The sequence below is a fragment of the Ictalurus punctatus genome, chromosome 29 (genome assembly GCF_001660625.3).
Source record: "Ictalurus punctatus breed USDA103 chromosome 29, Coco_2.0, whole genome shotgun sequence".
Classification (NCBI taxonomy): Eukaryota; Metazoa; Chordata; class Actinopteri; order Siluriformes; family Ictaluridae; genus Ictalurus; species Ictalurus punctatus.
In genome coordinates this window covers 15485830-15557918 of record NC_030444.2, presented here as the reverse complement: position 1 = coordinate 15557918, position 72089 = coordinate 15485830, and the positions used below count along the sequence as shown (strand labels likewise).

The 72089-nt window shown below is 41.8% G+C and overlaps 4 protein-coding genes and 1 long non-coding RNA gene across 10 annotated transcripts in view; 4 read left to right on the top strand and 1 right to left on the bottom strand.

Annotated features, from left to right (window-relative positions):
- Positions 1 to 106: 106 nt before the first annotated feature.
- scpp5 (secretory calcium-binding phosphoprotein 5) lies at positions 107 to 6150 on the top strand. The gene is made up of 15 exons (XM_017460912.3): positions 107 to 163; positions 254 to 329; positions 1306 to 1362; positions 1889 to 1957; positions 2209 to 2259; positions 3058 to 3126; positions 3261 to 3314; positions 3793 to 3846; positions 4201 to 4230; positions 4325 to 4357; positions 4447 to 4500; positions 4833 to 4916; positions 5453 to 5518; positions 5687 to 5700; positions 5820 to 6150. The coding sequence occupies exons 2-14, from the start codon at positions 276 to 278 to the stop codon at positions 5690 to 5692; spliced, it is 681 nt and encodes a 226-aa protein (XP_017316401.1). The 5' UTR covers positions 107 to 163; positions 254 to 275; the 3' UTR covers positions 5693 to 5700; positions 5820 to 6150.
- Positions 6151 to 10246: 4096 nt separating this feature from the next.
- On the top strand, positions 10247 to 13968 carry cnga1a (cyclic nucleotide gated channel subunit alpha 1a). Its single transcript, XM_047152286.2, has 6 exons — positions 10247 to 10436; positions 10508 to 10546; positions 10617 to 10733; positions 10843 to 10947; positions 12013 to 12119; positions 12229 to 13968. Exons 1-6 carry the CDS (start codon positions 10285 to 10287, stop codon positions 13662 to 13664), a joined length of 1956 nt encoding a protein of 651 aa, XP_047008242.1. The 5' UTR covers positions 10247 to 10284; the 3' UTR covers positions 13665 to 13968.
- A 9278-nt stretch (positions 13969 to 23246) lies between these two features.
- LOC128629446 (uncharacterized) lies at positions 23247 to 26814 on the bottom strand. Its single transcript, XR_008393796.1, has 2 exons — positions 26719 to 26814; positions 23247 to 23820 (listed from the first exon to the last, which is right to left on the bottom strand). It is a non-coding gene; the product is annotated as an uncharacterized LOC128629446 (long non-coding RNA).
- Positions 26645 to 56249, top strand: tacr3a (tachykinin receptor 3a). Its single transcript, XM_017460870.3, has 5 exons — positions 26645 to 27337; positions 34722 to 34910; positions 35235 to 35385; positions 45521 to 45717; positions 47229 to 56249. Exons 1-5 carry the CDS (start codon positions 26970 to 26972, stop codon positions 47512 to 47514), a joined length of 1191 nt encoding a protein of 396 aa, XP_017316359.1. The 5' UTR covers positions 26645 to 26969; the 3' UTR covers positions 47515 to 56249.
- A 14447-nt stretch (positions 56250 to 70696) lies between these two features.
- bdh2 (3-hydroxybutyrate dehydrogenase, type 2) overlaps positions 70697 to 72089 on the top strand; it is a 7480-nt gene continuing 6087 nt past the window's right edge. Inside the window, 2 exon segments of one of the 6 annotated variants that reach the window (NM_001200776.1) lie at positions 70697 to 70719; positions 72084 to 72089. The exon segment at positions 72084 to 72089 is cut by the window's right edge and continues 97 nt beyond it. The gene's annotated coding sequence lies outside the window, so the exon portion shown is untranslated. 6 annotated transcript variants of the gene reach the window in all.

Sequence of the window (72089 nt, the reverse complement as noted above, 5' to 3'; positions counted from 1 at the left end):
ACACACTGTGTCTGGCTACCAATCATTTACTTAATTACTATCTGAGCTCATAACTGAGTCAAACACACGCAGCGGTGCGAGATGGAATAAAAGCTCGTCTGCTCTCTCCGTCTTCATCCGGAACATTCCACCAGAGTGAGACGTTCTTCATCTGCGGGATCAGGTGAGGAACACAGCAAGATGTTTTCTAGAAGTTCCACTTGCACGGTAATGTTTAGTGAACTTTTTGCTAACAGCTGGATGATATTTGCAGGTCCTTGTGGTGTTCTGAGATCATGTGGAGCGCCGTGTTCTGTTTCTCAATCATCTCAGCGGTCTCTGCAGCACCGGTACACCAAACCCAACCAGCTTTCTCACCCTGACTGCGTTCCTGCCTTTCTCATTTGCAGGAGATGTTAGCATTTCTCCTGCATGCTGGTCCTGAAGCGTGATGGTGCACGATGATTACGACTAGACTACACATTTATAATGTTCTCCCAAATATATGTGCATATTTTTATCCGGCAGCATTTACTTTAGATCTGTTTCATTTATTTATCTTTCTCTTCAGCTCCAGGTTGGATTTTAATGTTTTTATTTCAATAATGTTGGCCTGGGACTGGAAGCTATGCTTGGTGGTTTTCACTTTAGGAATTGGACCCCAATCTGACGAGCCTAACTGTACTTTGAGATGCGTATCTGCACCTTAAGGGTTCTTCACCTGTTCCTCAGAGGGAACCCTTAAAGATTCCCCCTTAAACAACCGTTTGAGAACGCTTTTTGTCTCTAAAATTGTGTGTATTAACTGGGTGAGGGTGCAGAACAAACTCCAAATCATTGTTCAGTATTTTCTTTTTAACATCTCAAACCTGTCAGGAGTTTAACATTTAGCTGAAGGTTCTTCAAGGGTTCTTTGGATAATTAAGAGAACTTGGCCGCCTAAAAGGGATCTACTTTTGTCCTAAAAGAGTACCTGTGGGTTAACCCTTTCTGATACAGAAACACACTGTTGTCAGCCTCTATATAGAACCTTAAGAACCTATACAGAACCCTAAGGGTTGTTCCTGAGAGTCAACCGAAGAACTTTTATGGTTGATAATGTCTAAGAGTCAAGGACCAATCAGGTCCACTGTGTAACATTCTTTACTGTTGGGTTAGACTACTGACGGCTAGGAATGATTCTAGCACTTTCTATAACCTAAGTCTCAAAAGGGGTTAGTGATAAAAGTGAGTCAGTTCAGGAGTCAAATAATGAAGCTTTGGTATCTTTCCTCTATCCCTTTCTCTTCAGTAAGACACGTTATAATGGCGTCTGCTTATTTACAGCTCTACAGTTTCCTGCAGCATTATGGAAACCCGATGCAATCAGGACCGTCCAATCAGGTACATCACACACACACACACACACACACACACACACACACACACACACTGTCTTTCTGCTTCATAAATAAATAGAGAAAGAAACGAGAGATGAAGCGATTCAGCTAGAGGAATGTGCTGGTTTTAAAAGAATGTAATCATGTGATTGTCATTAAACATAGATAAAAAATAATATCCTGTAAACAGTAAGATGTTAAAGTTCTAGTGGAACTCTATTTCTCTACTTTATAGTTCTACTTGGAACTTTTATGAAAGACAAACTGAACAAATCCTGCACTGAATCGAAACATTTTGGATCAGGAGCTTGGTTTGATGATGTAAATGACTGTTCTTCATTAACAGAACAACTTTGTTCTAAAATAACCGTAATAATATAACAACAATAAAAATATGTGAAATAATGCAGTTTATTTCCTTGAATCTAATTGCGAATGATTGAATAATAAAAAAATAAAATAAAATATGATTTATGATAATTGAGGATTAATATAAAATTGTATAAAACTGATGTGCATTTTGTTTGAAGGCTGCGAACGACATGTTCTCGCCATTGCATCCCCACACTGGAATGACCACGCCCATCAGTATGGAGATTGTACGTCATACTTTCCAAACATTACAAGATCACCCAACAAGTCGTTTGAATTAATAAACAAGTATCAAAATAAACAGAAAAATATACATAAATGATTAATAGTACATACAACATTAAAGTGCTGTGTATAGCAAAGCAATAATAACAACGACAAAAAAAATTATAAGTGATGAAATAAACAGAATTTCAGACATGGTAATTCACACCATTTCCACCAGGTGTCTCACTTTTCCATGTTCATTTTTGTACAGCTTCTTCCACCAAGATTCCCAGGATCTGCAGGAGGACAAGGATCTGGACCTGTGAGTTGATTACTCAGTTCTAAAACTGTGATTGTGCTGAGACATGGTAACTGGGGTCTGGCCATCCCTGGCTACAGACTGGGATATATTTACAAAATAATAATGATAAAAATAAATAAATAAAGTTATGTATCTGCAGGGGTAGACATAGACGAGTAATTAAACTGTACTTCCTTGCTGTATTTAAGTATTAGTTTGGAAGATTCGCACTTCACTCGAGAATGATTAAATCTCAATATTTGTACTCTAACTCAAGGAAATTTCACACAGAAAACAAACATTTTCATTTTGAGCTTCAAAGGTACCTGCTGCAAATCTCAAACGCCATCAGATTAAAAATATTTATGTATTATTTATTTATTTTACTCTTTTTTTACTTGGAGTTACCGATTCGTTCGTGATGGTCTCATTGGCCTCCCACGTCACAATACAACACATTCACCATCAAAGCTGAAGCAGTAACTTGAGTTAAGTTCTGTAAATTAGCTAGTTTTTTTTAATTATTTAATTTAGCTAGTTATATCACCTAGTTAGATAAATGATGTAAATTATTCCAGAGATTTTTCTAGCTCGGTAATGTTTTGTGTATTAGCTTGTTAAATTGGTGTGTAACTAGTTGTTTTGTTTTTGTCGTTTTTGTTCGAATTTTTCCGTTTGTTCTCTGAGCTAGCGGAATGTTTTCCCTCCAGCTGATTAGCGATCAGGATCAGGCATGAACTTTGTGACCGTTTTTTTTTTTCTTTCATCAGTAAAAATATCCAGTGTGATGTTTCACCTTTCTAAACATGTGATCTGTAGGGGAACAGCATGTTTCCTGGTTTGCCATCACATCTTCAGCCTGGAGTGAACACTCCCATCAGCATAGAGGTTTTTATGCTTCATTTCTTGATTTTCAGCCTTAAAGTACTTTTTAAATATATGATATTGATAACAGTAGTACTCTGCAGTGTATTACAAAACGCTCTCAAAACCAAAACTTTATCCGTTGTATTATTTTCCAGCTGTTTCATCCGGGTTTCCAGGGAACTGCGGCGGGAGGACAAGGATCCAGAACTGTGCGTTTATTATACTACTCAGAGCTGACCACATTTCCCACTTCACTGTTTCATTTCTGTCTTTTTAAAATGATGGCGTTTGAGGATCTTTTCAACATTAAAGCACTTTTATTTAAATGATATAGGGATGTAAATGGGGCCTGGAAATAAAACTGTAACTGTACACTTTTGAATATTTTTTTCATAGTTAGAGATTACAGACCAATCAGTCAACCATGACTGTACATATTTATATATTTATATTTGATATCTTTTACCATACTGGTTTTAGATGGCTGTAGGTTGATAGAAACAACTTTTTTCTTACTAATCACGCAACCCTGACTTTAAACTTTAGACATTTAGATACATTTCTCTCTTCAGTTCTAGTATTATATATATATATATAGAGAGAGAGAGAGAGTATAGTATAAAAGTTGTACTCGATTGTGTAACATGGACAGATTTTCTGTCATTTCTTTCTGTTTCTCTTGATCAGGGTTTAATCAAGTACTCGATCCCCAAGGCTCCGGGTAGAAAGAGTATAGAAATTGTAAGTAATTCATCACACACACACACAAAAAGCGTGTGTACAGTTTATTACTACGTCAGTACGGATATGTCAGATGTTCCTGGTATTTTTATCGTGTAATTTGTTCTGAACGTAGTGGACGGTAGGTTTTATATATGAATCGGAATGAAACTATTTTAAATGATGCAGCACATCCATGCATCATATTTAACAGCGTTTGATAAGTCAGTCGTGACGGACGTTATAATTACACGCTGCGAAGCTCCTGTGTTTCGAGCGTCTCAGCACGGTGTTATAGACATGCTGTAGATAAATCTATAAAATGGCGCGTAGTCGTGGCTCTGCTCTGACTGTGTGCTATTGTCTGTGTTTCAGTATTATCCCTACAACTTCGCACAGGGCGAGGTAACACTCTCCTCCTCGTTTTATTACTCTTTTCATCATTTTACCCAGCATGCATTTGTCAGGAATATTAAGTAGTAATTACTTACTTTTTCAGGTGCTGCCAAACATTTTGCCACAGATCCCCAGTGTGAGCTGCTTGACTTGTTTAAATGAACTGTTTCTAAATGATTGGATTTTTAAATTGTAACTGATATTTTATTGTAATGTGTTTTCCAGATTTTCCCCTTCAATTATCTGCCACAGACCCCCCCTCAGCAGCAGCCACCCAGAGTAAGACCGCAGAAATATCTTTTTTTTGTACCTTTATTACTTTATTTGACCTAAACCAGTGTGTCCATAACTTTAAAATCCAATATACAAGAATAAATATCAAAGTGTAGTGTAAGATTTTACACAATAACGCTTTCCTTCCTAGTTATTTACTGTTCTGTGAAATAGAACGCTACTGAACAACAGCGACAAAGTGATAAAGTGCAAACTTCTTAGTTTTCAAGTCTCTGTGCACTTATAGGAAGTGTTATAGGAGGAAGTTTTATAGTTTAGTTGTCACATTATTACATAACGGAAGAAACTGTGGTGTGTTTGTGTTGTGTCCTTTATAGCAGGCCGCTCCTTCACAGGGCAACGATCAGCCCTTCGTCTTCAGCTATCCACCACAAAGCGGCCCCCAGCAGCAGACACCCAGGGTACGACTGCTAGCTTCAAAATGTACTAATTGTGCTTCCACTCCATTTAGATAACGTACAGATACATATATAAAATAAGGGTTGGAAATCTCCAGAGATCTGCTCATTGGATTCGACTGAGTGCCTCAACGTGACTATAAATTCATTCCTATAGTGTACATGAGGATTTTTACTGTATTTCTAGTTTGATGACCTGCTGCTTACAAAACCTTATCAACTTCATCCAGTTTCAACAATATTCAGTTTGAATCCCGTGATGGAATTATATTCAGTCAAACTTTTAAATGCTTTCGTTAACTTTAATGGACAAAAGTAATATAAAATTTGGGAATTATGTGTGAATTATTCGTTGTGGATTATAGGTCAACTAAAAAAATGTATAACTGAGTTAAATATCAAAAGAAAGCTAAAGTATGAAAGTTTTTAAAGATGTACATTACATGTATATTATATATAATATAATATAATATAATATAATATAATATAATATAATATAATATAATATAATATATACATTTTCTCTCGTACTCTAACAGGCTGCTCCACAGGCTAATGATCCTCAACAGCAGATTCAACAGGACCCGCAAGTCCCAGCAGGCCAGGTATAATCTTTTGTGTGTGTGTGTGTATGAGTGTGTGTGTGTGTGTGTGTGTGTGTGTGTGTGTGTGTGTGTGTGTGTGTGTGTGTGTGTGTGTGTGTGTGTTTGTTTAAGAAGCCATTTAAGATATGATATCTCTCTGACACTTTCTCCATTCTGGTTCCCACACAGCCATAAAAAGGAAGGTAAGTTGCCATGTTGTGATTATTTACCACTGTTTATCAAATATATAACATTAGATATTAGGATTAAATAAACCTACATTTTTTAATCTAATAATAAATGTAACTTTTTTTGCGTGCAGTGTTCCTGGTCTCGTTCTGAGGTTCTGAAGGAGAGAGATGTTCCTACGGCACAAGCAGAGCTTGGAGATATTTTGTTTTAGTATTTAGTCGTAATGGATGAAGCTCGAATATAATATCTGTTTGTTTTTGTAGAGAAACCCATTTTTAAAAATTGGCCAGATCTAAAACTGACCATCAGATACTGCAGACAAAAACATACATCTACTGTCATACCGCGCCATATATTTCCTTCTTCAACTGACAGATTTACGCTGTCATTTCTCTCTGATGTTGCTGGCTGTGTGTGAATAGTGTTTGAGTGCTTCAAATAAATGAAAAATATTGCTTTCATCTTTGAGTTTGTCCCTTTTATGTCCTAAAAATCATCATATGAGAAAATGATTACACACAAAAACCTGATGGTAGACGTTCCGAATCGTTATTTCACAAAACATTAAAGTTCCATCTGAACCTCATGCTCAGGAAAAATATTCGACACGGAAGCTGGACATCTTCATTTATTCACCAGATCGTATATTCACTTTATTTTTTCTTGTAAAATGAAGAAAAAAAGCACTAGGAACATCCAACGTTTTTTAAAACCAGAGGAATACACATGATTAAAAGTTCTGCCTAGTTAAAATTTTACACCAGAAACTTCAAAATCTCATCGTCAATCTCGCTCCTCATTGATGCGACTCCCATCAGAGACGCGCTTCACTCCTCATAACCACAGACTTCTTCACATCAATGATCTATTATCCAACACGGCGAAAGCCTCTTTTATCTTCATGCTGGAGAGAAAATGAACACGGAATGTGCCAGACGAGTGGATACGAGTTTCACTTCATGTCGAATTAAAATCAAACGAGAACTTCTTCAGATTTCAGATGTTACAGAAACCCATAACATTATGACCTCAATCTATAGACAGCGCACAGAACTCTGGGATATATATATATATATATATATATATATACACACATATACACCAGATCTTACTGCTTCATTGGTTGTCCATTAAAGGTTCTGTGTAGAACCCTATAACATTTTAGAGTTTTAAACAAAACACAAAAGACTTGTGGGGTCATTACAGGTTCTTCCTAAAAGGGTTTTCCATTGAATATTTAAAGGCAACCTAATCCTTTGATTTAATCTGAAGAAATATATTTTCTATCATCACAGAAAACTAGAAAATGCGGGGCTCCCGTAAAGGTCTGCGTAGAACCCCACGACAGTGTTTTCATTAGAAAGGGCTCTAAGGGGAACGCTCAGTGGGAGGGATGCACAGTATGAAAAACAGTAGCTCGGCGCTGCGAGTGAACAGTGATTGCGTTTCAGTGTGGCACGTCTGCGACGCACCGGTGACGCTCAAACACTGTGAAATCCCTTCGGTTCTGACACAAAGTCAGTGTATAATTCTTTAAAAAGAAATGTTTATTATTTATCCAGCCACATCTGAGCGATAAAGTTCATTTTATTTCACGTGTCAGAGTGAATCTTTTCCACACGAGAACTTTAGCAGTAATCTGACGCTAGCTACATGATTGCGTGTGCCGTGACGACGGTGAGATCAGATAATGTTTACAATTGCACCTCAGGTGGTGTTTTTACCACACGTGTCATTAACTGATTCACAGGGTTTCGGTGCTGACATCTCAGAGAAGCTCTTTCATTAAATAAAATGGTCCCTTCCATGAAATGAGGAATGAAACGAAGCCCCCTGGAAAGACCAACCACACAAAAGTCTACAGAATTCTGGAAAGCCCTCAGTGATGCTCTGCTGGGAAGGACTCTTTGAAACAGGACTGCACAGTAAGCACAGTTCCACAGCGTGTAATTAAACGTAATGGCTCGCAATTTCAGCTGGTTTTGGGAAAGTAGGTTTCTCTTCTCTCTTTGCTGAGGCGTGATTGGTTCATCTCCAGGAGTCGTGTGATTTATATTCCACGTGTGATGTGCATCGAGGCGCTCGACTCGTCCACGGGGTATCGTGTGCTCGGTGCTCTGGACCAGACAGGTAAAGTTCATCAGGTGTTCCCTTTAAGATTCCTCTTTAAGTAGGATGTTAGAAAACTGAGCTTGCACGAAGAGACAGTCTGGACTCGGTCCAGGAGTTACTTCAATTAAAAACACATTAATTAGTGTTAGTTGTCTCTCATTTCGCAGATTAAGATGGAGCGTGTGGTGTTGTTGATGTGTTTGGTGGCTCACTCACTAACCGCCCCTGTGAGTCCTTCATGAACTCTCCTGAACTTTATCAGTCATTATATCAATGTAGCTTAAAACTTAAAACATATTTCTTATAATTTCTCCTAATCTCGAGTTTAACGTTGCAGATGGCTTTGATCCAGCGACAGTAAGTAATGTAGCATAATGTAGCGTGTTGTAGCATCTTGTCGTAGTGTCGTCATGTTGGAGATGTGGAACACGCACTTAGAAATTGGAAAGGAGCCATTTGATTGGATCACCGGAACAACAGTACGGCGTGTTTTTAAGAAGTATATTTGTTACTGAAACTGAGATTTTTCAGTTTGTTTGAACCTAATAGACCTTCATGTGTGGGGATGAAGTCTGTCTTGTTTCCTAAAAAATAAAACAAATCCCAAAAAAACTGCAATTAGTGGTCTCTTTAATTACAGTCCTGCAAACGTCTATTCCACCAAACCTCGGTTTGAGTTCCGTCAATAGCAGAACTGTTGTTTATACCTTTAACTCCGCTTCAAATGAGGCTGGATTCGATTATATCTGGTTTTCACTTCTGTATGTTTTGCTGTTAATGCTCGACAAGCTAGCGTTCAGCAACCAGCGGCTACCTAACGAAGAATACCCAGAATTCTGTAGGATAAAAGGAAAATATTAGTTCAACTTGGACATAAATTAGCACCAGTCATGTGGATTTGTTGTCTGAAGGAATCGAAAACGTTTGGTGAATGAATCTGAGTCTGAATCATATCTCTGTAACGCTAATTTTCACTCTAATCACAGCTACTCTGAGAAATATCACTGATAACAGCCTCGGTTTTAACTCTACACGAACTCTGTTCAGAAACCGTGTACTTGTCCTTGATTACAGCTGTAGAAATGATGGATGGAACTGTTCACACAAGAGGCAGCTTGCATTAATAGGATCAGAGAGATGTGCAGACTCAGCAGGCGTCTCTGCTTGGGGTAAATCCCGCACGGCTTTCCCTCGTTCACACAGAAAGATAAAACACACGTAACACCTCATCAAGTACACGATGAGGAGGGAAAATGGTCAGCAAAGCTAACTCTGGAAGGACAGGAACGCTGGAGGTGGTTCTGTGGATCGATTTAAATCAGGAAATCGGTGTGAAAAAATCAAGCAGTTCTAAAAATAAACATAAAAATATAAATAAAAATAAAATAAAAACCAGCACATATTTCTTCAGAAGTATCGTGACGCGGCGTTCTGGGCCGGAGGGCGTGCGCTGACAGCGCTGACATCTCCGTACACACTCTCAGAGGTAGAGAAAGAGACTCGCCGACTTTGCAACTGTCACTTCATCCTCTTATCAATCACTCAATCCTTCTCGGGGTCAGCAAACTCGGCCAGCACACGCACTCGGGAAGGACGGACTACCTCAGTGTACATGCGGATTAAAGCCAAGTGGACGAAGATGAATCTAACACCAGCCGTGTCGTTCTGAGACCGGAAACTTGGTAAGTTCAAAGCGATCCAAGTGAGTATAATTAGAATGGTATGATAATAGATAGCAGATTTGTTTTTATATTTACTCCACGTAGATCTGGTGAGGATTGTGCTTTTCACAGGCAGCAGATCAGACGGTCGTCCAACTGCAAATCACCGGAATATAAACAACAACGAAATGCTACCGTTGCTATAGTAACAGCTCGTTCACAGAGACTCGTAACTCGACGCTCCGCGTAAACAGATGACAGTTTACTGTTGTGTTATAAGAGGAATAAAACACGTTGCTGTTAGATGAAAATCATCAGGGGGGATGAGTTCGGTATTATTGATATTATTTGTTTATTATTTTATTATTGTGTGTTATTGCTCGACACTGAATGTAAGCAAACGTATATTTCAGTCATTTTAGCCAAAATGTTTTAACCAAAAAAATCTAATTCGTTCGGTTTCTTTGCTGCTTTTTAAAGTTCTTTTACAAAGTGGTGAACTAGCATCTATGCTAATGGGATAAGAACATTAAGGACATTTGAATCGTTTACTTTAGTAAATGACTTTATTACGTTTTTAAGTGAATAATTTCCTTTCAGTCCGCTGTGCAGTTTGATTAGCAGCGAGTGTCGACATCGCGACATCATACAAGTAGAAAATAAAGACAAACAAGAATGAGCGAACTGCTTAGTTTTCTTCTTCTCATGATCTGTAGAATTGATATGATGCAACTTCCTGTTGAACTTCCAAAATATGTTCCAGATGTTTGTCCTTGTGCGCAATTTGGCAGATTTTACAGACGGTAAATAACACAAAGCTCCATGATGATCGTGAATACTTTGGGAGTCTCAGTTGCTCCCCGGATGTCTCCGGTCATGGAGGAAGGCCCAGAGGAAGACAGCGAGGAAGACGTCCGTCCTTCTACCGTCCCGATAACGCACTTTAATGACAATAACAGCAACAACAACAAAGAGTACGCTTTTAACGTTTTAATCATATGAATACAGTCGTGTGGTGGGATTTAATTCTGTCCATTTTTTTCAGGCGAGAGAAGAAGAAGAAAGCGAAAAAGGAGAAAAAAGAGTGAGTATCTTCTGGATAAATCCGGTATGGTCGGTGTGTCAGTTCTCAAATCTTTTGGTGTTTCCACTAGAAAAAAAGAAAAGAAAGAGAAGAGAAACAGGAAGGAGCAGAAGGAGCAGGAGAATGAGAAAGAAAAGCAGAAAGAAAAAGAAAAAGAAAAAGAAAAAGAGAAGGAGAAAAAAGAAGCGTAAGTGTTCAGCAGTGTAAATTTCCTCCGTTGTTGTATTTTTTTCTGATCTATCAGTCGCTCTTGTTCACGTCCTCATCGGCGTTTCTTGCTCATGTCCTCGTTCAAGGCCGAAGGAGGTGTTTGTGATTAACCCGGCCAGTAACCTGTACTACCAGTGGCTCCTTCTCATCACCATGCCCGTCATGTACAACTGGACCATCATCATTGCGAGGTAAGGCTCAGGTGAGATGTTTCATCAGCGTGATTATCAAGAGGAGGAATCCAATCAGCTTCACGTACACGAGCGGCGTGCGGATGAGCCGTAAAAGTGGCGCAGGTCTCTGAGGAGAAGAAATGGAAATGACGAAAACGGATTTATCCACATGAAAATCCACATGAAGATGGATTTCTCCGCCGATCAAATACTGTTCGCTGTTTCAAATTCAAATTTAATTTTGATTTTAAATTCTCTCGTCATGCAGTGAGAACATTTTTACATATTAATAAAGTTCAATTAAATACACCTATTTATATTTTATTTGATTCCTCCCCCAGTCCAAAGGCACACGGTAGGCTGATCGGCGTGTCTAAAGTGTCCGTAGTGTATGAATGGGTGTGTGAGTGTGTGTGTGTGTGTGTGTGTGTGCGCCCTGCGATGGATTGGCACCGTGTCCAGGGTGTACCCCGCCTCGTGCAGAAGATGGATGGATGGATGGATATTTTATTTGTGAATTACCACCAAAATATTAAATTAATACTAGCAAAAGATATGATCATTATCTCAGGATCAAAGCATACACAGTGAAACTATCTTATTCTGATGTATATAATTAAAATAAAAGAAATATTCTATTATTAAACCTATTCCTAAACCTTTGACTCTTTTCAAGCTTGAAATATTCTTCTTCCATTAGCAGATAATGTTTTTGTTTGTTTGTTTGTTTGTTGTTGTTGTTTTTCTAGAAAGAAGCAAAATGATCTGCCATTAGAATGAGAAAATGTCAAGCTTGAAATGTGTAAAAGCCTCGGAAAACAGGCTGAATAATAATAATAATAATAATAATAATAATAATAATAATAATAATAATAATAATAATCTGAGAATCAGAATATCTGATATTTGGTTCATCCATATTGGCGATGTCTTTGCGGTGTATCATTAACGACAGCTTTGCATTGTGAGACTGTGGAGATCTTCTGAGGTGTTCACTGATTCTTGAGAAGTTGTTGCGTATACAAAGCATGTGTTTGTTGCTGGAGCGTAAAACTGCCAATAATCCATCTTTCTTGTATCCAGAGCCTGCTTTGAGGAACTGCAGCATGAATATCTGATCACATGGTTCTTCCTCGACTACATCTGTGATCTCCTTTACCTGGCTGATATGGCCTTCAAAACAAGGACTGGTGAGGACTTGTGTTTAAACACAATAACTTCAGTAAACATCTCATTTCTCTGTATATACTGTATAGTAGTTGAAGTTCTGCACGGTCGCATTTGTGTTTTTTCATGCAGGCTACCTCGAGCAGGGTTTACTTATCAAAGATCAGAAACTCCTCATCCAGCACTACAAGGACAGCCCTCACTTCTGGCTCGACGTCATCTCCATGATACCCACTGACGTGCTGTACTTCATCCTGGGTTTGGACTACCCCGAGATCCGCATCAACAAGCTGCTACGCATCAACCGCATGTTCGAGTTCTTCGACCGCTCGCAGACCATGACCAACTACCCCAACATCTTCCGCATCTGCACTTTGGTCATGTATATCATCATCATCATCCACTGGAACGCATGCCTCTACTTCTCCTTCTCCAAAGCTATTGGTTTTGGTTCAGATCCCTGGGTCTACCCGGCACTCACCGAGCCGGAGTTTGGGGACTTGCTGAGGAAGTACTCTTTCAGCCTCTACTGGTCCACGCTGACTCTCACCACCATCGGGGAAACACCGTCTCCTGAGCTGGACTCTGAGTTTCTCTTCCATGTGGTAGACTTCCTGGTTGGTGTCCTGATCTTCGCCACCATCGTTGGGAACATCGCCACAATGATCTCCAACATGAATGCGGCTCAAGCCCAGTTTCAGGCGCGCATCGACAGCATCAAGCAGTACATGCAAGTGCGGCACGTCAGCAAGGACCTTGAAGAGCGAGTCATCAAGTGGTTTGACTATCTGTGGACCAATAAAAAGGCGCAAGATGAAAGGGAGGTACTGAGGTACCTGCCGGACAAGCTCCGGGCAGAGATCGGCATGAACGTTCACCTGGATACGCTGAAGAAGGTGAGGATCTTCGCAGACTGTGAAGCGGGGCTGCTAATAGAGCTCATTCTTAAATTACGACCTCAGGTGTTTAGCCCTGGCGATTACATCTGCCGCAAGGGCGACATCGGGCGGGAGATGTACATCATCAAGGAGGGTAAACTGGCCGTGGTGGCTGACGATGGAGTCACACAGTTTTGTGTTCTGGGTGATGGAAGTTACTTTGGCGAGATCAGCATCCTGAACATCAAAGGCAGCAAAGCAGGGAACCGCAGGACAGCTAACATCCGCAGCATCGGATACTCGGACCTCTTCTGTCTGTCCAAAGATGACTTAATGGAAGCTCTGACCGAGTATCCTGATGCCAAAAACATGCTGGAGGAAAAGGGGAGGCAGATCCTTATGAAAGATGGCCTGATTGACCTGGATCCAGCCAACCTGAAGCCAGATCAGAAGGATCTTGAGGACAGAGTGAACCGCATTTACAGCACCATGGAGCTGATGCAGTCCAAAGTGAAGAAACTGCTAGCGGATTACGAGAAATCTGAGAATCAGCTGACACAGCGCATCGTTCAGATAGAACACTATGCTGGGGAGAAGGTGGAAGAGGATGAGGACGAGGGGCAGAAGGAAGTGATGGAAGAGGCGGCACCAAAGCAAGTCACGGAGGAGAAGAAAGAGGAGGACAAGTAGCAGGCTTGACGGGTTGTGGTCTTCATTTTGTTGAACCAAAATGTCTCCCTATCACATAGAGTTCCAATTAGAAGCACACATGTATCACAACCATTAACCTGTAATCCAAACGCATATTCTGAAATATTCCCAGCGCTGAGAGTCGCGTACGTTCTCAATCACAGATCCGCAGATCCCCAGACGACTTGACGAGCAGGAAGATGTGTCACATGATGTTTTCATGCTGTGTGAAGAAGCTCATTAAAGTTTTGGATTAAAATTTTGTTTTGTTTAAATTGGAATCCAGCTGTGTTTTACAGATAAATTCCCGATGCTGAAAACAGTTTAATTATCTCCATCAAGGCACGAACTCGAGAGGAGGAATGAGAATTAGAGTTATGTTATGTGTAGTAAATAAGTTCATTAAGATTTTGGACTAATGTTTTCTTTCCAGAAGAAAACAACAAAGTCATTAGCTGAACTTTATTTATGCTAATGGAGGGTTAGCCAGGTTTACAGGCACAGGAAATGCTGAGGAGGATAATAAATATACCTGCTAGTGTAGGAGTTTTTAAAAATATGTCTATATTAATGTTTGAGATATTAGTTTTTTATGAAACCTGCAAACAGGAAATGTAATGTTGACCCTTTTTTTTTTTTTTAAATCTCAGAGCTCCTGTAGATTATAATAAAGGGGGCTAAAATTTATGTCTAAATGTCTGAGAGTAGATACGCTGTAATACACATTATTTTCCCACTTAGGTATAAGGTATGTACTTTAAATTACATCATAATGCAAACATCAGGATTTATTTTATTGCACAGACGACTGACGGATGTGACAAAGGACAAATACTCCATGGTGTTGACTCGGTCTCCGAATTCCCCAGAACTCAATCCGATCTAGCGTCGGTGGGATGTTCTGGACAAACGAGTCCAATCCATAGAGGCCCCACCTCACAACTTACAGGACTTAAAGGATCTGCTGCTAACGTCTTGGTGCCAGACACCACAGCACACCTTCGGAGGTCTCGTGGAGTCCAGGCCTCGACGGGTCCGAGCTGTTCTGATGGAGCAAGGGGAGGGGGACCTACACAATATTAGGCAGGTGGTTTTAATGTTATGGCTGATCGATGTGAGTTATTTTAACAGCATCAACCTGGTGGTCTTTATATAGTCCATAAACAGGAAGTGATATGGGAACAGGTACTCGGGAAGGAGGGCCCCCTGCTGGTGCCGAGGCGTCATGACATAAGCTGATGTTGCAGGTATTATAATGCAGTATAACAAACAGTAACATTTAAATAAATAAATAAATACCAAACTTGCATTAATCATCTTCAGATTCTATAAAATAAGCAAAACTAAGACTTGATTTTTTTAAGTAAAGGTAATGTTAGACATTTAAGTGTGGAATGCGAGTGGATGCTGAATCTCAGTGCATCAGACTGATCTGATTAGACTCATTTATCATCACTGTCTAATTATATCATCATGTGGAACAATACTGATGAATACTGTCAGCATGGAGAAAGGAAACACACACACACACACACACACACACACACACATGGCTAATGGCTTTTCTAATCTTTATGCGCTCCCTGAGACATAAACAATATTATTTTCTTGCAGTTTTTTTCACTTCATGCCACGCAGTGATTTTGATGCTCTTTGTCTGATTAACATCTAAAATATCCAATTAAAACATCAGAACAGAACAATTACACACCTTTTTATTTCACTCTGTACCGGGAGATTGCACGAGTGTAATAATCTTTCAGACATAAAATGCACCTCAGCGTGCTTCATAAGGAAATGTAAAAGTGAGAATAATAATAATAATAATAATAATAATAATAATAATAATAATAAAGACACAACACGAATAAAAGAGAAAAATCAGTACTGTGGTTCCATGCATGTTGTCTTTAAAAAAAAAGAAAAAAGAAAAATAATGTTTAATTTTTAATTGAATTAAATTCAGTTACCTGCTGTCATGGAGATGCCAGAAAGGACTTGAGACTACAATTCCCATCAGCCACTGCACCACATCACATGACTGACTGGTTGCACCTGTTTCACGTTTTTGGGTTAATTAGCTTATTATACTATTTAAGTCACAGTTGGTGCTGCATTGGACGGTTTGAATTTCGGTCTCATTCCACATGAGAGACTTTTAGAAGAATTGATCTGACTTTGAAGGCTTGACATTTTGAAAGAAATTATATTCTTGAAGTGTTTACAAACAGCATGACCAGAATGGCTTTTTTTTAAAGCCACAACATGTTTCCTCTTCAGAAAGGACTATAAAGGAGCTAAAGGGCATGGGTTCTGCTCAGCGCTGGTCTGCAGCGTGGAGCACACAGACCTTCTGACATTTGAGAGAACCCGCCCTGGAGCAGTGCGCCATCAGCATGGCCTCTCCGGCGCTTTCACTGCGTGGGAGGGATCTGTGGGGAAAAGCAAGAATAATAATAATAAATAAAACAGGTTCTAATCCATGTCTTCTGTCTGTGAACAACACGGTGTTTCAGTCCTTAAAAGGAAACTTCAGTTCAGAATGTCAGTTTAGATTTATATAGAAATTTCTAGAATACCAGTTTTAATATTAAGTTCATGGTAAAGTTATGTGCAATATTTAACAACAACTACTGTGTGTGATGTTACATTGATGTGCAAGAGACAATATAATTTAAACAAACAAACAAATGCAAAACAACAACCCTGCATGAATATTGTTATTGAATGAAAGTTATTCTGAAATGCAAAAAAACATAAATAAAACATTCCCTCATTAATTTGTGCGGAACGGTCTATTGTGTGTGCTCAGGGACGGAAAGAAGAAAAGCCTGAGAGAGCGGGAGGGAGAACGATGAGCAGGACGCAGCGGTGTGTAATTATCACCATCAAACCGTTCTGTTACTTTGAGAACATCAGACCAGACATGTTTGATTAGATCTGATTGGAGTCCAGTGTCGAGGTGATTGTGAGTGAAATAATGAACTGCGCTTGTAAACATCAGCAGGTATCAGAGCTTTCTGTGCGTCGTACATCACTTCAGTTTCGTCTGTAGCTTCAAACGACATTTTCCATCAGAGAACATGATTACGTCTAGATACGTGTCGCCTCGGCTGATCCATGCTCTTGCACTTGAAATATCACCTCTGCTCCACCCACTGCCCCCTCTGCCTCCCCACTGCCCACTCTGCTCCACCCACTGCCCACTCTGCTCCACCCACTGCCCACTCTGCTCCACCCACTGCCCCCTCTGCTCCACCCACTGCCCCCTCTGCCTCCCCACTGCCCCTATGCTCCACCCACTTTCCCTATGCTCCACCCACTTTCCCTATGCTCCACCCACTGCCCCCTCTGCCTCCCCACTGCCCACTCTGCTCCACCCACTGCCCCCTCTGCCTCCCCACTGCCCCTATGCTCCACCCACTTTCCCTATGCTCCACCCACTGCCCCCTCTGCTCCACCCACTGCCCCCTCTGCCTCCCCACTTCCCTCTATGCCTCCCCACTGCCCCTATGCTCCACCCACTGCCACCTCTGCTCCACCCACTGCTCCCTCTGCCTCCGCACTGCCCCAGTATATAATTTCTGTTCCCCATGGGCGATACTATCATGTGCAGTGACTAGGTTCCTGTACTAATCAGCACTCTGCGCTTCTTTATCTCGCCTCGCTGTTTGTAATTGTTTGGGTTTCTGAGCCAGCGCTCGTTATCATCGCACGTTCCTGCCACTCAGCACTGATTGGAAAACCCACAGCGTGACGTGAGGATTGATTAGGCCACTCCATGCTGGATTCCGTTTTACTTTTCGATCCCTCTTCTGATAGCATGGTTAAGTTCAGAACAGTCGTCATGACTTTTGCTTCTGCTTTGCTGTCGATGTGCGTTTTGTCGACGCGACCTCTGGAGATCACCGGGTCGAGCCCCTGTCACGCCAACGAATCTCTCGAACAATAGATCTGGGCAGAAGCCAGACGCAGAAGGAAGTGGATTTCCTGTACTCTGATCTCACAGAGTCACGAGTTCCATGTTAACCCGTCATGAGGGTTTGGGTCTTGTGGCTAGTTTTCATTTCGCATCACGTTGAACTTTTTCAGACGGAACCGCAGGCTCTGACACGCCATACTGTGCTGAAATGATGTCACTGTTCAGAACCATGAAACTCTCAGCGTTTGGCTCAGGATTTCATCCTCGCTCCTAGCTTTCTAAACGAGTTCTCTTTTATTCCTTCCTACACATTTTCTTAGAGAAGAAATGGTTCTCATTTACTAGGGTTGAGGTGGCAGCAATACAGTGGCTCGTAGTAAGTAACAATAATTTATTTATTGAAAAAAAAACAAACAACAACCCCCACCTGATTATGGAGAACACGGAGCCAGCTTTCAGTAAATGATTATTTATTATTTATGTATGATATAAATCTAGTTTAAAATATTCGATCTTTGTCCTTTGGCTCAACTCACAGCGAAGCCTAAATGAAATCAGAACTACAAATTTATCTTCACTGTCTAAAACCAAATTTCAAGTAAAGATCTTTAACATGAAAGCTTACACTGTACTGTATGTACAATCAGGTTTATCCAAATGTTTCTGGAATTAACTCGTGTATTCCCATTACTCCTGAGTGAGATGGTGCTAACCTTCACCGTGCACATCCACGCGGTCTAATTGCCTTCCGCACGCCGAGAGCTGAACAGTACGACCGCGGTGAGAAAACCAGAGCCTCTGAGTGACGGCCGTGAAATCTCAGCGATGCGCTGTCACTCGTGCTCAGCTGAGCGTTTCCGAGTAGACGCGGCGGACGTCGACGTTGGAAGCAGCTGGTCTTAATGGAGTTGGGGTCAGACGAGAGAGAGAGAGAGAGAGAGAGAGAGAGAGAGAGAGAGAGAGAGAGAGAGATGAAGTGCAGGTGGTGGACGTGAAGTATTTTACAGTATCTAATAGCTGGTTCTTTAGAGAGAGGAATGCACCGTATGTCTCAGTAATTACTTCTTCATTGTTGCTCTGTGGCCTTGGCAATTCGCCAAGCCACTTTGTAGAGTGCTCTGAGACTGAGGGAATCATAAAAAGCCTCGGAGGATTAGACGGTCCTTATTCACACCGAGCAGGAGATTTCTACTCAGAGTAATCACTCATGACCAAAGGAAACGTCGAGTCCCGGATTTTCATACCCTCCCCCAGCAGTACCTCGTTGTTTGGTTGTGAATTTCCTCTTGTTAGAGTTTAACAACATTAAATAATGATAACTAAGCATTTAATGAGCTTTTTTTTTTTTTTTTGGTGTTAATTTCCACTCATTTGAAATCCATTAATAGTTTAGTAGGAAACAAACGAGATACAAATCAGGAAAGGATAATTAAACACGAGCCAAAGGGGGCTGTAATGTAAACAGAGCCGGTGGGACTTCACAGCCACTGCTGCAGCAAATGATCAGTTACAGTTTGCGTTAATAATTAAAGAACACGTCTTATTGTTTTATTTAGACTTATGTGTAACGTTGGCGAAACAAGTTACTTCCTGGTCCCTCTAACTCTCCGGACGTTCCTGAGACAAAACAGCCGCTCGTCGTATTTAAACTCCTCCGTACTGGAGAGCTCGGAGAGCGTAAATTGACAGCTTTACGCCCGAACGTTTCACTGGAGACTCCTTCCGTAAACGTTAAACAGACATCTCCTTACTTCGTGAAAACGTCCCGTCGCTGATTTATTTCAAGTCCCTGTGAATGAGCTGTTGCTATAGAAACAATATCGTATTACCCTTATCCTAAATAAACTGCCGTCAGAGCTGCTGTTATAGGAAATGGATCATCTTCTGATGACTCCTCGCAGCTGGTGTGTCGGCGTTTGGCAGTTTTTCCTGCGATAAAAGCGTCGTGTAACTTCGCAGACGCACAAAGTTTTGTGTAAAATTAAGCTTCGTTTGCATTATGAAGCGATACTTATCTGTCAAACGTTTACACGTTTCTCTGAACAGATGAAAACCTTGTATGATGTTATATATTTCCTCTAACATCGCTGACAGGCTGTGATGTTAGTGATGTGTTTTTGTAAAATCTCCAGTGCTCAGTGTGTATTTGTATTCTCTTCCTTTAGAGCCTTTCCCTCCATCCGTCCTGTCTCTTCGAGTAAACACCTGTCATGGCCGGACCTCTGCGTGACGCCCGGCGGCCATCATGTCCTCGAACGCTCCTTGCGCATTCACAGAAAGCGTTTGTCAGTGCAGACACCAAGTCCTGAAAAGACCCCTTGAGAAAATGAGCTGGTTTTGAGTGCTACTTCATCTCGTCTCTGGAGTTTCACGTCCAGAATAAAACAACTGCAGCCACGTCAGGAATAAAACACTCAGGGACGTGCTGTTGTGGGAAAATAACCCATGATGCAGTGCAGTGATGAAGCGGAGTCTCTGAGCGTTTTATTCCTCTTACGCCGCAGGAATGTTTTTCTAGGTGCGTCATACTACGTCCATTTATACTTAGATTGAACGTAGTCCCTTTGAACGAGCTGTTGCTATGGAAACAATAACGTATTAGAGAATTAATATAAGCCTGTAATTTGCAGCTGTGCTACTGTCAGAGCTGCTGTTATAGAAAATGAATCAGATTGAAGAATTAACAGCGCTGTGTGTAATTATATTGAACTAAATCTGATTTCCAGCCTGGGGTGTGTATCTGCACTTCCTGTGCTCTGTACGCTTCAGGTTCTCTCCGAACATGTTCTCTTTACACCGACGAACTCGTTATCTGTGTGGACTGGCTGATGTTTTGGCCATACAGCTGTAACCTGCTTCTCGAACAGCTATAAAGACCGAATGCAGAGCGGATCATGGTCATGTGACTTTATAATTCACACTTTACATATTCATGTGTGACCTTTTTCAACTCGTCTCATTAAATTGCAATGATTCTCCTGAAAGAGGTTTTTATGAGGTCATTTTTTCACTAGACAAGCTCACAGACCAGGTTTAGCATGAACATACTGTCATGTGAAAAAATAAGTACACCCCACGGAAATTGTTGCCTTTTTTTGACATATTTGGACGAGCAAACATTTGATCGTCTTTTGTAACGACGCCTATTAATGAAGTTGATGTACCTGAACAAAACCACAAGGAAAAATAGCTTGGTCAATCGTATATTCAACAGAAATAACAATAGATGTGATATTCTTCTGTGGGAAAAGTAAGTACACCCTTGGTCTCTGAAGCTAGTATTACCCCCTTTAGCAGAAATAACTTCTTATAGGTGTTCTGCCTGAAGCAACCCCAAGCCGTAACATTTCCACCACCATGCTTCACAGTTGGTATGAGGTGCTTCTCCTGAAAAGCTGTCTTGGTCTGCGCCAAACACGTCTGCTGTAACTGTGGCCAAACAACTCTACCTTTGATTGTTATGTCCAGAGCAAATTATTCCAAAAGGCCCGGTCTTTCCCTGTATGCTCATTGGAAAACTGTAGTCCTGCGAAGGCTTTTTCCTGACACGCCTCCCATACAGGTCAAATCTGTGTCTCTTTCTGATTGGAGAAGCCTGCACTTTCACACCAACAGCTGTGAAACCTACGGCCAGATCCTGTGATAAAACTGTGTGGTTCTTGGAGACTTTTTTTTGCATCAGACGGTCTGATCTTGGGCTGGAACGGCCAGTCCTAGAAAAAAAATTGGCAGTCGTTTGAAATCTGCACCATTTGTAGATGATATTCCGTACAGTGGAATGTATTTCAAATAAATTGGAGATCTTTTTAAACCCCTCGCCAGACTCATTGGCATGCACAACCTTTTTCTTCTGAAGGCCGTACAGAACTCTTTAGATCTTGGCGTGATGACAATAACAAAGGGAACTCCAGACACTAGATATGAGAGGGGTATAAATAAGACCGGTTCCACCTGCACTCAATAAGTAGGTTCTAATCACCGGCACCGGCACAAAGCTTGAACACCAGAATTTTATGGATTTGAAGGTGTGATAAATGTAGGGGTGTATATACTTATTTTTTCATATGACTGTAAGTGACAAGAGAAGCTCATTTGTTTCCACAACATTAACTATAGCTACAGTACAAATGGGTAAAAAACAAAACAAACAACAAAAAAAACCCAACAACACTAGCACATGATGTCCATTAATCAAGTTAAAATGAAAAACATGAACAAACTGCTGTGGTATAAAAGGCATTTTCCAAAAACCCCACAGAGCCGTCGTAGCATTCACGCGGATACATTTATAAAAAGCCTCAAATTAACCCTGCATTCAAATTAAATGAACTTTTCTCTGTTATTCATGTTTTCCGGATTGAATTCTTTTCTTCCTGGTTTTGTTTTTCACATTAAGGTTCGAGCAAGCTTCGCGTGTACAGATCTCCAGAAGTGCAGCAGCAGAACAGAACGAAGGATGTTTCTTCACGCTCGGGAACATGAATTCGTTTTCTGTCTGCAGAAAGACAGAATTCCAGAAGATGCAGCTGGTGTTGATAAACCAGGAGCAGTATTTTCTTCAGCTACATTTCGAGAAGGACTGAAGATCTCAGACGATCAGAGAATCCATTTCCATTCCACAGCGAGTGCATTTACGCTCCTGAAGAATCTCCTGCGTGCTTTAGGCTTCACTTAAAGCCACGTGACGGTGAGGAACGTCATCAGTGGCTCTGCAGCACATCTCTCATCTCTCCGCCTGGCCCTCGGGAGGTGAAATCGTTTACCTCTGCGCTGCTGTGTTCAGATGGTGCTGGAGAAAGAAACCTGGCCGTGTAATTGCTCCATTACGTCCTAACATGCTCAATTAGAACACTTCGGCTAAAGACCGACTGGCTTCTGTCTCCACCTTTCTACTCTCGATTATTTTTTCTCTTCTGAGACTCATTTGGATCTCAGATGGACTTCAATTCATGTTGGAAAAAGGCATTTATAACCCAAGGCTTAACGCAATCCTACTGAAAACAACATTTTTAACACCATTATTGTGTCATAACAGCGCTGTTCATACTTTCATTTCTCTGGTTTCCGCTGCAGCTATACAGCGCAGATGAAGTAAAACGTCTCTGTGTTCAGTGGTTAATGATACAAGCACCATACATGGACATTAACACACATTACAGATGAGTAATAAGCGGTACACACAGCGTCAGGGTTGCCAGGTTTGTATTAAACCAACAAAATAAAGATCCTAGTTCAAACCTCTAAACCTCCGAAAGCTTGAATTAAACTCGTGATTTTTATTGTTAAATATATTGGAATATTAGGGTCAGCACGTTCGACTCACACCTCCAGGGTCGGGGTTTCAACTTCCACCGCGGCCCTGTGTGTGTAGAGTTTGCGTGTTCTCCCCGTGCTGCGGGGGTTTCCTCCGGGTACTCCGGTTTCCTCCCCCAGTCCAAAGACATGCATGGTTGGCTGATTGGCGTGTCTAAAGTGTCCGTAGTGTATGAATGGGTGTGTGAGTGTGTATGTGATTGTGCCCTGTGATGGACTGGCACCGTGTCCAGGGTGGACCCCGCCTTGTGCCCCATGCTCCCTGGGATAGACTCCAGGTCCCGTGACCCTGAAGAGGATAAGCGGTAGAGGATGGGTGGATGGATGGATATTGGAATGTTTACAAATTAATATCACACGATATATTTAATTTTAAACAAGGTCCGAACACATCTAGACAACATAAAATAGAACCTTTTGTATCAGACCACTCAATTTTCAGGTGAGCAAAAGTATAGGAACAGATACGTCTTGAAGTCAATTAAAGTAAATAACACTTAATATTTGGCTGCATGTCCCCATAACGTCACCAAACTGGTCTAACCCTAACCCTGGGTCACCCAACCCCAACCCCAACCCAATCGCTACAAGGCGGTCCATTCAGAATCACGGTTTTCTTGATGCGGCTTTCTTCACATCCCAGCTGCTCCAGGATATTCCGTGTCCATTTCCATCAAGGGCAGATTTTGAGATTTGTGAACACAGAGATCCTCTCGTGCTGATTGTAATGTTTCTTCACACAGCTCACAGTAACACGTTCAACAAATAATAAATCCTTGCCGATTAGCAATTCCAAGCAGCTCAGAGAGAAGTGGAATATTCTTCATTTGCACTGCAGACCTCAGAGAGTCACTGCACATGACGGGGAACACCATCGCTCAGCCCTTTCCTGTCAGCTCTGTTTACTCCTGTCTGTTTACGCTGGAGTTATAACAACAACAACAACATCAATAACAGCATGCACGTAATAAAAGGCAAGATGGAGTTCAAATAAGAACAAAACTAAGCGTATAAATAAATATAAATATACTTTTATTACATTTCATTCTATACTATTTTTTTCATCATAAAAAATAACACAAATGTGCAAAGAATTTTGAAATAATGAACTACAATAATAGCTACAATTAAAGTATGAATATAAATCATAAAATATACATTAATATTAAATTGATTTGAAAGTCTCCAGTCCTGTATGCAAATAAAGTACAAAAGCCCCGCCTCCACCGCTGAAATAGCGCTATTACACCAACATTATATTCTGAACAGGTTTTCTCGCTGCCTTTAATCACTGTTATGCTTGATGTTTTATTCCAACACGGCTCTTTGCTCTTTGCTCATATCCTTATAATTGTTTTTTATTCCAACCAATCAGGAGCCACCCCCGAGTCCACTTAATTCATCAACTCACCCAGGTCCTCTAACAGATCCTACTGATCTGGAACAAAAACCCGAGTTTATTCCTCGCTATAATTACTTCCCTTTCGCACACCTTTATCACCAGTACTGTTATTCACACTGACCTTTCTACCACTGAATTATTCACTTCAGGGTCACGAGCTCGCTACGGGTTAGCTACAAAATGGCCGAAGCCGCTTTTGTGTTCTTGAGATAGCAGTAATTAGGCCTAGCTGTATGCTAATACCATCTAGCGATATGGCTCTGAGCTTCGGATATCTCACGAACAGAGACACACACACACAAGACCTTCAGCGTGTGTAATAACGACACAGGAACCAATCTCCAGAACAAGTCAAACAAAGAAATCAATCAAAAATTCTATACAGGATTTTTATTCACTTCCTACGAGGAGATCATTCTAAAAACAGATAAAATGATGCAAAGCGCACTCTCAGATACAGAACCATTAAGGGTTCTGTGGTGTTTCCCTATCAGGACGCTATCCAAGGACAGTAGAACCCTTTTCTGGAAGACAAGAACCCGTCGTTATCAAATAAACCCTTAAAGAACCCACGAGGAACACTTTTTCTCTAAGATTCTATTAAGTACCAAGATATTCCCGCACTCATCTTCTACTGAGTTCTGTGTAGAACCTTACAAGTGTTTCTCTATCAGAGACGGTTCCATATAGAACCCTTACTTATCGAACAAACCTAAAATAACTCTTGAAAAACTGTTTGTATAATTAAGAATCCTTAGCTTCCTAAAAGGGTTCTTGGAGCCACATGAAATGGGGGAACACTTTGGTGTGAACCTGTAAGGGGAGAACATCTTCAGAGTGTGTAATTCTTTATCGTTATTAAAGCCTCATGATGATGAATACATTGCCATGGTAACTTTATCTCCATCACCGATCGACAACGTGCGGAACTCCGCCCACTCTTTTATATGTCGATGTTCTTGATGATAGTCACCTAGAGCAGAGCCGGAACCGTTATCGTGACAGCTCGAGAGAGAACCCAGTGCTAATGTACAGATAATCATTTCTCTCAGGAGGAATTTTAGCATAATGAGAATTTCCTCTCTCTCTCTCTCTCTCTCTCTCTCTCTCTCTCTCTCCATCTCCCTTTCACCCGCTTCTTATCTCAGCTGCAGAACCGACGCAGTGTGACGCAGTCTGAATTTCCCTGAAGCAAAGGCGTATCAGACGCTTCCAAACTGAGGAAGAAGCATAAGGAGAACTCGTCTCCGCTGTAATTTGACATGTGATGGAACTTTAACGTTAAAATGAGTGAGAAATCTGTTTACAGTCATCATATCTCTCAAATCGCTTACATCTTCTCTCTTTAAAGAGCGTCCCAATAGTTTATACGTTATTTATTCGTCCCACAGTGCAGTTCTATCTGAACGCTGGCTTCTGATTGGTCAGGAGGTGTTGATTAATGGTCTAACAGCAGCTCTGACAGTAGGTCAGGAATAAATTAATGCACCCGTTCTAATACGTTATCGTTTCTATGGAGATGTTTACTGTATGGAACTCGGATGGAAGGAGTCTCCAGTGTCAGCGCTCTGTAGCAGTCAGAGGTAAAGCTATAACTTTAAGGTTTCAGATGAGTTCATGCTTTTCGGTTTCTTGGCAACGTGACAAGCTGCGATTTTGTGTTATTAACTTCGAGAGAGAGAGCGCGGCTGGTGAGGGAACGATCTGTTTATATCTGGGATCACTTTCTGCTTTTAGACATTTTAACAGGGTTTGTTGGTAAAGGTTTCTTCATAAAGGCGTTCATGAAGAAAGGGGTTCGGTTGAGGAACCTTAAAATTGTAGAGTTCTTTTCAAAAGTAATTTGTAAACATATGTTCTATAAAAAAAAAAATTATAAATGTTTTCTAAGAACTGAGAAATGTATAATGTATTGTTGAGTGGGTGGAGCTAGTGGAAGAATCTCTCAGAATGTTCTTGGTGAAATGACTGTTCGCTTCATTGTGCATCATACATTTGTAAATAATAATAATAATAATAATAATAATAATAATAATAATAATGGCAGTGATTTCTGTGACGTCACTCTTCATTTAGAAGCTCTTTATTTATTATTTATTAGTGTAGTGAAGTGCGCTGCCTCATTTCCCGAATTCCTTCATGCATGCTCCTCCATGGAGGATCTTTTTTCCATCTCCACTCTGTGTGCTGTAATGAAGTGATTATCTAATCCTAATGTCGGGTCGATTGAAGCCCATCTGAACTTGTTCCTGTGTCAGCGGCCGCGTTTCAATCAATCAGGCGGGTTTTTCATTCCTGCGGTTGCGCAAACGCGTCACACACACACACACACACACACAGAGAGAGAGAGAGAGAGAGAGAGAGAGAGAGTGTGTGTGTGAGTGAGAGAGAGAGACTCACAGCCTCGGGCAACTCACGAATTAATCCTGTGTCCTTCCCTTCAGCTCATCACACCTCCTCCTCCTCCTCCACTTCTCCTCCTCCACCTCTCCAGGTTCCTCACGTCTCACCAGTTCGGGATTTTTGTGCCCGATGCGCGGAGCCGGTGCGCGTCCCCGCGTCTCCGCGCTCTCCAAACACACCACCGGAGCGCTTTTCTGTGCGGTATATCAAGTTTTTAAACTTCCTCTCATTCTTTCAGCTTTTCTTCTTCTCTTTCCTCCTGGAAATGGTTTCCTCACAGAACGCTTCCAATGTGACCGGGAACTGGACCAATCAGTTCGCGCAGCCGCCGTGGCGCGTGGCTCTGTGGTCGGTGGCGTACAGCTCCATCCTGGCGGTGGCCGTGTTCGGGAACCTGGTGGTCATGTGGATCATCGTGGCGCACCGCAGGATGCGCACCGTCACCAACTACTTCCTGCTGAACCTCGCCTTCTCCGACGCCTCCATGGCCGCGTTCAACACGCTCATTAACTTCATCTACGCCGTGCACGGGGACTGGTACTTCGGCGAGGCGTACTGCAAGTTCCACAACTTTTTCCCGGTTACCTCCGTGTTCGCCAGCATCTACTCCATGACCGCCATCGCTGTGGACAGGTAGGAGGAGTTCTGGTTCTGGTGCCAAACTGTAGCGCTCAGTCCAGTGTACAGTGGCATCAGGGTTCAAACTCTGTTCAGGGGAAATAAATACAGGAAATAAGTAAGGAGTGAAATATCCTGGATGATGTAAAGTAGGTCAGTGTTTTATTCCTCTTATACCAACAATTACAATTTTATTTATTAAAATAACTAAAAGCATAAACTCCTCTGTCCTGAAGATTTCAGAAAACATGAAGTTACAGCTTCACCTCTGACTGAAAAAACCCTCATCATATCACTGATTTTTAATCCAACTGCGATCACTGATTGGTTGCTGGGAGTAATGTCGATCAGTGATTGGTTGCTGGGAATAACAGCGATCAGTGATTGGTTGTTGTGAATAACAGAGATCAGTGATTGGTTGTTGGGAACAACGGCGATCAGTGATTGGTTGTTGGGAATAACAGCGATCACTGATTGGTTGCTGGGAGTAATGGCGATCAGTGATTGGTTGCTGGGAATAACAGCGATCAGTGATTGGTTGTTGTGAATAACAGAGATCAGTGATTGGTTGTTGGGAACAACGGCGATCAGTGATTGGTTGTTGGGAATAATGGCGATCAGTGATTGGTTGTTGGGAATAACAGCGATCAGTGATTGGTTGTTGTGAATAACGGCGATCAGTGATTGGTTGCTGGGAATAACGGCGATCAGTGATTGGTTGTTGTGAATAACGGCGATCAGTGATTGGTTGTTGTGAATAACGGCGATCAGTGATTGGTTGCTGGGAGTAATGGAGATCAGTGATTGGTTGCTGGGAATAATGGGATCACCTTTAAAAACACTGTAAGGGACGCAGTTTAGACCTTTAAGGATCGCTGAGGTGCCTTTTACTCTAAAACCTAATTAAAGCTACAGCACTTGCATTTACCAAAGCTAATATATACTGCACATATTAAAGGTACTAATGGTTCCTTTATTTCTGATAGTGTAACCTATAAATGTATTTTATATCCTATATGTATTGGCACCCCACTACCTGGGACCTCTATGGAGCTGTTGCTGATATGAACTTGGTGTTGGTTCAGTCTCAGTATTAGTAGTAGTAGTAATAATGTGTGTGTGTGTGTGCGTGTGTGTGTGTGTGTGTGTGTGTGTGTGAGTGTGTGTGTGTGTGTGGTGCCGGAAGGGTTTCCTGAAACTGCTGCCATTTTATTGCTACATCAGTCTTTTTATATTTTATACATCACACACACACACGTAATGATGCTCAGATTATCCCACATTATCCAGCCCTAATAATTTATTTACCAAATCCCCAGGGGTTGAAATCTCTCTCTCTCTCTCACACACACACACACACACACACACACACACACACACACACACACACAGACTCCCGCAGCAGATGTGTGTTGTCACTACAGCAGCAGCAGCATTATCTGTATGAGAAAACACAATTATTGTTCTGATTGAAACACACTGTGGAGATCTCAGCTTCTGTGAGTTACAGACGTCCCGAGCTTCTCTGAAAGGAAACTTTGTGTCCTTTCGGTCCTGCAGGAAAGGACTTCACCAAAAGTAGACATTTAAGTACAAAAATAAAAAGTGTCAAATGTGGTGGTGATAATTCTAACATAAGTGTACACAAATATCTCTGTGTGTATAATCTGACCTAAAAACAAATATTAGATATTTAAATTTCAGTGTGTGTGTGTATGTGTGTGTGTGTGTGTGTGTGTTTAATAGTCATTTCAATTCAATGAATTCCTTCCTCTTCTAGTTGCGACCAACTTTCTGTCTGATGTCTTGAGGTTTTGCTTCAGTATTTGTAGATGATCCTCCTTCCCCACGATGCAGTCTGTTTCCTGAAGTGCACCAGCTCGGTCTCCAGCACAGACTCACACCATGATGCTGCCAACCCCGTGCTTCACAGCTGCGATGGTTTTTCCTCCATACATAGCGCTGATCATTACAGCCAAACAGTTGCGTTTTTGTCCTCCAAAACGACAGGACTTCAGTCGTTCAGGTCGTGATGATGTCATGAACTCATTTCATGATGGATGGACATACTTTGGCACCTGATGCCTCCAACACCTTCACCAGTTCCTCTGTTGTTGTCTCCGGGTTCAGTTGAACAATTTTGCACCCGGGAGTTAATTCGAGGCTTTTTCCTGAACGATGCCGTGACTGTGTCCTTCCCGAGATGATTATACTGCATGCGGTGGTTTGTACGGTTGCTCGTGGTGTCTTCAGCTGTTTGTAAATTGCTCCTGAGAAGAAACTGGACTTGTGGAGGTCTGAGTTCTTGGCTGAGTTGCTTGGATTTTGCCATGAAGGGCAGAAAGGCCAACTGGTCCTCATCAGCAGCCACATGTGCACTCCTAATTCACTCCTAATTATGACAATGAGCCAAACAGAAGCTTCTGAAAGTCATTACAGCGATTTCTGGAAACTGTTTAAAGAGACAGGAGCTCGGTGTGGAACAAGGTACGACTCTTTCGATTCTGATGAAGTCTGTTTTACAGCAGAAAACATCACACTGCGGGAGTAAATTATGTGGTTTACGATGTGATGGACAGCGCGGTCACGGCCAGCTCTGAGTGGAATTTTATGTGTTTGAGCGTGTGACAGGACACTTCAGTAAATCACCTGCGTACGCTGGACACACGAGGAAAAGATGGTGGCCAAAGCATCTCCTGATAGCAGAGTAATGAGCACAAGAACCATTATTGAATTATCCAGACAGGTGTGATGATGAAGTGATGGTGGAGTGATGTTGTGATGGTGGAGTGATGATGTAGTGATGTTATTGTGATGTTGTGATGATGTAGTGATGTTGTGATGTTGTTGTGCTGTTGTTGTGATGGTGGAGTGATGTTGTGATGATGTAGTGATGTTGTGCTGTTGTTGTGATGATGGGGTGGTGGTGGAGTGATGATGTGATGAAGTGATGATGGGGTGATGGTGTTGTGATGTTGGAGTGATGTAGTGATGTTGTGATGATGTAGTGATGTTGTGATGATGGAGTGATGCTGTTGTGATGTTGGAGTGATGTAGTGATGTTGTGATGTTGTGATGATGTAGTGATGTTGTGCTGTTGTTGTGATGATGGGGTGATGGTGTAGTGATGTTGGAGTGATGTAGTGATGTTGTGATGATGTAGTGATGTTGTGATGATGTAGTGATGTTGTGCTGTTGTTGTGATGATGGGGTGATGGTGTAGTGATGTTGGAGTGATGTAGTGATGTTGTGATGATGTAGTGATGTTGTGATGATGTAGTGATGGTGTAGTGATGTTGTGATGATGTAGTGATGTTGTGCTGTTGTTGTGATGATGGGGTGATGGTGGAGTGATGATGGGGTGATGTTGTTGTGATGATGTAGTGATGTTGTGATGATGTAGTGATGTTGTGATGATGTAGTGATGTTGTGATGATGTAGTGATGGTGTAGTGATGTTGTGATGATGTAGTGATGTTGTGCTGTTGTTGTGATGATGGGGTGGTGGTGGAGTGATGATGTGATGAAGTGATGATGGGGTGATGGTGTTGTGATGTTGGAGTGATGTAGTGATGTTGTGATGATGTAGTGATGTTGTGATGATGGAGTGATGCTGTTGTGATGTTGGAGTGATGTAGTGATGTTGTGATGTTGTGATGATGTAGTGATGTTGTGCTGTTGTTGTGATGATGGGGTGATGGTGTAGTGATGTTGGAGTGATGTAGTGATGTTGTGATGGTGTAGTGATGTTGTGATGATGTAGTGATGTTGTGCTGTTGTTGTGATGATGGGGTGGTGGTGGAGCGTAGCAGCGTGAGCAGCGTGAGCAGTGTGAGGATCTGATGATGACCTATTTTTAGCTGTTTGTGTTGTAGATCTGTGGTGTGGAGACAGAGATGCAAAAACCTCATCATCTGTCACACTGACAACCCGAATTACTGCAATATGACAGACACACCAATTACAGAGACACACACACACACACACACACACACACACACACACACACACACACACACACACACACACACACACACACACACACACACACACACACACACACACACACACATATATAACTACACAAGCATGTAAAGTAAATTCTCTGATCAGGTATTTAAAGTTAATTTAGTCTTTTTTTAACGTTTTAAGATTTTTAGTCTAAATATGAAAGAATTAAACTCGCTCTGATCAGGGCGTAACCATGGTATGGACACTGGGGGGTCCAAGCCAACCCCCCCCTCCAAAGTTTGATACTGAAAATTCGCATATTTCGAGCATAGTTGTAGGATTACAGTTAGCGTTTGAATTCAGGTGATGTCTGAGTGATAGAAGCTCCCACAGCATGGGGAAATTGTGACGTGCTGTTTACGTCCTGTGGGCGGATGTATTCTCTGCTCCACAAGCTACCATGAAGCCTACCACACCAAGCAGAGACGAGCTAAGATGTGTGCAGACAAACCACACGCGCTAACATTTAAACACGCAATCACGACTTTTAAACAAACTCCGAGAGTACGGCTACCTATGAAACTAAATTCAACACTATATATACTATGTAAATACAGTTTCCCCACGGATACTTCCAAGCAGTGCTGTGCTGCCTGCATCGGGACCGGGTGCCATTATTTCCCCAGAAGAACAATGACTGACTCAGATGATCATTTTCATTTGATAAACTGAATATTGTTTGTGTAACTGGTGTCATTTATTACGTTAATGCCATCATGTTGTTTAGCTTGCTGTGTAATTAGTGTACAACAGTATATAGTGGAAACCTGAAACGTTAGCTGTGTAAAGGGTCCTGGAGTTTTCTTTTCTTAAATCTAAAGACAAACCGCCATCACTAGTTCTGAATGAAGAATTACAATATGGCCACAACTCGGACGTTAGTTCCATCTCTCTCGCTGCCAGTCTGGCACACCTCAGCATTATGCTCAGCCTTATATCTATATTGTCCTTAGCCCGAATGTAGTGTAAAGGAACGAAATGCTGTGGAACTTTCCTCCCTTTCACCCGCGTGTGTAACAGTCTGTCACAGCGTGAGGGTTCACAGCGTCGGCGGGAGGATGTGCACGTGAAGGTAACGTTAATGGTCAAAAACTGGACCTGGCGTTAGCCTAGCCTACTTCCTGGGTGTGCAAATTTCAACAGATAATTGACGTTCTTAAGAAGAAACCAAGCCATGGTATGATGCCTTCTATACTAAGTTAAAGTTACCTACTATTTAGGAATCTAGTCACTTACTGTCTGGGGGGAAAAAAGCTCGTATCCTCTACTGCACTTTTCTACACTTGGCTGCTGTCTCCATTTCTTACAGACTGAGCTGCTCAGATATATCAACCAACTTGTGTTGAGTCTGGGCGAAACCAAGTGTACAATTCGATGGGGGAGCGCACACACACACACACACACACACACACACACACACACACACACACACACACACACACACACCTATTTTCCTCAACAAACAGAAACATATTAAAAAGGAACAGACATAAACACACTTTTATGTAATATTCATGATGTTTGGTGGTCAGTGGGTTTTTGGTCTTTAATGGCGTGGACATGTTTATTTATGTATTTTATTTAAATCCCAGAATATGTCCAGTAATCTCCATGTTCCTGACTGTGACGGCACAGGACGAGTTTCCGTACGTCCGAGTGCGGGTGTAAACGGGGGATTATCACGTGAGCTGATGGGATATCGGAGTGTTAATAGCGCTGGGATTACGCTCTCAGGTACACGAGGTTCAGTCCGGCTCTCTGTCTGGTTTCATCAACGTGAACAACTTCATCAACACACACGAGCGTTTACTCTCGATCAGTGTTCATCACCGAGCGCTGATTATTATAACGTCAGATTCCATTTAACTCCAGACAGCTCAGGTTAAACCGCACCGTGACTCTACAGCGTCTACATCGTCTCCTCTCCGCCGCCGCGGAATAGAAAACGTCCCCCGAATATTAACATCACTGACACGACCCCGAGAAGCGCTGAGGCCTCCAGGTTCTCGAACGCTGTCCACGTGCGTTCCACGTTTGAACGCAGACGGAAATGAAATCTTCCACTATGATGCATCTCAGCGTCTGTAGATAAGGTTCGGTTAGGGGTCGGTTAAGTGCTCACGGAAGAGGTGGGTCGTTTCTTTTGAAGATAGTGATGGATTCTGCGGTCCGGATTGAGGTTAGAAGTTCATTCCACCACTGAGGGACAGGCAGCTTGAAGGTTCTGGAAAGGGACCTCCGGCACTATACCAGGTGTGGGTCGTTAACCGGTCTCGGGTTGCTTGAGGGACAATAAACCTCATGGAGTGTGTTGAGATAGGGAGGTGCTGCTCCAGACAAGGTCTTGGCGATCATCGCGGCCTTGGCGAGCGGCTACAGGAAGCCAGCGGAGGGAGAGGAGACGGGTGTGACGTAGGTCCTTTTGATCTGTGAAGACGAGGCGTGCTGCTGCACTCTGAATCGTCTGAATGAAAATAAAAAAAGAGCAATAAAGAAATAACAAGTAAGAGAAAGAAAGAAAGAAAGAAGAGACAGGAATGAAGGAGAAAAAATGAAAGAAAGGGAAAACGGAAGAAAGACGATCTGAAAAAAAGGACACGTAAATGTCTCCAGATGCCACGTTATCATCCTGTCAGTTAAAACATCTGCACGCTGGATGTGATTACTTGAAGCTGCTGAGCCTAATTTGTGACATCACAACCCATGCTTTTACATAGCTCCGCCCCCAAGTGTACTTTAATTAGAAGAATGTGTACAGATTTGATGTAAACAGCTGAGTGTGTGGAATCGGCGTGAAGACTCGGTGAAGAGGAAGAAATATTTAAACATCGTGTGTGTGAGGTGCCGTGCCGTCATTCTTTTTAAAGAATGAATTTCAAAGCTTCGATGTTGCGTAATTGCGTTTTCCGCTTTCAGGAAACGTCAGCGTCGAAATGTGGTGATGAAGCACGTGCCCTCCGTGTGTGTGTGTGTGTGTGTGTGTGTGTGTGTGTGTGTGTGTGTTTATCTCAGGGTCTCTCGGGTGCTTAGCCACTTCTGCGCTGGCGAAGAATCAGTGCTCCTTCATGAGTCGCTGCACACCAGAGCGCCGTGTAACATACAGAACAAATTCCACGCTGCGGGGGAAATGTCTCAAATAAATAAATAAATAAATAAATAAATAAAACACATGAAATTAAATATATATTAATATGTGTTAGCATTTCTCTTGGAGGGTCTAATTCACTTTCATTCACATTACTAAATTTTCTTCTCCTGTGTGTGTGTGTGCGTGCGTGCGTGTGTGTGCGTGTGTGCGTGCGTGTGTGTGCGTGCGTGTGTGTGCGTGCGTGTGTGTGCGTGCGTGCGTGTGCGTGCGTACGTGTGTGTGTGTGTGTGTGTGTACACAGGTATATGGCCATAATTCACCCTCTGAAGCCTCATCTCTCAGCCACGGCCACTAAAGTGGTGATCGTGTGTATCTGGGTGTTGGCTGTGGTGCTGGCGTTCCCGCTCTGCTTCTTCTCCACCGTCAAGAAATTACCCATGAGGACTGTGTGCTACGTGCCGTGGCCTCAACCTGAAAAAGACTCCTTCATGTGAGAATCACTTCCATCCTGACTTCATTCCAGTGTTCGGATGCAGCTAGGAGAGATGTGTACAGTAGCTTTTTATTTGTTTATTCGTAAAGAAAATAGTTTCTCGTGGGTTCTGTGGATAGTTTAGAGCTAGCTCTGTGAAGGGGTTCTGCTGGGACGAGCCCTTTACACGGAACCTTTTTCCCGAGATTTTTCCAAGAATGTTGTTGTTCTGAGCTTTTTTCTTGTTATTTTTGTTTGTGTGTTTGATTGGTTTGGTAAGAATGATTATTTACTTTCTGATCACTTGTTTTTAAAAGAGAATTTGTTTCTGTGGTTCGGCAGGTACCATATCATCGTGATGTTTCTGGTCTACATGCTGCCTCTAGTGGTGATGGGAATCACATACACCATCATCGGCATGACGCTGTGGGGAGGAGCCATCCCCGGAGACTCGTCAGACAATTATCACGGGCAACTACGTGCCAAGAGGAAGGTCTGTGGCTCAAAACCATCTGCTTTCAGATACTGGCTATTAGAAAACCCAGTATTATGAAAATGAGCAAAAACAAATATGAACAAAATGTGCGATAAACGATATTTAGAGAGTAGAAACGAAGGGATGCTGTTCAAACATTTAGAATGAAAGCTATTGGTTGTTTCTCCAGGTTTTTTGAGTAGGATGCCAATAATTCTGGAGTTGACTCTCATGTGAACGGCTTCGATAGCTGAGTAATGAATTTTTAGATCCGTGGTTTGTAGCTAGCGATGTAATCGTGCAGCCGTGTCAGACTTCCCGAGCGCCAGCAGGTAAATCCCGGCCAAAGAGAAACCGTCAAAGTGACCGACATAAAAGATGTGGTGGAGTGATGAAGGATTTTTTTCTTTCTAGTGAAACTGCATCGCACTGGTGCCCGAACCCAAAAGAGCAATCTACACGCTACCAGTGCGACTATTTCCAAGTGGAACAACAACTAATCCCCGAATTTGAACGGAGCCCCGGTGAAACTCGCAACACCCGAGTTGTCTTTGAACTGAAGATATTTCCTGCAGTCTTCTCTCCGTCTGAGAGCCCTTATCTTCTCCTCCTTCTTGAAGTGCTACTGGAGAACCTCATCTACACCTCTCAGACAGCAGAGCACCGTGCAGAGACTCGACAACACCACCCTCATCAACCTCCTCGTCTCGTGTGTGGAATGAGACCGGCTGATTGTTCTCGGAGTAGCGACGAGTCCGTGCCTACGCGTCTTCGCTTCGAAGCCGCGCCACGCGCCGGCCGTCTCTCTTTCGAAAGTCCGATCTCTTTCAGATGAGAAAAGCGCGAGGCAGAGATCTCTCATTAGCACCGAGATCTGGTTTTAATTATGCGCGAGGAAGTAATTAGGAGATCCTTAAACGGCTGTTATCAAGGAGACGGTGATGCACGCGATTCTCTCGTGGTTAGAAATGAATAGAGTCATTACTCTTCACGGATTCAGTTTGTTTTTGGTTTTTTTGTTGTTGTTGTTTTGTGGTTGAATAATTTATTCTCACTCACTTTAAAACGTTACCGTCTGAACGCTCGTGTCACTTCCTGTTTCCGTCTCTGAGAAGCAACCAGTCATCGGACTGGGACCGACATGTTGGGAGCAGGAACTGGAACTGAGGACAGGAACCTGTTTCCAAACAGGAAAGAAAACAAAATGGTACTTGGGATTTTAGTCGAGTTTTATTTCTAACAAATCGAGGAAAGACAGGAACGGCCACGTTGACGATCCTCTTTTTTCCCTCAGAATGACTGACAGAAAGCGTTTTATTTACCAATAAAAGGTTTAATCACAACAAGACAGAATATAACTGCAAACAGCGATCAGCGGGGTCCAAGCACGTTTCACAAATATTGCCTCTGATGACTCGTTAACTGTAAAGAGATCCGTCACGAGTCGCAGCTGTTTAACAAAATTAAGCTCCGCCCACATTGGCATACAGCGGCCATTTTCTTCACAAATCTGAGCATGTTTTGGTTATTATATCACCGCTTAAAAATCTTAGGAATATTTCGCAAAATAGGTGTGGCTCATTATGTAAATCAGCTTGGAATATATGTGGGCGGAGCTCAAGTAGTTCTCGAGTATTTTTATGCCACGATAATCTGTCTTTCCTGAGCAGAGCGAAGGCGTTCTCTCTACTCGGGGGATTCGGTTGGTCTGCACTGAGCGCTTGGCCCCCTGAAAAGTTTCAGAAGTGACGCAATCGAACTGATTTGAAGTTTTGTGTTTCGTCAGGGGAAAGTTCTAACCTGGGAGTTTCTCTGATCTCAGGAACTCTGTTTTCTGTGAGCGTAAATCAATTATAATACCTTTTACCTTTCACCGACTCTGCGGGCACTCCATCATTCTGTAGTCAAATCCCAACGCAGCTTCCTGCAGACGGACGCTAAAGTGAGATCGACGCGCTCGGCTTCTAAACGCGCCACGAGCAGAAAGAAAACACTGACAGCGGACAAAACATTTATCCCTTTACTCGATTTCATTACTCTGAAGCGCGCGTGCTGCTCCGCCGCCGTCTCCTGTTTACCTGTCACCCTTTCAACACGCTCCGCATTCAGGGACACAGTCAGCGTCTCGTCCTGGATATTGTCTGGTTTTATTGCTTTTCCACCACACACACTCACACACACACACACACACACTCACACACACACACACACACACACACACACACTCACACACAGCTCTTAAAAAGACAGAAAGAAATCACTAAGAGGTCTCTGCATATCTTCCCTCTCTGATCAGCGGCTGTCACTCACAGCGCTCCGACTCGATGAGGTAATGTCGCTCATTACACACGCTGGAATTGCCTGAGATCTTCTGTACAGTCCTCGACTCACTACCGTGTTCCTTCCTTTCCTCGTGTGTGTGTGTGTGTGTGTGTGTGTGTGGAGAAGCAGACAGGTCTCAGACTTGCTGAACACTTTCCACTTTAGAGGATAATTAAGAAGACGTGAACGCAGGAACAGGTTCTTCCTCTGAAATGGTTTTTTAATCACAGAGGGAGATGAGTTCCTGCTGCAGTACAGCTGCAGGTCTTTGCTGTGTTTATAGATGTGAAGACGCGTGGAGAAGGAAGGGTCAGGTGTCTGTTTCCTCTCCGCGCTCGGTCTCTGTGAGGAGCGGGAATGAAACGGATTTGAAGATAGACGGACGCCGCCGCACGTTATTGACATTTCTGAAGAAAAGACGCCATGAAGCCCGAGCCGATGTTTTACTTTGAACAATCGGTGATGTAAGACAGGCGCGTTTCGGCTTCCACGTCTGTATACGGTCGGCTCCATAATTATTGGCACCCTCTGTAAAGATGTGATATAGCCGTGGTTATGAAAAGGGAGAAAGTTCTTTAGAGCAGTGACAGAATAATCTTTTTGTTTCTCTGAAGAACCTCAGTGGATACTGTAGATCTTTACCACAGGACCATAGAGGAGACATTTTGGGTTCTAAGTGGAGGGATCTTTAGACTGATGTCATAAAACAACTATTTTTGCGTAACGTTTCAGCGAGTGAGGCCACTGGGAAATGTTTTAGTGGACGGTTCTTTGGAGGAATATTCTGGGTTTTGTAAAGAGAGATTTTTTGGTTCCTTAAAGAACACATTAATGGAATTTTTTAGAACAGCGCCATAGAATAAATATTTTCAGTTCCCTAAAGAACCTTCCACTTTTTTTCAGTGGTCACTTTAAAAAAAAAAAAAAACCCTTTTTGTCGATGCCACGTATGTAAAAAATAAAATAAAAATCAGCGTAAATTCTTTCTTTCTTTCCTTTTGCTTCCTTCCTTGGAAGGACATTTTCTTTCTTTCTTTCTTTCTCACTCTTCAGTGTTTTCTTTCTTCTTCTTTCGCTTTTTATCTTTTAAATGGTTCTTCTGTGGTCCATCTACTGATGGGTTCTTTATAGATAAAATCATCCTCCCTTTTTTCTTGTGCTTGTAAAAGATAATATAGAATACTAAAACAGTAAGTATTCGCGTACGTGTGAGTTAGCAGTTATTTCTCAATCTATAGCTAGAAGTCGAGCTGCATTTGAAATGAATTTTTATCAGATTACGGCTGCGGGACGTTCTTGAGGGACGTTCTTGCGGGACGTTCTTGCGGGACGTTCTTGCGGGACGTTCTTGCGGGACGTTCTTGCGGGACGTTCTCCTTTTTGATTTCTACACAGTACGTCACTCGGTTCTTCCTGATCAGACGTCTCTCTCTGTTTTCCTCTCGATAAAGTCTTATCAGTTCATCACTGTGCTCAGCTTGTAGATCACACACAACACCGAAACACAATCAGCTAATCTACACTGCTCATCAGGGAGTCTCTCTCACACACACACACACACACACACACACACACACACAGTGCACAGGTCCGTTTCTGTCCAGAGATATGTTCCGTTCAGTGCCCCTGAAGGCGGATAAAGAGAAAAAAAGTCATAAACACATGACTTTGATGTTTATGGTCTGTTTATGAGGATTTTACAAGCGCAGCGTCGCCTCTCTGCTCCTTCATCACGCCGCCACTCGAGTACGAGAGCAGCTCTGGGACACGGAATTAAAAAAACAACCCTCGAGTGATTCCGGGTGAAGAATACTGATCACGATCCAACAGACAGCGTGCACACGCCTCACCTCACAGCCCCGGGGGTCCAAAATCACAGAAAATACCGAGGACTACACAACAGGAGAGAGACAGGGAGAGAGAGTGAGAGAGAGACAGGGAGAGAGTGAGAGAGAGAGTGAGAGAGAGACAGAGAGAGAGTGAGAGAGAGAGACAGGGAGAGAGTGAGAGCGAGACACGGAGAGAGTGAGAGAGAGAGACAGGGAGAGAGAGTGAGGGAGAGAGAGTGTGTGGGAGAGAGTGAGAGAGAGAGAGAAAGTGAGAGAGAGACAGGGAGAGAGTGAGAGAGAGAGAGAGTGTGGGAGAGACAGGGAGAGAGAGAGAGAGAGTGTGGGAGAGAGAGTGAGAGAGAGACAGGGAGAGAGAGTGAGAGAGAGAGAGAGACAGGGAGAGAGAGTGAGAGAGATAGAGAGAGAGAGAGAGTGTGGGAGAGAGTGAGTGAGAGAGACAGGGAGAGAGAGTGAGAGAGAGAGAGAGACAGAGAGAGAGTGAGAGAGATAGAGAGAGAGAGAGAGTGTGGGAGAGAGAGAGAGAGAGAGACAGGGAGAGAGTTAGAGAGAGAGAGAGAGTGTGGGAGAGAGTGAGTGAGAGAGACAGACTATAAATTCAGAGTGATTTATCACAACAGCTCCACACACACACACACACACACACACACACACACACACAGTGTTTTATTAATGAGACAGTCTCACGCTGCACTGCTGGAGAGATTCCTGTGTGTGTGTGATGTATTGTGTAATCATGTGATGAGTGAAGTGTGTAAATGTGCGCTGTGTAGTGCTGAGACGTGTGAGTGAGTGCCAACATGAGTGATGTGCCAACCAGGTAGTTGCTAATTTAGTATTTAAACAGTGTGTGTGTGTGTGTGTGTAAAACTGCAGAGTTTGGAGTTATTAAGTAAAAAGAAAACACTTTATATTTTCAGAGGTTTTCAGAGTGAGCACATTTTCCCCTCCAGCAAGCAGCGAGGACTCGATTTAGTGTCTGTAATAAAGCACAGAGATTTAACACAGGAGTGTGTTTGTGTTCCGGTGTCGAGCAGAGACACCACGCACCGTTCACTCTGCACACACACACGCACACATGCACAAAGAAAAGAGAAGAAGAACAAAAGAGTGTGTAAGATAAAAGGTTGATCAGTGCGTTTAATAATTCCTTTAATTCCAATGTTCTGATTGGTCAGAAGGTGACAGAAGTGCAGCTGCAAATCACAGGTTAATATAAATGTGTGTTATTGTTTCACAGAGTCGTGTATGTTTATTAATTCACTATGTGAAAAAGATACTTCATTATTTTCCGGTTATTTTTTCTCTTTCAGGGTTTCTAATCGTTTCTAGCTTAATAGAGAGCTACAAACGGCATCTAACAGATTCCTCCAGTGAGAATTCAGCCTCATTTAGGCTAAATTGGCAAAGCTGAAACTCTAATTTAACTCCCTTTAATTGCCTTTTGGGTTCTTGTAAGACTAATCTCATCAGTCAGGTGGAGTGAAGGGAAAATTAGCACTCAGCTAGAAGCTAATGCTTTGCTAAAACAAACAAGAGTTCTGTGAAGTGGTGACGAGTGTTCGGAAAGTGCACGGGTTATTTTGGCGTGTAAAACCACTCACGCTGGTCAGATGTTATTCAGCTTGTCGTGTCTCAGATTTGTTGGGCGTGTTGTTTAGTGATTCTGTTTCTGCGCTCAGCTCCATGTTCTCTCACCAGTCGAGAGCTCTCCATGCTAAAGAGCACTAGCACAACGCCGAGAATGTAATGAGCTTCATTAGTGGAGTAATCAGATAAGGGATGGGAAGATGGACACAGAGACGGAGACGGTTCAGCGTTGGGCTTTATAAGGTGTATACACCTCAGACTTCTACATAATATGATACATTTTGAATAACAATATGTTATGATACAGTACGATAATACGATACGATGCGAGACAATACAATGCGATATTGCATGATAGGATACCATACCATACAATATGATAAGATATGATACCATACCATACCGTACTATACGATACTATACCGTACCATACTATACGATACGATACAGTATGATACGATACCGTACCATACCGTACCATACTATACGATACAATACAGTATGATACGTTACCGTACCATACCATACCATACTATACGATACAATACCATACGATACCATACCATACTATACGATACGATACCGTACTATACGATACTATACCGTACCATACTATACGATACGATACAGTATGATACGTTACCGTACCATACCGTACCATACTATACGATACGATACCGTACTATACGATACTATACGATACGATACCATACGATACCATACCATACTATATGATACGATACTGTACAATACGATATGATACCATACGATACGATACCGTACTATATGATACTATACGATACGATACCATACGATACCATACCATACTATACGATACGATACTGTACAATACGATAAGATACCATACGATACCATACTATACAATACAATACGATATGATACCGTACCATACCATACTATACCATACCATACGATACTATACAAAACGATACTATTCGATACGATACAATATGATACGTTACCATACCATACCATACTATACGATACTATACGATACGATACGATATGATACAATACGATAAAAATTATACCATACGATATGACACAAAACAATACGATACAATTTGATACAGTACGAGGCGAAATGATACAATATGAATTTCAAAATAATTTCCTTCTTTCTTTCTTGTCCTTCACTTTCGCGTTCGGACTTTCTTCCTCTCACTCTTTTACATCTTCGATGACTTCTGCGTTTTTAGTAATTCTTTCATTCCTCTCTTTTCATGCCTCCTTTTTGATTCATTCGGGAAATAAACGGAACGAGTAATGTACGTTCTCCGATATTGTCATGGAATAAGAAGTTCTGCTGTGGGAGGCGATAAGATCATCCCACTGCTGGGAAAACTGAAGCGATGAAGAGAAACAAAAAGAATGACGTGATGTTAATCATGATGGACTACTGATCCGCACTCATCCTGACCTTCAGATGTCTGAGAGTAACGGATGCACAGAAGACGGCGTGTTAACTTTACTGCCCATGGAATGAAGAGAAGGAGCGCGCGGGCGGGACACGTGTTCGATGTAGCATTTAATCGAATTGATATTTTATGAGTGCAGGTTGATGATCAGAAACTTTTCACCATTTTCCTGCTGTTGATGAACAATAAATTTAAAATCAGAATATCTACAAAACTGATTTTTCTCAATTAGCACGTTCGCCTCATGCCTCCAGGTCGGGGGTTCGATTCCTGCCACCGTCCTGTGTGTGTGGAGTTTGCGTGTTCTCCCCGTGCTGCGGGGGTTTCCTCCGGGTACTCCGGTTTCCTCCCCCAGTCCAAAGACATACATGGTAGGCTGATCGGCGTGTCTAAAGTGTCCGTAGTGTATGAATGGGTGTGTGAGTGTGTGTGTGATCGTGCCCTGTGATGGACTGGCACCCTGTCCAGGGTGTACCCCGCCTTGTGCCCCATGCTCCCTGGGATAGGCTCCAGGTTCCCCGTGACCCTGTAGGATAAGCGCCATAGACGACGGATGGATGGATGGATGGATGGATGGATGGATGGATGAATTTTTTGTGGTTGTTTGTGTCCAGAGCATCAAAAGATTTCTAAAACACCATTTGCGACACCATGGCAGCTTTAATTATCAAGACAGCTCCAGAGTTTCACAGTGGCTTTAAAACGTGATCTCAGTACCGTCAAACTAATCTATGCATCTTTCCTCAAACGCTCTTTCTTCTCCAGCACAATGCTTATGTTGCTAAAAACAGAGCAGGAAAATCCCAACATCAAAATAATCATTTATTTACCGCCTTTTTCTTCTGGGTTCTTTGAGAATTTTTTTTAAACTCTAAGGAGGTAGAATGGTAGTATTGGGGGGGTGGGGGGTGTTTCAAAAAGATCACTCGAGATCCAGTGGGACTGATTTGTCGTCTAAGAGCCGTGGTACGGAACAATCCGCCTTCCACAGAGCCCGGTCTCCTCTCGGATCACCAGCAGACCAGAACCGGAGAACATTAGCGCTGTAGTGAGGAAAATCTCTGCGAGATAACGGATTTAAAAGTGAGGAGGAGTTTGTGATAAACCGGAGGTGACGCAGGCAGACGGTAGACCTGATCCAGAGAGACTACAGTGTGTGAATATTGTCGCAGCTGAATGTTGAATAAGTTTCCATTTATTAAAGTTTTGCCAGATATTGCAGTGAAGAGTTACAGGGTTTCAGGACTCCTCAGGCCGAGGACAGATGCGATCCCTCGACTGAACTAAAGCCTGTTTTATTCCATGCATATATGATGAAGAAGACAGGACCAACAGCTGAACCTTGAGGAACTCCTATAATCACAGGACGGCAGAGGGTTTTCTGTCTGGCAACGAGAGGAGTCTGGCAGAGTGCTAAGACATAAACCATACACGAGCCGTGGCTGACGTCGAGCTGGAAAAGAAGTGCACGAGTAGGATGACATGACTCAGTGTGTCAGAGTTAAGAGCTAGCAAAAAGAAAAGTTCATTAGTGACCCTTACACGAGCCGTCTCCGTGCCATTGTAGCAGACTCTTAAGAGGTTATTAGTGCAGAGAGAGAGAGAGAGAGAGAGAGAGAGAGAGAGAGAGAGAGAGAGAGATCTATCGTCGAGTGGACACGCCACTTAAAAGCAGTTTGGAAAGAACAGAAACGAGTGTATAGTTTGAGACGTCAAGGCCGGGTTTCTAAAGAGTCGGTATAAGTAGAAGTTTTGATGGAGTGAGAGATGGGATCTCGGTGAGGTGGGCTGGAGCGGGAAAAACCCTGAGCAGGGATTAGAGTTAGAAATAGAGACTCGGAGTAAAGCGGAGACGGGGGACGGAGGTGAAATGTGGGTCGATTGCAGATTTTATCATTAATGAAATGGAGCTCAAAACAGCTGCTAGAGGTGTGTGTGTGTATATATATATATATATATATATATTATGTTGTACATTTCTGTCCAGTTCCTGCAGTTGATCTTGATGCACTGACATCCGGTGGATGTTGTATTTTATACCAAAGCACCCTCGGATATATTTCCCCACTCCTGATAGGAGAACAGAGAGAGCTGTAGCTCAGGTCATGCTTTTAGGGAATTGCAGGAGCAGATTGTGGGAATCAGCAGAGCAATGAAGACTCAAGCAGCGAAGAGCTAACCGAGGATGCTGGGTAATACACAGTGCACAGCGATGGACGGGATTGATAAGGAGCTGAATTTGAGCGAGGCTGGGTGTTGGGACAGGAAGCAGGTAATCACTGGGGTAAAAATGTGTCTGGTGCAAATATTAGACTCTCAGCTTAGTGAAACGGTTTTCATTTTTAACTGGATCGATATTAGTTTAATTTATCCAAAAATAAGTGTCTTGTAAGTAGAGGTGAGACGGACGTGGCGTTTTATTTAAAGAGCAGGCAGACAGACAAATCCGATAACGTCAGGCAAGATCAAGGTCAACAAACAGGCTAGGGTGAGGCGATGAACAAACAGAGTCAGCGAGGCAGAACGTGAAAATCATTAAACTAGCAGAATCACCAAATCTAAGTGGCTTAGTGAAGACAGGCAGGAATAAACACATACGCAAATCAAAGGGCAAACTGAAAACAGGTGCGAGTAATCAGGAAGCACAAGCAGAGCGACAACCCATGACAGGACACGGGTGAAGACAGGACACGAATCAAAACAAAACACACGTGACAATATAAACAAGCGTGACAGTTCGGAGAAGCGTCTCACCAGACGACTCTGCCGCTTCTGTCCATCAACTTTTCTCCTTTTATAAGAATTTATAAGGATCATGGGTGGAAAAAAAAGAATTGTAGGTCTAATTGATGTATATAAGGTTGAAGTTGAGCAGGTGATGGGACTGATGATGTGTTTCAGGATGTGAGCAGTTCTTGCTGTTGTTGTTGATTTAAGTGAATCCGTCCCCTCCAGGTGGTGAAGATGATGATCATCGTCGTCGTGACCTTCGCCATCTGCTGGCTGCCGTATCACATCTACTTCCTGATCACGGGCCTGAACAAGGACCTGGCCAAGAACAAGTCCATTCAGCAGGTCTACCTGTCAGTCATGTGGCTGGCCATGAGCTCCACCATGTACAACCCCATCATCTACTGCTGCCTCAACAGCAGGTACAGAGCGTCACGAGTTCTTACAGTAAACATGCACAGTGTTAAGAGAACCGCTTGGTGCTGGCTGATTAAAACCTGTACAGTTGAAACAGTAGACGCGTGGATTCATTAAAGTTGAGTGGATCTGAAAAAAATGAGGCCTAAAAGGACAAATGTATGAAAAGCAACACAAAAGAACCCAAAGAAAAAAGATTTGTTTACCAGGTTCTTGGGCGCTAGATAAAAACATCCGGTTAGAAGCATCAACATGTGTGTGAACCTTTAAGGTACCAAATAAATAGGAACGAAACATCGGCATGTTCGCCAGCTAGCCTCTGGTTAGCTAACTGCGCGTGAACTAGCTCAGACTAGTCACAGGTGGACCCGAGTCGCAATTTACATCACCACTGAGTAATGTTAGCAGGGTTTCAAAATGCAGTGTCATCATGACAAACAGCAGGTGTTCTACTCTGGCTAACTAACTAACTTTTATTTCCTAGCTAGCTTAGCACACAGGTTAGCACACAGGTTAGCACACAGGTCAGCACACAGGTCAGACCACGGGTTGATGAAATGAACCACAAAATGTTTGAAAACCGAGAACTAGCAACACGGTTTAGAAATGCTTCTCAATGACAAAAGGAATAAATAAACACACCGGCTAATGAGACATGAGATTAATAACGAGGAGCTGGTGAGATCAGTGGTCAGAGCTGATTCAGTGAGCAAATCAGGAAGCTGAACAGGAAGTGGCACAGAGTCGGCGTAGACATGACGTCTTTCCCGTTTAGATCAACTGATAAATAAATGGATGCACTTTATTGACCTCAAGGACAAACACTGGCAGACGTAATAATCGCTCATAAAATCACTGATAACGGACGTCTAAGTGCAGCTGCTGCATCAATAAATGTCTAAAATAAGTAACCGGCGCACCACAGGAAGTGACGATGCTCCGATGAGACAGAAAATCTTCCCACAGCTGTTCTTATGGACTTTTATCCTTTTAACACTGGAGCAAGACAGAAAAAATAGGTCCGGTTGTGTTCCACTTTCCTGAAGGTTTTGTGGCATGCACATGCTATCAGTTAGCAAACGTGCTCAAACAACTCGTATTCACAAGGGACTTTTATAGAAACTTACAAACGTTAGCATTAGGGGTGGGTTAGCACTTGCACACCGTCGAACAAATGCGACAGAAGTCCTGAGATAAGATTTAGCCGTAGTATTTTTCATTTTTGACCCGTTGCTATGGCAACATGGAAGACACCTGAATATGATTTTGAATCCAGTTTAAAACGTTGGACTACCAATTGGAAGGTCGTGAGTTCAAACCCCAGCACCGCCAAGCTGCCGCTGTTGGGCCCTTGAGCACGGCCCTTAACCCCCAACTGCTCAGATGAGATAAACGTAAGTCGCTCTGGATAAGGCCGTCTGCCAAAGGCCACAAAATGTAAATCGTACTACTTTTCTCGTAACATAATCCCTTACGTCCCTCTTCACTCCATCACTTCGGCTCTTCTCGCCCACAGGTTCCGAGCGGGTTTTAAGCGAGCGCTACGCTGGTGTCCGTTTGTCCGCTTGTCCAGTTACGATGATCTGGACCTGAGGGCCACGCGCATGCAGGCGACCCGCCAGAGCAGCATGTGCATGCTGTCACGTGTGGAAACCACCATGACGGTCATGAGCGACCCCACAGAGGGCTCCACCAAATGCAAGAGCCTCATCAACCACCAGCACAACCACAACGGCTGCTCTCACTCCACCAAGAGAGCCACGACGTACACACCCAGCAACCCTCACGACGACTTCTGCTGACCACGAAGTTCATTCGTAAGCATTAGCTTCATCAGATTCGGCCTTATCGTCGCTAAGCTGAAACATCAAGACTGAAAGATATTCATGGAATCTTGTAAAGTTACGAACTATTACCATTTACATTAGCGTGAAATTATCCAGCAGCAAAATTGGTGTAGTTTGTTAGAATTCGTGCTAGTGTTTATTCATGCTAGTGTTTATTCGTGCTAGTGTTTATTCATGGTAGTGTTTATTCATGCTAGTGTTTATTCGTGCTAGCGTTTATTCGTGCTAGCGTTTATGCTAGCTGACAAAATTATTACAGTTCTGTGTGAGACCCGGGGTTGGTCCACGAGGTCCAGTATTGCTCTCCCTGTTGTTGTTGGGTTTTTTTGTTTTGTTTCGTTTTTCATTTCTGTTCATTTTCATCACTGGAGACCAAAAAATCCTGGTTTCATGATATCACTAATGAAACACCGCAGCGGTGTGGACGCACGAGCGGGGAAATGATTTTTATTCATTCGCCTGCTGCGCTGGTGGTTTTCGGGGGTTTTGTTATTGTCAGAAGAATGAAGCTAAATCTCTGTAGGCTTGTTATCTCGGCCCAGCGTTGTTCCAGAAGCTTCCAGCCCTAACAGCCTATTTGCTCTAATAACTCCTGATTTTTCCACGGGACAAAAGAAAGAGATGGAGGGCCGCGTTTCCCAAAAGATAATCCTTAAATATTAGAGCGAGGCTCTCGAGTGGCACAACAGAAAATCACATGAAAGGTAGAGTGAGGATCTCATTCAACTCTCTCTCTCACTCTCTCTCTCTCACTCACTCTCACTCTCTCTCTCACTCTCACTCTCTCACTCCCTCTCTCTCTCACTCTCTCTCTCTCTCACTCTCTCTCTCACTCACTCTCTCTCTCACTCTCACTCTCTCTCACTCTCTCTCTCACTCTCTCTCTCACTCTCTCTCTCTCTCTCTCACTCACTCTCTCTCTCACTCACTCTCTCTCTCACTCTCACTCTCTCTCACTCTCTCTCTCACTCTCACTCTCACTCTCTCTCTCACTCTCTCACTCTCTCTCTCACTCTCTCTCTCTCTCACTCACTCTCACTCTCTCTTTCACTCTCACTCTCTCACTCACTCTCTCTCACTCTCACTCTCTCTCTCTCACTCTCTCACTCTCTCTTTCACTCTCTCACTCTCACTCTCACTCACTCTCACTCTCTCTCTCACTCTCTCTCTCTCTCTGTCTCTCTCACTCTCACTCTCTCTCTCTCTCTCTCTCACTCTCTCACTCTGTCTTTCTAACAGTTCAGATATTAACATTATAATGCACAGACTTTTATAGACGTTTAGTCACTCTGACAGATCTTGCTGAAATCTTTTGTTCCATGAATATAAATATAAATCGAATTTGTATTTGATTTGTTTGTATGACGAGTGAAAGTCCAGTGAAAACCGTAAAAGTGCAGCATTTTATTTTCTAGATGAATCTGGACTCTCGCTAAGCTAGCTAGAGAAATGCTAAGTTTTTTTTGTGACGTTTGCAATAAACAATGCAAAATAAAAATAAAAACAAATGTTTTAGTCCAATTCTACAGAAACACTTTGGCTAAAACAAGGCTGAAATATTTTGGGAAATGGCTGAGTAAAGACATCTTCTAATATAAAATTGTGTAAAAAACAAACAAAAAAAACTAGTAATTAAATGCAGAATAAATAATACTTTTTTTTTTCTTTCAAAAATGTGAAACTAGATATGATTAGAGCTGTTTTCTGTGGTGGAATGTGGCCTGGTGTTTTACTGCACCGCCGCGTCACATCACACCCTACAGCGCGCGTGAACAGCAGCGTTCACGTCACAGGAAGCCCCGTTGGGGTCGACCTCGCGGAGTGTGTGTATCCTCTGTGAGTGTTTAAAGGGTTAAAGATGGCGGATGTTTTACGTGGATTCTGAATTCTTAAAATACAGAGAATCCTTAAAATCCTTTTAAAAAAGCTTCTTTTTTTAAAATTTCTATTTAAATGCTTTTTATGTTCAAATAATATTGAAACTTAAAGAAACTATTACAGAATTTTTGTTAATTTATTTTATTTTTTTGAATGATGAGTTTATATATTCTGGAAGACCTGATTATTCTGTACGATAGATTATTCTAGATCAAACTGTAATATGGTAAAAATAAATAAATAAATAAATAATAATAACAAAATGTCAGTGTTTAAAACTGTAAAAGCCGACATTATATCTGAAATTTATTCTGCTAAAAATTATATATTTATAAATTAAAACTAAAATCGCTCCTTTCCGTTCATTTTCTTCTATAAATGAAAGCGAGTTGTTGTTTTTCTTATTAATCTCTTGCAGGTTTAGATTGATATGTTATAATGCACTTATCGAGTCCTGATTCTGCTTGTTCGTATTGAAGCTGTTTTATGATCCGGAGTCAGTGTTTAGTGCTCGATTTCAGCTGGAGTCTCGAGATCAGACAGCTGGAGTCGCTTCAGAGTTGTTTAGCTCGCAGCAGCCATTTTGTTTTGAGTCGTCACATTATTTTGCCGACGTGGGGACAAAAAAACCCCGAAAACACGATGTGCTGAATTTAGACAGCGAGTTCTGAGCTCCGGTGATATTTATTTGTTTCGACGTGCATCTGAAGAAAATCATCGTAGTAATTAAACAGAGCAAGTAGATCGTATCGAGTTAATTATATTGATTTCTTTCTTCTTAATGTGACACGCCTCACTTTACCCGTTACAATTTCAATGTATTTCACACGAACCAACTCACAGAAAATGATTCAAATAGTTAAGGTTGTAACACTACAGTTCTTCGCAGTCGTAATGTTTTATAACGTTGAACTTCGTAGGGCTGCACATCGCTCATCGCCACTTCGGAAAGCTACTGTAGGTGTTCTGAAGCCTTCTGAACACGGCCCTTAGCAACGTGCTAAACTGTGTTCAGAATTCAATGAATTGAATTATACAGACTACAGCAGCCTGGTTCGATCGTATTCATTATTCAGTAACGTGGGTCGATACTGTGATTAATGGCACGCACGCACGCACACACACACACACACACACACACACACACACACACACACACACACACACACACACACACTGAAATCCAGGAGTCTTAGCGAGCTCTCATCTGACCACATTGAGAATTCAAGTGTAATGGATTTTTTTTTACGGATGACAGATATCCACCTGTGGCCTCTACACACACACACACACACACACACACACACACACACACACACACAACTGGCAAAGCAGACATATTAGGTAAATACAGTCTATAGGTTTTGTATTGAAAGGAAAGACACGCACAGCCGAGGTTGGTCACTCTTCTTGATGTACGTATTGTGTATAATTTAATGTAAATCGAACGTGTGGAACTGCGACTATAGGGACCAAATATCACAGCCAGCGCTTTCACATTCGCTCAAACGCTACCGAGTGACGAGACGGATCATGTCGGGAATGCATTAGCGATGGATAAACGTTCTGCATTAAACCCTTTAAAATCTTTACATTACATTTGCATTATTTTTTTTTATTATTTAACGATCAATGAAATGACAATTAAAATATTGTTCTGTTCATCGAATGCCTTTGTTACTGTACCTCACTCTAACTTGGTTCATATTGTAAAACCCCCAGCATGTCTCATGGCACTTTATTCCTTATTCCTCATGTGAATGTAATATATATATAATATAATGTTTAATCGCATTGCTTTGAGTTTGTGTTCAGAAATACTGCACTTTTCTCTGTAAATAATGCTCAGACATGTTGAAAGTATTAGCCGTGACATGATTGTAGCGCGCGTGTGTAACATGTCAGTTTATTACAAATAGAAATTAAAGTGTCAGCAAAATCGTGGAGTTATAAAACCGCATCAGGAGAGAGGTTTTTTTTTTTCTTCTTAAAGGAGCCGTATGGGATTTCAAAAATTTTATTTAACAAGCGCCCCCTGCTGTCTGCGAGGCAAATTCTACCTGAGTAAACCTGCATGATCAGTTGGCCTTTGATGGGGGAAGAAGAAAGAGGCGGAGCTGTGCAGCTCTGATCAGCTAAGGATGTGGGTGGGGCTAATTTCAGGGCCAGAAAAATGTACACTACAAAAATGTATAAAGGTCATCTCTATCTGTAAACCCTTAAGAGTTCTATAACAGAATTTCCCTAGCAGGTCTTATTAATCCAGCATTCATGCTGCATTATAAATGAATTTATAACGTTATATAGCATACGTGATACCTTATAACCCCTGACATACTGTAAATCTGTATATATTTCATTAGCAGTACTAATTACATACACAACACGTTTAAAGCATGAGTATTTGACTACACATAAAGCCTGTAACAAGTTCTTATAATGCTTAAGATAAAGGATAAGGTATCATGCTCATTCTCAGGCCAGAGAAGTGTACGCCTCTATGTACTGCCTGTACGACCGCTTTACAGCCGAGGAGTTCCCTACGAGTCAAGATTTTAGGAGCACTTCTTATGAGTCCAGTATGTATGCATTTATAGCATGTTATAAAGCATGCATAACACCTTATAGCTTCAATATATCTGCATAAATGTGACCAAGAACATCATCGGATTTTCAGATTAGATTTTTAGGTCATATTCACGCGGATAAGACTTTATACAGAAGGTAGCTATAATTATAACTTCTTATTAACATTTAAAGACAGTTCTATCAGACATCATAACGCTCCAAGTCAAGTGATCATTTTTAAAAATGTTTTTAAATGAGAGTGGAATTTTATTTTCAATACGCAATCCCTTATAAAGCACTATGAGTTTCGTTGATGTGCTTTAAGTGGCTCTATAGAGTGCTATGCGGGGGTTCACAGGTCATTATGAGCCTTTATACGCTGTAGGGTGTTATACGGACAGATTGAACGGTTGCCGAGATTGTTAAAATTTGCAAGTCTAATAAGGTTAGAAATGAATTTAGGATACATTATGAATGCTGGATTCACTTCAAGGTGTTATGAATACTTTAAGTAGGCTAAAACTCTGCTCTGAAGGCGGAGGTCGCTGCTTGGCTCAAATCTTGGTGTTCGTTTTTTGTTAGTCCTGGCGTGTAAACGTCCTCCTGATAAAACGTCCGCAGGAGTTCATTCGCACAACACCAGCTGTGGAGCTTTTACAGGTTCGAGCTGTAGGAGACGGAGTGGGAATAAATGTGCGATGAAGTTTGGGGCCTTTCAGAAACGTGGGTCAAGAGGAGTTTAACGCTGTGCTTTATTTGTGCCGGACTCGAGGGTGAGTCGGCTGTGTTATTACCTCCTCATGAACTCTGGATCGGTCCACTAGCCCACAGCCAGGCTTCAGGTCGTGGCTTTATTAGATGGGACGTGACGTGTCTCGTGCAGGCTCGGCATGTCCTCTGTGGTCTGGTGGAGAAATGATGATGTGCCAAATTTAATCTTTCATTTTTTTTCTTCTACAGATGTTCATATGATGTTGTAATGCCTCGCAGCTTTGATTCTGTTAATACAAGAATAAAACAAATTTTAAAAAAAAACAGGCCACTATGTTATCTTCTCGTGCCTGAAAAAAAAATTATATTCGACTGTGTACGAACAGAAATACCTCACGCTCGTGTTTCTGTATAATAACACGGAGTACCGGAGTCATTCATTTAAAATAGAGCTGATCACACTGATAGTCTTACTGTGAAGAGCTCGTTTGAAGACGTGACCGTCTCGTTGAACTCGAGTGATTTAATTTCAAATGGTTTTTTTTTTCAATTTCTCGTGCAGTAGTGTAAAACAAGTATAATAAGGAGAATACAGAATAACACCGTGAATTATGTCTCTTTTATATGAAGAATAATGTAGAATGTAAACCGCAAGAAAATCACTTTAGACGTTACGATTTATGGAGCTGTCAGATATCTGACGTGTCATTCTAATAAAATGTATTTCAAAATAGTACGTTTCTTTTTCCTTTTTCTTTTTCATTCACTCAAAACCACGCTGACCCTGAGCTCACGAAGACATTATGATTACGGTTATGCTTTATAACCTGTTATGCAGGTTGGTATAAAAACTTTTGAGCATTTATACAGGCTTATCAGGCATTATAAGGCTTTATAAAGCATTATGCAGGTCATTATATCAACTTAGCATTGATACTCACTTTTATCAGGCATTGTAAAGCCTTATAGAGTGTTATCCTGGTCATTATAACTACTTGTGAGCATTTATACAGACTTATCAGGCATTATAAGGCTTCATAAAGCAACTATAACTACTTGAGCATTTCTACAGACATCTGTCAGGCATTATAAGGCTTTAAGACAAGGCATAGGCTTAATAATATGTTATGCAGGCAGTTATAACTACCTATGAGCATTTATACAGACTTCGCTCAGGCATTATAAGGCTTAATAAGTGTTAGGCAGGTAATGATAACTACTTGAGCATTTCTACAGACGTGTCAGGCATTATAACGCGTTATAAAGTGTTAGGCAGGTCATTATAACAACTTAGCATTTATCCTCACGTTTGTCAGGCATTGTAAGGCCTTATAGAGCGTTATCCTGGTCATTATAACTACTCGTGAGCATCTACACTGACGTGTGTCAGGCATTATAAGGCTTTATAAACTGTTATGCAGGTAAGTACTCGTGAGCATTTACACAGGCGTTATAAGGTGTTCGCAGACGTATCTATTGACTCCTAGGAATATATCAGAAACGTCAGGGGGTTTTTATCGCAGTTTTCTGTGAACATGCCGAAGCAGAGCATCGCACTCATCACATGTGGGTTTAATGAAATCCACTGGAAGCTTTGAGTTGAGACTAATCCCTGTACCCTGGGGATGAGTGTGTTTACCGAGTCCGAGCCGAACACAGCTCTCTCAATTCCCACACATCAAAGGAAGTAGGGTTTATTTATTTTTCTTGTGATTGAACACATTTTTTACCTTCAGCAGACCGAGCGTCGCACACACAGTACAGTCATTAACTATTAGTTATTATCACTGCAACACCAATATTAATGCGACGTGTTGCATTCGATTATTTTAAGCTTTTCGGTCTTGATTAATATGATTTTAAGATCGCAGTCAGTATGTTGAGTTATCTTGCTATTTTTGATCCGTTATTTCAGGAGATATCATTATTCTGACTGAATATCGTGTTAATATCAAGATACAGCGATATGAGATCTGGAAATAATGAGTTACTCAATCAAAATAACGCCGTACTGCTCTATCTTGAACCAGTGAGATAATACGTCGGAATGAAAACGTACTTTGAAATAAGTTTTTAATCAAAATAACAAGGCGATATATTGAAATAACGAGACAGTCCCAGTATTTGTGAAAATAACGAGATATTAAGCGAAAACAACAGATCATGTAGGTATTATCTCATTACTTCAAAATGTCTCGTTATTTAAGTCAAATAAACACGATTCAAAATAACCGCATAATATCCTGAAATAATGCGGTACTGTAAAACCCTTAATTATCAAGTGAGCTCTTAAAGAGTTCTCGAAGAACCTTTCTTTTTTTCCCTTCAATACTGCGTGTGTTAAATGTGTACGTCTGCAGCGCTAACTCCAAATTATTATTGCTTGATATTTTCTTCATCATATCTGGAACCCGGCAGGAAGTTAACATTTGGAGAACCTGTCTCGGTATACTCTTATTTTGAAGAAGAAAACAAAGGCTTGTTTAAGGGTTCTTGAGGGACTCATTGGATAATTAAGGGTTCTCAGATTCCTAAAAGAAAGACACCTGGTGTTGAACCTGAGACGACAAACCGAGAACCTTGCTGATTAAGATAAGATGAGATAAGATGAGATGAGATTAGATAAGATAAGATTAGATAAAATGAGATAAGATTAGATAAGATAAGATTAGATAAAATGAGATTAGATAAGATTAGATAAGATGAGATGAGATAAGATTAGATAAAATGAGATGAGATTAGATAAAATGAGATAAGATTAGATAAAATGAGAAGATGAGATGAGATTAGATAAGATTAGATAAGATGAGATGAGATAAGATGAGATAAGATTAGATAAAATGAGATAAGATTAGATAAGATGAGATTAGATAAGATTAGATAAAATGAGATGAGATTAGATAAAATGAGACTAGATGAGATTAGATAAAATGAGATGAGATAAAATGAGATAAGATTAGATAAAATGAGATGAGATAAGATTAGATAAGATGAGATGAGATAAGATGAGATAAGATAAAATGAGATTAGATAAGATAAGGTGAGATTAGATAAGATTAGATAAAATGAGATGAGATAAAATGAGATAAGATAAGATGAGATTAGATAAGATTAGATAAAATGAGATGAGATAAGATGAGATGAGATAAGATAAGATGAGATAGTACTTTATTAATCCCCAGATGGAGAAATGACATTAAACCTCATGGGACTGCTGTAATGAGTAATAAACTTCCTGTACATTTGCGCAGACGTGGTTCAATCCTTTTTTATTTGGAGAATTTACATGAAAATCATTTAAATTTTTTAGTTTTTTCATTTTGCTGACCTGGCTGTTTTATGTGTAGTGTTTTTCTTTAATTATTATTATTATTATTATTATTATTATTATTATTATTATTGTTGTTGTTGTTGTTGTTGTTTTTATTTCTTGTACCCTTTAATTCGATTCGGTCAATGCAAGTATGTTTAAATGTGCTTTAAAAAATAAAACTTACTTACCTTTGTGACTGACCTGTAAAACGATCAGAATAAAACCCCGAAAAAGTTTCATAATCTGCTTGTTTCATTAAAAACTCTTACCAGTGAGAGAATAATACCCGAGTAATGATTTATCCTCATAAAGAGCGTTCTTTGTAAAGCAGGTCATTATGGAACATCATTAGCGACTTTGTACGTGTCTCAGCTCCTGGAGACGTCTCCGAACATGGCGTCCTCATCAGAGAAACAAGCTCTGTACTTTCCCCATCATTACTTATCTCCACAACCGCAGGCCTGTGCTGCGGTTTTATTACTCTCTTCTCTCAGTTTTTCAATAATTCGCTGCTATTTGACTGTATAACGACTTCACGTTGAAGAAGCGAAATGACACGACACAGAGGGACAGCAAACTCATTAACGTCACCGTACGACATCTTTGAGTCTTGAAGGTGTGTCATGAAAGGTTTGTCGAAAATTTCCAATAAAATCAAGAGAATGGCTTGAGGCAGGTCTGTGCGCTGCTTTGCAGTCTTTAATAATGAATTATGTTGAAAATCTGACTCGTTGCTCCTCCACCCGTGTTCATGCTGATGAGATTTGGTTTAAATATGAAAACTGCATGAGAAACAATCGACCTCTCAGACACATGAACCGAGGCTGAAGTCGGAGCACTAGAAGAGAAAGAAAACATTAAATAAACATTTATGTTGAAAAATAAGTTTAAAAATATGCTTAAAGATTAAGAAGATTAGGAAAAGATTCAAATAGAGAAATAATTCTATATGTGCACATCAAATCAGAAACAAAAAACTAACAGTACAAAAAAAAACCCCAGCAAATCTACATTTATTTATTTATTTTTCTTTTTTCTTTTTCTTTTTTACAAAATACTGTATTGTGTTCCACATATATTAGCAAAATACTGCTTATCCTGGCCAATAGCATCCAAAATTGATTTAAGCGTGAACTCACTGTTAACACTAGCTAGCTATTTAATATGCTTTAATATGTCAGGCCTATGTACCTAAGTAATTGGTTCGTCCGTTGGATTTGCTACTGACTGTTGTTGGTGTTTTTTTAACAAATAAAACAATTTTCTGTTGGTCTCAATTCTGAGATTTGCAAACTGTAATAATTACTCCATCCATCTTACCCTCAACCTTGCCCAGTTTCCCAGCATGATGCTACCACCCCCGTGCTTCACAGTAGGAATGGGGCTCTCCGAGTGTCTCTCTGCCAAAGCCCACACGTTTTTCTGAGTCTCCAGCAGAATATCATGTGATCTTCTGAACTACGGTCGGACAGTATCTCTCATTTTGACGTGATGGAAACGGTGCTGTAACAGAACTAATTGAGTCGATAGTCTCCGGGAATGCACAGAATGTGCTGAACTCTGAACTCACATCAGCAGAAATAAATTCAAAGTCTTAGAGCTTCTAAAAATAAAAAAACAAACCCATACACATCACTCGTGACTGAGCTAAACCGAGTGAGTCAATCTCACAACATCCGACTCTACAAAAGACTCCCGGTGTGCCTCTGATTTCTGAGCCGAGCGAGGACCTGTGCGCCGAGTGCCCACGTTCTTCTGAAAGGTATTTGTTCGTTATCGCAAGCGCCTCATGAAGCGTTCATGCTGAGTTTCTTTTTTTACTGAAATCTCACCTGGGCGTCAGACAGTATGTGCGGAAGCTCGTGTTCTGTTCAGAACGCAACGATCCAGACCAAAAGCTGAACACCTCATAGCAATATGATCACTCAATGAAATGAAATAAAAAATCAATCAAATATTCCAACATATCCTCCGTATTACAAATCTGATGAGACGAGACAAAGGAACCTGAACACAATCCCTGCAATGTGAACAGGATTATCGATCAACTGTTCTTCACTAAAGGACAAAAATACATGAAATTCAAATAATAGTTAAGAAATTAAATAAAATGTATTAAATAATGAAGTAACTAATAAAAACACGAGTGAATAAATACATAAAGAAATAAAAATGAAAACAGTTTCTGTTGTTTTTCTCTCTCACTATTATTGTTTCACTATTAGTGATACTGTAAATGAAATGTTATTAAATTAAACAACAGAGCGCCCCCTGCTGTATTCTACACGCATACATGACCAAGTTAATTGGATCGGATTATGATTGATTTGTTACCAAGGAAACAAGGATGTAAACTCAAACCTGCTGAGTTTGAGAGCTTATTCAACGTAAATGAGATTAGAATGGACACACACACACACACACACACACACACACACACACACACACACACACACACACACACACACACACACACACACACACGGTACTGTGTAAATGTCTCAGGCAAGTTTTAGAAAGTTTTCTGAAAGTTTAGTACAAACTTTACTGTTATAGATTATTTTATTTTATGACGTCTACATTATCGAGTCGATACAAAAACATTTCGATTTCCAAACATTATTTTTCCAGCACAAAATGAAATGTTACAGAGCAATGTGTGTGTGTGTGTGTGTGTGTGTCAGTAAAGAAAGCAGTGCATCAGGAGGTAAGAGACACTTTTCAGACAACAGGCACAATGAACGCCGCTGGGTTTCGCTGCAGAAATAAGGCCCGAGCGCGACAGTCAGTGGGAACTATGGGGATTATGTTGTGATCAAAAAAATCCCAAATAAATCAGAAGAACTGAATATTTTAGCATCTTCAAAGTAGACGCGGTTTTTGCCTCGAATTTCCAGAAATGTCCCCTTGCCGTTTCCTCCACCGCTTTCCTCAGGAATCTCCCTGAGACGCTTTTTAAACAGGATTAAAGGAATAGAGAAGCGAACACGTCGGCACGGTTATATGTTGGTCTCCGACACCGATTTCACACGTTTAATCGCACACCTTCAGATCAAAAGGTTTCCGAGATCATGAGAAACCTTTCAGTCCAGTGTCTCTAAACTTTTGAACCGGTAGTGTGTATACAAAACAAATCATTATCCTAGATAATCTGCTTCATCTAATCCAGTTAAATCCATCAGATGCCTTCAAAGAACTTTTGGAATGATGATGGTGTGTAGAGCTGGTGCACATCATGGAGTCTTGGTTTTTAAAGCAGAAGAATGTTAATGAAATACCGAAAGTCAAAAGAGATGATGTTTGCCTCGTGGTGCAGGGTTCAGTCACGATTCAAACGTGAAGCTTTGGGGAATTATTGTTTAATTGAACACAAATTCTTAACTAGAGGTGCATTAACCCATGTTCTCCATTCTTATAAACATGGGGCAGTGTTTTTTTCTTTCCTTCTCTGTTTCTCTGAGAGCATTGTGTTTCCTTCGTGATCATTTTTCAGAGTTCCCGTACTTCCCCGGCGAGTGGAAGCGCAGGAACCCCCGCGCCGCTGTCACCCCTCATTACCTTTCTCCACCATTAGCTTCTCCACTTGTAATACAAACAGAAGCTCTCCAGCCGTCGCGTTTATTAATGAAGTAAGAAGCTGTTCGGAAGAGATTTTTCTTAATGGCCTTGTTTTCCGAGCAGGCTTGCGGTGTTTTTGGCGCTCAGTGTGAGTGACTCGCTCAGACATTCTTCTTCTTCGTCTTCACAAAGCTCGTCTGTATGAATGGTCGTGTTAGTGAATATTACTGTCATGTGAACAGGCCTTCAATTTCTTCAGACTTTGCGCTGCACTAATGAATGTTTTTTTTTTTTTTAATTTAAAAAATTGTGGTATATTTATTTTCCTTGAGGATACCTGATGACTCGCTGTGCCAGCAAGCTTACTGTTAACGATACATCACGATCAAACACAGCTGGAGGAAACGTTGATGATAAACAGATGACGCTTGTACGATCTGTAATGTACGATCTCCATCCATCTACACCGCTTATCCTCTTCAGGGTCACGGGGAACCTGGAGTCTATCCCAGGGAGCGTGGGGCACAAGGTGGGGTACACCCTGGACAGGGTGCCAGTCCATCGCAGGCACAATCACATACACACTCACACACCCATTCATACACTACGGACACTTTAGACACGCCGATCAGCCTACCGTGCATGTGTTTGGACTGGGGGAGGAAACCGGAGTACCCGGAGGAAACCCCCGCAGCACGGAGAGAACATGCAAACTCCACACACACAGAGCTGCGGTGGGAATCGACCCCTGACCCTGGAGCCACCGTGCGCCCTGTAATGCACGATCTGTACTCTTTGAATGTAATGAAAAGACTTTGAGCTGAGCTCCTGCTGATATGAAGCGTTCTCAGAGAGTGTTGAGAAGGAGGCTTGCTGTTGTTAGATTTCGGGATTAACGAGGTGACTCTATGAATGTTTACACGTGACCTCGGCCCAAATCTATATCTCAGTGTTTTCCTCGACACGACCTTTATGAACAGAGCGTGTCTCTGTGAACATTGTTTCCGTCGATCTCGAGGTGTGTTTGTTTTTTCCTGTGTTGGAATCGTCACGGTTATTTCGGTGTGGTTGGTTTATTGCGTTTGCAGCTCACACCGTGACCCGAGTCTCCTTAGTGATTGTCGTTATGACAGCGAGACCGCAGACGTGTCCAGAATTGAGCTACACACTGAAACGCCGTGCTCTCGCATTCCTCTCTCTCTCGCCCCTGTGAGGAATCCAGGCTGTGTGATGAAAAAAGGTTTCTTTTTTTGGTGTTGGTCTGTGTTTGGTTCGATTTCCCACAGGGGAAGTGGTTGAAACGCCTGGTCACATGCCAGCTAGTTACAGAGCAGCTTTCTGCATCATGGAGTCTGACACTAAAAGCATCAACTCGTAGAGAACCCTTTCAGGCTTTTTCTATTTTAGCGTGCTAGTCAGAGTCCGCGTACAAATCCAAATCTGCTACGCTAATAATGTGTGAATGAACACACGGACCGCGTGAGACGCATTTCTGGTTTAAAACGTCTTTAACCAGCTTTGTATTAATTAACTAAGAATCAGTTCGTTATCAGTGTACTGGGGAAAAAAGAAGAAAAGAATAAAATTAATCAATCAATCAATCAGTAAATGAGGGAAATATATAAAGTTATATCTTATGGACAGTTTAAGCAACATCTTTAATTCGTCCTAAAATACACACGAACAAATCAAAAACAAAATACAGTTTTACAGGAAAGCATGGGGTGAATACATGAGAGGAGAAAAAAGAATAATCAAAAGAAGTGAATGAATTCTGCTGTTCCAGGAACTGAGGGATAAAACACCGTCATGGCGGTCAGATTGGTGGCATATTATTTTATCACCATAACATCACCCTGGACTTCTTGTTCCTGCCACCTTCGTGAAAGCAGGTTCAGCTTTGCGCCAGCCTCTTAATTACCGTCCTCTTGTTCTGTCGCCTAAATCTCGCTTTCATTTCCTCCTGCAGCTTTGCGCTGAAGTTTCCCAGTAGAACCCCACAGGTTCCTCATGAAGTGAGAGAGAAAACTCTGGAGTCCATTTCCTGTGTTCTTCACTCTCCAGAATATTCTGACGCCACGGTGCGGTGAAGGTCCTCAGTGTGGTGCTGCGACACCCGCACGCTTCTGATGGCTTTCGGAGGCTGAGATCGAGTTCTCGGAGGCGTGAGGTTATGATTAGCGTCGGCTCGCCGTCTCGTCGTACACAAAACCTCAGCAATAACCCAGTTTTCTTCTGTATGAGCTTCTGCTTAGAGCAGAATATACCATTGGGGCAGGGGAGGCTTGGTGGTTAAGGCTTTGGGTTACTGATGAGAAGGTCGGGGGTTCAAGCCCCAGCGCTGCCACTGTTGGGCCCTTGAGCAAGGCCCTTAACCCTCTCTGCTCCAGGGGGCGCTGTATCATGGCTGACCCTGCGCTCTGACCCCGACTTCCTGACAGATAATGTATTTGTGATCAATAAAGACTCATTATATTTAAGCGTTCTGATTGGAAGTTGCAACTGCAAGTATTGGCGCCTTGGTATAACACGTTTCTATGGCAACAGCTCTATTCGCAGTGACTCGTACAGAGGACACACAAATTGTCGAGATGGCGACGTTTTCTTAAAGGGAGCAGACGTTCATGAAAGGAGTCTCCAGATAAGAGTATTTCCACACACACACACACACACACGTGTGGATAAAAAACGATGGGTCTGATTTAGTCAAGCAGCAAAGCGGGTACGAATTATTCTATAAAGAGATGAATTAATGTCATGAGTGAGGCATCATAATGTCATTTAAATGTCAGAAAATAGGGGTGCCATTATAATTACTTACACACTGGAGTGCACCGAAACAAACGAAGCCGGTGCTTGATGGACTGCAATAAGCATCATTAGTTTTTGGGTTGTTTTTAAATGTCATGAATTTCATCCATTCTCATAATATAATTACTGCGAATAAAGTACACACACACACACACACACACACACACACACACACACACACACACACACACACAGTACAGAACTCACGCTGCCTTCATGATTAAGCTGTAATCCACGTAAACTCGGAATTCCCACTCGGAAAATCTGATCTCCAGGTCATGAAGCGGAATAGAGGAGGATGGGAATATTTCCACATTAACAAGCATTAAAATAAAGTTCTGTTCACGTTCATCTCTATTTAATAGAGCTAGAAATATGATTTATATTAAAAAATAAACTAAAATTCCTTTAAACTTTGCACGTCTGGAGTGTTCATGTACCACATGTTCGTGAAAAATCCACGATTGTGATGCCATTTATCTCTTTAACTCTGAACAAATGATTCAGACAGCGTGCATTTAATAACCGGTTCTTTCCGTCGTTTCGTTCCTAAATGAGCAACAAAGTCGAGTTTTTGGCATAGAATTAGCAAACATACAAAACCGACCGCAGGTGAGCAGGAAGTACATTCTCATTCTCATTCTCATTCTCATTCTACTTTTCATTAATACTTTACTCTGAGAATAGAATTTGTGTAAGTGTGTTGTACTTTCAAAGTCGGTCGATATCACAGCATCATAAATACTGTAAAGTAAAGAAGAACGAGCGACAGAGTGTACTTTTCTTCTTCTTGTGATCTTCGGGAAATGAGGATGATGTCACTTCCTGTTCATGCTCATGGGGTGAATGTGTTCAGGTAACAGGGTCGAGTGAATGGAATTAAAAAATGTCAGACATTTTTCTTGTATCACATGTAAATGAATCACATGAAAATGAATAATTTGAAAATGAATCACATGAAAATGAATCACATGAAAATGAATCACATGAAAATGAATCACATAAAAATGAATCACATGAAAATGAATCACATGAAAATGAATCACATGAAAATGAATAAATAAATTAAAAGGAAAAAATGTCAAACATTTTTCCTCATCTATAATGGACGACTCGTGGAAAAGCAAGAGATTCACACATTAAATGCGAAAATAATTCCTGTTTTTGAAGAATTATAATTATATTAATTATATAAAATATATTTATATTGTTTATATTGGGGCTTGTTTTAAAGAATACCGTCGGTTGTTAGGAAAATCTGACAAGCGACTTGTTTGTTTCTTTACATTTATTGTGGCTATTTAGTATGTGGTAAAAATGGAAATACTAAAACACACACACACACACACACACACACACACACACACACACACACACACACACACACACACACACACACACACACACACACACACACACCTGGCTCTCCTGAGAAAGCACAGCGGCAGTCATCAGGACTCTCTCAGCCGCTTTTAACACCCTCCTACAGCTCTCTAACACACGTGCCTCGACTCCCTGACTCCCTCGCCCCGAAGCCATTGGTTTTTTTTTCTCCTCGGAGAGAACACCGGTTCAGAGAGCTGCTGATTGAGGAAGCTTCAGACCCCAGACACCACAAACACTCAGGGTTTTAAACAGCTTCGCTTTTCTCTCCCAGTCATATTCTCGAGCTCTTCAGAAGTCTGAAAAACCAGAACGATTTTAATCATCACATTTTCTGCCACATTATCTACAAGAATGATTCTTTAAATCACTTTCACATCTATTAGTCTGTTTGCTGAGTCGGAATCAGAGTCAAATTGATTGCTTTTGCTTCGTTGGGTTTCATTTCGGTCTCACACTGAACACCATTATATTTAATCGATAAACAAGAAAACATTGTCTGAGAGGCGTGTAGGCCTGAAGACGTCCCTGTAAAACTCTTGTCCTTTAGTTAGGAAAGGGAGCGAGAACTCAGAGCTGGCTCTGATCTGAAATGATTCGTTGATTATAGAAATAACGAGTTGAAATTATTTCCCAGCGTTTATTTTCTCGGATCTCTTGAACACATGCAGCACATTTAACCCTAACCCTAGCTCTGTCCTCTGGATCAGTCTAGCAGTTCACAAACCATCGACAGGGAGAAAAAATAAGCCCACTGCTCCTTCTGCCCACCTTCTCCAGCGCTCCTTCTTCTCACCTTCTCCAGCGCTCCTTCTTCTCACCTTCTCCAGCACTCCTCATGCTCACCTTCTCCAGCACTCCTCATGCTCACCTTCTCCAGCGCTCCTTCTTCTCACCTTCTCCAGCGTTCCTCATGCTCACCTTCTCCAGCGCTCCTCATGCTCACCTTCTCCAGCGCTCCTTCTTCTCACCTTCTCCAGCACTCCTCATGCTCACCTTCTCCAGCGCTCCTTCTTCTCACCTTCTCCAGCGCTCCTTCTTCTCACCTTCTCCAGCACTCCTCATGCTCACCTTCTCCAGCGCTCCTTCTTCTCACCTTCTCCAGCGCTCCTTCTGCTCACCTTCTCCAGCACTCCTCATGCTCACCTTCTCCAGCGCTCCTTCTTCTCACCTTCTCCAGCGCTCCTCATGCTCACCTTCTCCAGCGCTCCTCATGCTCACCTTCTCCAGCGCTCCTTCTTCTCACCTTCTCCAGCGCTCCTTCTTCTCACCTTCTCCAGCGCTCCTTCTGCTCACCTTCTCCAGCACTCCTCATGCTCACCTTCTCCAGCGCTCCTTCTTCTCACCTTCTCCAGCGCTCCTCATGCTCACCTTCTCCAGCGCTCCTCATGCTCACCTTCTCCAGTGCTCCTTCTGCTCACCTTCTCCAGCGCTCCTCATGCTCACCTTCTCCAGCGCTCCTTCTTCTCACCTTCTCCAGCGCTCCTTCTGCTCACCTTCTCCAGCACTCCTCATGCTCACCTTCTCCAGCGCTCCTTCTTCTCACCTTCTCCAGCGCTCCTCATGCTCACCTTCTCCAGCGCTCCTCATGCTCACCTTCTCCAGCGCTCCTTCTTCTCACCTTCTCCAGCGCTCCTTCTTCTCACCTTCTCCAGCGCTCCTTCTGCTCACCTTCTCCAGCACTCCTCATGCTCACCTTCTCCAGCTCTCCTTCTTCTCACCTTCTCCAGCGCTCCTCATGCTCACCTTCTCCAGCTCTCCTTCTGCTCACCTTCTCCAGTGCTCCTTCTGCTCACCTTCTCCAGCGCTCCTCATGCTCACCTTCTCCAGCGCTCCTTCTTCTCACCTTCTCCAGCGCTCCTCATGCTCACCTTCTCCAGCACTCCTTCTTCTCACCTTCTCCAGCGTTCCTCATGCTCACCTTCTCCAGCACTCCTTCTTCTCACCTTCTCCAGCGCTCCTCATGCTCACCTTCTCCAGCTCTCCTTCTGCTCACCTTCTCCAGTGCTCCTTCTGCTCACCTTCTCCAGTGCTCCTCATGCTCACCTTCTCCAGTGCTCCTTCTGCTCACCTTCTCCAGCGCTCCTCATGCTCACCTTCTCCAGCGCTCCTTCTTCTCACCTTCTCCAGCGCTCCTCATGCTCACCTTCTCCAGCACTCCTTCTTCTCACCTTCTCCAGCGCTCCTCATGCTCACCTTCTCCAGCTCTCCTTCTGCTCACCTTCTCCAGCGCTCCTTCTTCTCACCTTCTCCAGCGCTCCTCATGCTCACCTTCTCCAGCGCTCCTCATGCTCACCTTCTCCAGCACTCCTTCTTCTCACCTTCTCCAGCGCTCCTCATGCTCACCTTCTCCAGCGCTCCTTCTGCTCACCTTCTCCAGCTCTCCTTCTGCTCACCTTCTCCAGCACTCCTTCTTCTCACCTTCTCCAGCGCTCCTCATGCTCACCTTCTCCAGCGCTCCTCATGCTCACCTTCTCCAGCACTCCTTCTGCTCACCTTCTCCAGCGCTCCTCATGCTCACCTTCTCCAGCGCTCCTCATGCTCACCTTCTCCAGCGCTCCTTCTTCTCACCTTCTCCAGCGCTCCTTCTGCTCACCTTCTCCAGCGCTCCTCATGCTCACCTTCTCCAGCGCTCCTCATGCTCACCTTCTCCAGCGCTCCTCATGCTCACCTTCTCCAGCGCTCCTCATGCTCACCTTCTCCAGCGTTCCTCATGCTCACCTTCTCCAGCGCTCCTTCTTCTCACCTTCTCCAGCGCTCCTCATGCTCACCTTCTCCAGCTCTCCTTCTGCTCACCTTCTCCAAGCTCTGCTTTTATCCCAGAAGTCACGTCTGGCAGCAGATCAAATATTTATCAGCAGAGCGATCAGAGAATTCAGTTCTGTTTCAAACATCAAGAAAGACGTGACCTTTTGTGTCTCAGCGTAGTTAAATGATGGATGAGGACCTGTGGGGTCGGAGAAGGACAGAGACGGCGAGCAAGTCTGACAGAAGAAGATGTAGAACGAGGAAGTAAGGGTGTAAACTAAAGTGTGTGTGTGTGTGTGTGTGTGTGTGTGCGCATGGTGTGTGTGTGTGTGTGTGTGTGGGGGGGGGTGTAAAAATAAGTTGTCAGTCGTCCAAAGGAGTTTAAACGCACAGTACGTGTATATCGCTGAACGTATACGCAGTGCATCTCAAAACTAAATAACGCACAGTGTCGTTTTCATGCGTTTGAAAAACAAATCGTCTCACCGACTGCGTTTAACACGGGTAACGCACTATTACTCAGTCCCTCCAAACCAACGCAACATCAAAGAAACGCCGCAATATTCGAAGGAGCTCGCGATTTTTTTCAAAATTACCGCAGATTTTCCGCAGATTCGGGCCGAGACGCGTGAGGCGGCAAATCCCTCTCCGGTTCAGGCGCGTCGAAAACACGAGTACAGCTGCAGCAAAAGGTCTCGTTTACCGACAAACACCCCTGTGAGAGACCGCGCAATCCTGTTTCGTGCGATTGCGATTTCGCCGGTGCACGTAGTTTTCCTCAAAAAAACCAAACAAACAACAAAAAACTCGGCAAGTCGCATCGCAGTTGGTGAAAATCCGTGAAATCCTGTACAGTCGGATTATAACGCAGTTCTGACTCTACTGCAAACGCTGATGAGAAGTTTTTGAACTGACAGAACGAGCAGGTTCGATCGTGTTAAAGCTAAACCAGCGTAAAAACCCCTCCGAGAGCTGTTCCCTGACACTCGGGCGATAAAGAGCTCATTAGAAAGTAGCGTTATCTCCAGCCTGACACGCTTCCCTCGCCGCTCGTCCGTCTCTCTGCAGCAGGACTTCGTAAAGCCTGCACGACCATTGATTTTCACGCATCAGATGGGCGAGAGTCAGACACGCCGGTGTTCTATCGATCTCCCTGTGATGTAATGCTGAAGGTTTGGATTTAACTACAACACACTGCTTCTGCTTCTTCTTCTTCTTATTATTATTATTATCATAAACCGTGTCCCTTACAGAACCTCCCGAGGCTCGCACCGCGCTAAATGCAGTTAAAACAGTGGGGTTCAGGACTTTATTTTTTCCCTGGATGTCCTCATTCGTTTCCGCTTCAGGAACCCACACTGAGTGACGAATGAATCCAGTAATGGACCTAAACCAAAGAAATTAACTTCTCAGAGGAAGGCTTGTGATGTCTGAACAGAAAGGAAGGAAGGAAGAAAAAAAACAATCCTCGTTTCCTTTCCTCGTTCATTTAATCAATAAACCATTAAAGGGTTTTGTGCAGGCGTAATAGAAAATCCGACAGAAGCTCTGGCCTCGTGCGGCGTGTGTCACTCAGACAACTTCATCTGTCTTCACACTAAGGGGAAAAATGGAATTTCATTTCAAGTGTCTGATCGTTTTTTAATGAAACCTCGTGTGGAATTATTCATCGCTCTGTTCGTGTTTCCTCTCAGGTCTTCACGGCGCAGGACGCAGATTTAGCCTCGGCGCTGTCAGCGGCGTCTGAATGGTGCCGGCGTTGTCGTGCTAAACAGAGAGCGAAGCCGGACCGTGCGTTTCAAAGATAAAGACGTGCTAACGTGTCGAATTTCAGAGCGAGACACGCAGGAACGAGACGTGAAGCAAAACCAAATAGATAAATGAAAATCGTTTGAAATGAGATCCTGTGTTTGATTATGAATTCAGTGACCCACACTCCGGGTTCCGTCCACATCAGTGCGCTCGCTCTAAAACACAACTTACAAATATACACCGGAAACACGTGCGTTTTTTTTTTTTTTTTTTTTTTTTTTGCGAAATACTTGGACACTTCCTATTAATATCGACTGAAGCTGGAGGAATTTTGGATTTCAGATAAAACACAAAGTCAAAGTTTAAGGTCATGGACGCTATCAGCATCTTTAGAGAAGAAAACTGTGATGGGTTTTATGAGCCGTGAGGAGATCAGTGTCAGTGTGAATTCCGCTAAGTAACAGGATATTTCGGCCTAAACCCTGGCTACCTCTGCAAGGAGGTTACGACTTGGCTGTAGAGATTTCCGTTACATTAATGACGCCATAATGACTTCTGTTTTTTCAGACATTACGGGAGACACTAGGAGCTGTTAGTCTGATCGTGAATGAGGGTGCCAGTACTTTTGTAAGAGGTGTTCTGTATGCTACTCTTTTTATCATTGTAATCGTTGCTCATTTCCATTATAACTGCAGATCTGGCTGAGCCTGAGTCATGTATATTAACAAGCCCGAGCTGTTTGTGCCTCGAGCTGAGAATAAACCATGATACTTATTTATTTATGATGCATGAATTAATGTTCTCGACTCGGTCACGGATTCCGAGTGAAAAACAGACGGACGCTCACACGCGGGTGAAGAGCCGTCAGGAGCAGAGCAGAACGTCCTCTTCAGACACACAATTCACCTCAAGTGTTGAGTGTCGTTACTTCAATAACAATAATTACTGCAGAGTAATAAAGAGGAACAAAAGGGCCGCCGTCCCACGTTTAATACAATCAGCACACCAACAACTGTTCCTCCTCTCACGCTCGCTCGCGCTCTCTTATCCTCTGATAAACACAGGAGCTCGGAATAGAATTATTTTTTCTCTCTGCTACAAATGATTAATACGCACATCCCGACTGTGTTCGATTTTCAATAAGTATCTTTTATTTTAAAAAATGATTAAACTGGCATGATATATGAATTTTGATTGTGTATATGTATTATTTATATTCAAATGCTAAACAGAATGTGTGAAATAATAATAATAATAATAATAATAATAATAATAATAATAATAATAATAATAATAATACATTTATTTCCTAACAGCCAAAATGTACAGAGTTTAGGACTGTTGCATGATGCAAGGAGGTCATATATGTATATATACGAGTCTGTCACAAAGACATTTTTACTTGTTATTTATTTGTTTGTTTGTTTGTTTGTTTAAGTAAAAAGTAAAGATTAAGAACAACAAATAGTCTAGAGCAGGGGTTCCTAAACTTTTCCAGGGCAAAGCCCCCCAAATGGCATTAACATTTGACCGAGGCCCCCCTTTTGCAAGATGTCTTTAAAGCACATAAAAAATACAGACTTCTGAAAATATCCCCCTTTTTATTAATAATAATCTTAATATCTTAATATTAATATCTTACATCTTTACATTACATTACATTAGGAATTGTGTGTGTGTGTGTATGTGTGTGTGTGTGTGTGTGTGTGTGTGTGTGGTTGGTTGGTTGTCTGAGAGTGAGAAAGAGAAACCATATTAGTGGGAGGGATGGGCTTGGTGGCTCCGACAGTTTGTCAAGCCTGGCCAAATTGTTAAGGCCCCCCGGGCGCCCCCTGGCGGCCCTCACTTTGAAAACCACTGGTCTAGAGTGCTACAGAAGTTTACTTTCATTTCCAGTAAAATGATCTCAAAACTCCCATATATGTTATCAATAATAATGAAAAAGTTAAATTTTTTTGGTAACGGCTCTGTATTTAATTTAAAATAATTAACTCTTGATAAAATCATATATTTTACAGATACCAGAACTGGATTTAAGAATGTTTTGTTTAAATGTAATGTTTATTTAAACATACTGCAGTTCAATTTTTTTTGGTAAAGGAAATGTTTATGATTTATTAAGTAATATTAAATCATATATCATATTAAATATAACTTTACAGTTTATATTATTTTTAAAAAATATATTGTTTGATGCTTTACTTTTTCGATATAATAAAACAACAACAACAACAATAATAATAATAATAACAATAATAATAATAATAATAATAATAATAATAATAATAATAATAATAATAATAATAATAATAATAATAATAATTTGTATTGCTTGTAAAAGCAGATGTATATTGTGACACACTTCCGGGTTGAACACGTCTCACCCGGATGTTCTCGCAACATCTCGCGAGATTTCGCCCGTTAACTTCAGGCTGTAGGTGAGTACCGGACCGGTGTGCGGTGCTCTAGGTGTTTGTTTGTGTATAAATTCAGTGTTATAAACTGTTTGTTTGTGTATAAATTCAGTCTCAGAGGAACTTTACGCGCTTTGTGATTTTCTTTCTTCTCTTAATGACGGAGTTTTAGATCCAAACGCAACTGAAGCTGCTATTTTAGAGGGTTTTTTAAATTGTTATTTAAACTCCAAATAATTAATTTTAAGTATGCAGCTGTAAACCCTTTAAAAGGTTACTGTAGTGTAACTGTGTGTGACTCACAAACTAAATGTGTTTTTATTTATTTATTTATTTACATGCATGTAAACTTTGCACATTAACCGTAGTTCCTCTAGATCCTGCCCAGTCACGTGATTTCCTCATGATCATTAAACTTCAGGAAAATGAAAGATAGATTAGATCTGACTTCTGATGTAATTTTGTGTTAAATCATTAAATATTCTGTGTTTAATCATCAAAATAACACCAACACATCTAATATTTCACTCCTTTGTATGCTGTTTATAGATGCAGGTCAGGATTTTGTGTTTGGGAATTTTTAATATTAATAATAATAAGAATTTTTAAAACCCTGGATATTCTAGATATTGAAATATTCTGCTGTATAAATATACAACATTTTATAGTAGATTACTGCATATCATTCTGAAACCGTTTTGTAATTTAGAGGAAAAAATCAGGCTTTTTTTATTTATTAATTTTTTTTTTTTTTTTTTTTTTTTTTTTTTAATTTTATTTTTTTAAAATCAGGCTTTTTTTATTTATTAAATCTCACCAAGAAAGAGCAATAACACAGACACAGAAAATATTCTGTATATTTTTCATTTTATTTTAAAATTATTTATTTGTGTTATTTTAACACATCTTCTGTGCTCTCAGATTTAACATGTAACATGTTTGGGGTTTTTTTTCTTCATTTTATTTAATGTATTTTAAAATATAGCATGGACCTTTTTAAAGCCCTAAATCATTATCATTTATCATGAGTGTAGATGTTAAAGCAGATATCTTTTTAGACGTATTATTTTCCGCACGTTTTATCACAGCTTCTCCTTTTTCATGATTTTTATGAGTTCGTGGATTTAACAAGTCGCAGATGATAATTTATTCTCCTGAGGAAAGTGAAATAACCCTGATCTGTACGTTCGGTGTGATCAGATGTTCTACACGTGCCTTTGTAATAAAATACGAAGGTTCCACTTCCTCCTCATGAGGAAGAGTGACTTCCTGCGGGAACTCTGTATCTGTGGTTGGTTCTGGTTTTGATTTTAATCTGTATTAATATGACGGTATTTTATTATCAGACTTTCACACAGTATCCTCTTATCTGTCCATTCTGCAGGTGTGTGTGT

Excerpts from the sequence above, each read along its gene's own strand:
- tacr3a (XM_017460870.3), top strand. The coding sequence starts at position 26,970 with ATGGTTTCCTCACAGAACGCTTCCAATGTGACCGGGAACTGGACCAAT. Across the intron at positions 34,911-35,234 it reads CCTGAAAAAGACTCCTTCAT|GTACCATATCATCGTGATGT; the intron begins GTGAGAATCACT and ends GTGGTTCGGCAG. Across the intron at positions 45,718-47,228 it reads TACTGCTGCCTCAACAGCAG|GTTCCGAGCGGGTTTTAAGC; the intron begins GTACAGAGCGTC and ends TCTCGCCCACAG.
- cnga1a (XM_047152286.2), top strand. The coding sequence starts at position 10,285 with ATGATGATCGTGAATACTTTGGGAGTCTCAGTTGCTCCCCGGATGTCT. Across the intron at positions 10,734-10,842 it reads GAGAAGGAGAAAAAAGAAGC|GCCGAAGGAGGTGTTTGTGA; the intron begins GTAAGTGTTCAG and ends TCCTCGTTCAAG. Across the intron at positions 10,948-12,012 it reads TGGACCATCATCATTGCGAG|AGCCTGCTTTGAGGAACTGC; the intron begins GTAAGGCTCAGG and ends TCTTGTATCCAG.
- scpp5 (XM_017460912.3), top strand. The coding sequence starts at position 276 with ATGTGGAGCGCCGTGTTCTGTTTCTCAATCATCTCAGCGGTCTCTGCA. Across the intron at positions 330-1,305 it reads CAGCGGTCTCTGCAGCACCG|CTCTACAGTTTCCTGCAGCA; the intron begins GTACACCAAACC and ends GCTTATTTACAG. Across the intron at positions 4,231-4,324 it reads ACAACTTCGCACAGGGCGAG|GTGCTGCCAAACATTTTGCC; the intron begins GTAACACTCTCC and ends TTACTTTTTCAG.